General features: G+C 43.1%; 1 protein-coding gene across 1 annotated transcript; it reads right to left on the reverse strand.

The window, feature by feature from the left end:
- Positions 1 to 8,150: 8,150 nt before the first annotated feature.
- Positions 8,151 to 59,522, reverse strand: NAIP (NLR family apoptosis inhibitory protein). Its single transcript, XM_050793534.1, is given in 17 exon segments — positions 8,151 to 10,471; positions 14,784 to 14,948; positions 16,851 to 16,937; positions 18,243 to 18,395; positions 20,157 to 20,324; positions 22,309 to 23,422; positions 23,424 to 24,192; positions 24,194 to 24,419; positions 25,279 to 25,336; positions 26,633 to 26,714; positions 37,351 to 37,450; positions 40,330 to 40,449; positions 41,053 to 41,104; positions 42,694 to 42,775; positions 48,784 to 48,883; positions 49,856 to 50,426; positions 58,784 to 59,522. Coding segments are annotated over 16 exon segments (4,209 nt in total). The 5' UTR covers positions 50,424 to 50,426; positions 58,784 to 59,522; the 3' UTR covers positions 8,151 to 10,106.
- Positions 59,523 to 61,226: the final 1,704 nt, after the last annotated feature.

Raw genomic sequence — 61,226 nt, forward strand, 5'->3', positions numbered from 1 at the left:
CACTACACTCCAGCCTGGGTGACTGAGTGTCTCAAAAAAAAAAAAAAAACACTAATTAAATTGTATCATGATGTATCATCATTACCCTTTTTGAACTTTTAAAATTTTTTATCTTTAGAGGTAATTCATACAATGTTCTTTAATAGATAAGTGCTTTTCTGCCAATATATCTTAGAGAACACACCATATCAGTATTTAAAACTCTTATTCTTTTAAGCACTTATAGGATATTCTTATAGATAGGTGTGTACCACGCTTAATGAATTGAGCTCTTGTGGATGACAGTTTGTTTCTAATCATTTGCTATTTAATAGTACAGTCAGCATCTTTAGGATTAAGTATCTAGAATTAGAACTACTGTGTTGAAGAGGATATTGCATTTAAATTTTTTTTTTTTTTTGAGATGGAGTCTTGCTCTGTTGCCCAGGCTGGAGTGCAATGGCGTGATCTCAGCTCACCACAACCTCCACCTCCCGGGTTCAAGCAGTCCTCCTGTCTCAGCCTCCTGAGTGGCTAGGATTACGGGCACACGCCACCATGCCTGGCTAATTTTTGTATTTTTTTGGTAGAGACAGGGTTTCACCATGTTGGCCAGGCTGGTCTCGAACTCCTGACCTTGTGATCTGCTCGCCTTGGCCTCCCAAAGTCCTGGGATTACAGGCGTGAGCCACTGCACCCGACCTACATTTAAATTTTTAATAAATGTTTACTAAATTGTTCTCAGTAGAGGTTATATTAATTTATATTTATACCAACATGGAGAGTTTGTTTCCCACAAAATAGCCAATAATTTATCAAACCTTTGAATCTTTGTCAATTGAATAAAAATGATTATCTCATATTTATAAATTTTTATCTTATTGTGAGTTCAGCACCTTTTCGTGTGTTTAAGAACTTTTAATTTTTTGTTGTTTATATGGTCTTCCTGTTACCATTTTAGGTATTTGTTTTTATTTTCACAGTTTTTGCTTATAAAATTTTATTTACAGTCAATTCTCATCATTTGTGGAATCTGTATTTGTAAAGGTACCTACTTGCTAAAATTTATTTGTAACCTAACATCAATACTCATGGCAGTTTCATGGGTTTTCATGGACATACACAGAGGTGAAAAATTTGAGAACCTTACCCAGATATTCCCAGCTGGGGTTGAACAATGTTTTTTGTTTAGCTTTCTTACTATAAACAAGTGTCCTTTTCAAAAGCAGTTTATATAGTTCTACATTTTTCACATTTTTGTGCCTTCTGTTTGGGATTTTACTGTTCAAAGTGATTCCCAAGTATTGTGCTGAAGTGCTATATAGTATGGTATTCCGAGGCGCATGCGGGCTGTGAGGTGCCTTAGAGAATACATATGTTAGATAACGTTTGTTTCGTCATGAGTTTAGTACTGTTTAGTGGGACTTAGATGATGATGAGTCATCAATATTTATTTATTTATTATATTTTTTGAGATGGAGTCTCACTCTGTCGCCCAGGCTAGAGTTCTGTCGCATAATCTTGGCTCACTGCAACCTCCTCCTCCCAGGTTCAAACGATTCTCCTGCCTCAGCCTTCCCAGTAGCTGGGATTATAGGCGCCCACCACTGCACCCAGCTTAATTTTTGTATTTTTAGTAGAGGTGGGTTTTACCATGTTGGGCAGGCTGGTCTTGAACTCCTGACCTCAAGTGATCCGCCCACCTTGGCATCCCAAAGTGCTGGGATTACAGGTATGAGCCACCCTGCCAGGTCTATATTTATTAAGTAATGTGTCTTTAAACAGAAACAGATATAAAACAAGGTTATGTATTCATAAGTTGAAGAAAATGTGACCAAAGGCTTACAGGAACCTAACCCTGTATTTCTCTTAGAACAATGGCTAAGTATTCACTAATTTGCGTGTTTGTGGCAACTTTATAGAACATAACTACCTCAAGTCATTTTATAAATTATTTACAGAAGAATAAAGGGATGGCGAAAATCAACTTTGCTACCAATTTTAATGAGAATCCAAATATAGGAGACCCAAATTTTTTCCCATATTTTCCCTGTTTTGAATGTTTATGTATACCTAAAAGGCATTACATCCTTTGAAAGCAACTGTTCGTTATGCATGAATCTGGAACATACCTACCTTATAAATACTGATTTTGGATTTCATGCATCTCTACCATGTTCTACCTTATTATTTTTATTCTTCATGAATTCACTTGGTCAAAATGCAATACTTTTTGTTTTTTAATTTATTTTTACTTTTTGTAGGAATAGGGTCTCACTGTGTTGCCCAGGATGGCCTTGAACACCTGGCCTCAAGTGATCTTCCTGCCTTCCAAAGTGCTGGGAATTGCAGGGATGAGCCACGACACCTGTCCAAACTGCAATACTTTTGAAAACTTAAGGGCTTATAGTTTTGTTGAAGTGATAGATGATGGCTATATTCTTTGTTACGTAACAGCAAAACATTTTTGTTTTTACATTTATAAATACCAGTTAGAATGACTTTCAGTGGATTGGTTTTCATTTTTCAAATAATCTTTACCTTCCTGTTACCTTGTATACATATCTGTCTTCCATACTTGTCCCCTTACAAACTTTTTCAAGTAAATTCTGGTGTACAGGCATAAAAGATGAAAGAACATTGTCACATTGTCACTTGTCCTTTTAGCAATTATGCGATGATTCAGCTGTTCTAGGTACAACTAGAGGGAGAGTATCCCAGGCGAGGGAGATAACAAGTACAAAGGCCCTAAGACACAAGTGTATTTAACATGTTTGGGGGACAACAAGGAGTTAATCGTGGCTGGAGTGGAAGTAAGGAGGAGAGATTAAAGAGATGGAGCTAAGAGAGGTAGTCAAGGATCAGGCCATATGTCAGCGACAGTAAGGTCTTCAGCATTTACTTTAAGTTGGGAGTCCATTGTTGAAAGGTTTTGAACCCAAGTTACAGCATGATCTGACTTACACAAAGAGACTTCTGATTGCTGTGTTGAAAATACACTATAGGTTTCAATGGAGGAAGCAGGCTGACTAGTTAGAGCCAGTGTGGGTAGCAGTGGTTGGATCTGAGTATATTTTCCAAGTGGAGCCACCAGGATTTTCCAGTAGATTGATTACATGTGGTGTATGAAAGAGGAGTGTCAAGTATAACTCCAAGATTTTTGGCTTATGCATCTGGAAAAATAAAGTCAGAATTTAATGAGATGGAGGTCTACATAAGGAGTACTTTTGTGGCAGGAAAGAAGTTGGGTTTTGAACATGTGAAAATTGAGATGCCCATTAATAGAAGTTGGATGTGAATAGAGTCCAGGCCAGGTGCAGTGCCTCATGCCTGTAATCTCAGCACTTGGGGAGGCCAAGGCAAGAGAATCATGTGAGCCCAGGAGTTCAAGACCAGACTGGGCAACAAAGTGAGACCCCATCTATATTATTAAAATAAAAATATGGTTCAGAGGAGAGGTCTGGGCTAGAGGTGGAAATGTAGAAGTTAGTATAGATACAGAATTTAAAGCTATTCAACTACAGGAGATAGCTGAGGAAGTGCAATCAAATAGAGAAGACGTCAGAGGAGAACTCTGGGGTTCTCTCAGTGGTTAGACATCAGATATGAAGAGAAACAGTGCAGGAGACTAAGAAGGAGCTCTCAGTGAGTTAGGAAAATCAAGAGGGATGCTCTGGAAGCCAAATGAAGGCAGTGTTTTGAGGAAGAGGGGATGATGGGCCATATGAAAACCAATAGGTCAAATGCTGTTAACGGGTCAACTAAAGTGAGGACTGAGAAGTATTCACGAATTTAGCAATGTGGAGCTCATTGGTGACCCTCATAAGAGCTGTTTTGGTGGAATGGAGGAGGTAAAATCCTGGAGGGAGAGAACATAAGAATACGCGAACAGTTGACAGTGCATATAAACAACTCTTTCATGGAACTTTGTATTTCTGAATTTTCATTTATTTGGATGTTAATAAAATCATCGGATATAGCTTTATTTTAGTAAGATTTGTTTTGTGGAACTTCAGTTGTGTATACGCATATGTGTGTGCATGTATGTGCGTATGGCGTTTTGATGGAAAATTTATTAATCGTGGGTCATGGTTAAAAAAATAAAGCCTGAGAATAAGGAGTTAGATCAAGAAGGTAGAAGGAATGTTGACATAAGTTGTGGATATAGGAGATTCTACCCATGTGGACACAGTGGAAGGATTTAGGGAGTTGGAGCAGGTTAGGATATATATGTGACCAAAAAGCAGGAGTTTAGCTCTCTCACTTACCCCTGCTTTTACCATGTGATGTGTCTGCTACCCCTTCACCTTCCACGATGACTGTAAGCTTCCTGAGGTCTCCCTAGAAGCCAAGCAGATGGCAGCACCATGCTTCCTGTAAAGCCTGCAGAACCATGAGGCAATTAAACCTCTTTGTAAATTATCCAGTTTGAGGTATTTATAGCAGTATAAGAATGCCCTAATACAGAAAACTGGTACCAAGAAGTTGGGCATTGCTATAAAGATACCTAAAAATGTGGAAGCAGCTTTGGAACTGGGTAGTGAGTAGTGGTTGGAAGAGTTTGCAGGGCTCAGAAAAAGACAGGAAAATGAGGGTAAGTTTGGAACTTTTTTTTTTTTTTTTTGAGGTGGAGTCTTGCTCTGTCACCCAGGCTGGAGTGCAGTGGTGTGATCTTGGCTCACTGCAGCCTTTGCCTCCCAGGTTCAAGCGATTCTCCTGCCTCAGCCTCCCATGTAGCTGGGGTTACAGGCATGCGCCACCACGCCTGGCTAATATTTTTGTATTTTTAGTAGGGATGGAGTTTCACCATGTTGGCCAGGCTGGTCTTGAACTCCTAACCTCAGTGATTCACCCACCTCGACCTCCCAAAGTGCTAAGTGTCATGCGCGTCTGTGTGAAGAGACCACCAAATAGGCTTTGTGTGAGCAACATGGCTGTTTATTTCACCTGGGTGCAGGCGAGCTGAGTCCGAAGAGAGTCAGTGAAGGGAGATAAGGGTGGGACCGTTTTATAGGATTTGGGTACGTAAAGGAAAATTACAGTCAAAGGGAGGTTGTTCTCTGGTGGGCAGGAGTGGGGGTTACAAGGTGCTCAGTGGGGGAGCTTTTTGAGCCAGGATGAGTCAGGAAAAGGAATCCCACAAGACAATATCATCCCTTAAGGCAAGGACCGGTCATTTTCACTTCTTTTGTGGTGGAATGTCATCAGTTAAGGTGGGGCAGGGCATTTGCACTTCTTTTGTGATTCTTCAGTTACTTAAGGCCATCTGGGAGTATATGTGCAAGTCACAGGGAATGCGATGGCTTGACTTGGGCTCAGAGGCCTGACTGTAAGTTTACAGGCGTGAGCCACCACTCCTGGCAAGTTTGGAACTTCTTTTTTTTCTCTGTCGCCCAGGCTGGAGTGCAGTGGCGCCATCTTGGCTCACTGCAAGCTCCACCTCCTGTGTACATGCCATCCTCCTGTCTCAGCCTCCCAAGTAGCTGGGACTACAGGCACCCAACACCAATTTTTAAAAATTTTTTGTAGTTTTAGTAGAGACGGGATTTCACCATGTTAAGCCAGGATGGTCTCGATCTCCTGACCTCGTGATCCACCTCCTTCGGTCTCCCAAAGTGCTGGGATTACAACCGTGAGCCACCGCACCTGGCCAAGTTTGTAATTTCTTAAGAGACTGGTTAAATGGTTGTGACCAAAATGCTGATGGTGATATGGACAGTGAAGTCCAGGCTGACAAGGTCTCAAAAGGAAACAAGTAATTTATTGGGAACTGGAACAAAAGTCACATGTTATGCCTTAGCAAATAACTTGGCTGCATTCTGTTTGTGCCCTAGGGATCTGTGGAAGTTTGAACTTAAAAATTATGACCTAGGGTATCTGGCAGAAGAAATTTCTAAGCAGCAAAGCATTCAAGATGTGGCCTGCTGCTTCTAACAGCCTGTGCTGAGATGTGGGAGCAAATGAATGATTTAAAGTTGGAACTTACATTTAAACAGGAAGCAGAGCCTAAAAGTTTGGAAAATTTGCAGCCTAGCCATGTGGTAAAAAAATAGAAAACACTTTCTCATCAAGGAATTCAAGCAGGCTGTGGAGCAACCACTTGTTGATATTTGCATAACTGAAAGGGATCCAAGTGGTAATATCCAAGACAATGGGGCAAAGGCCTCAAAGGCATTTCAGAGACCTATGGGGCAGCCCCTCCTATCATAGGCCCTGAGGCCTAGGAGGACTGAATGTTTTCCTGAGCTGGGCCCTGTGTGCACCCTCAGAACACTGCATCCAGATGGCTCCAACTCCAGCAGGGGCTCAAAGGGGCCCAGGTATAGCTTGGGCTGTTACTTTGGAGGGCATAAGCCACAGCCTTCACAGCTTCCATTAGGTGGTAAGCCTGCAGGCGCACAGAATGCAAAAATGGTGGATTCTTGGTAGCCTCTGCCTGGATTTCAGAGGATGTATGGAAAAGCCTGGGTGTCCAAACAGAAGCTTGCTGCAGGGGCAGAGCCCTCACAGAGAGCCTCTACTAGGGCAGTGTGGAGGGGAAATGTGGGGTTAAAGGCCCCATGCAGAGTCCCTACTGGGGCACTGCCTAGTGGAGCTGTGAGAAGAGGGCTACTGTTCTCCAGACTCCAGAATGGTGGAGCCACTAGCAGCTTGTACCCTGCACCTGGAAAAGCCACAGGCAATCAACTCCAGCCTGTGACAGCAGCCTCAGGGGCTGAACTCTGCAAAGCTATAGGAGCAGAGCTGCCCAAGGCCTTGGGAGCCCAATCCTCATATCAGCATGCCACATGGAGATCATTGTGGAGTTTTATGATTCAATGACTGGCATGCTGGGTTTTGAACTTGCATGGGGCCTGTAGCCCCCTTTTTTGGCAGATTTTTCCATTTTGGAATGGAAATATTTCCCCAACCCCTGAACCCTTACTGTATGTTGGAAGTAAATAATTTGTTTTTCATTTTATAGGCTCATAGGTGGAAGGGATTTGCCTTGTCTCAGATGAGACTTTGGACTTCTGAGTTAATGCTGGAATGAGTTAAGACTTTGGGGGACTGTTGGGAAGGCATGGTTGTATTTTGCAATATGAAAAGGACATAAGACTTGGGAGGGGCCAGAGGTGGAATGATATGGTTTGGATATTTGTCTCTACTCATGTTGAATTGTGTCCCCAGTGTTGGAGATGGGGCATGGTGGGAGGTGTTTGGATCATGGAGGCAAATCCCTCATAGCTTGGTGTTATCTTTGTGTTGATACCGAGTTCTCATGAGATCTGGTCATTTAAAAGTGTATGGAACCTGCCCCCCCCCCCACTGTCTCTCACTTGTTTCTGCTTTTGTCATGTGACATGTGTGCTCACCTTCCACCATGATTTTAAGTTCCTGAGGCCTCCCTAAAAGCCGAGCATATGCCAGCACCATACTTCCTGTGAAGCCTGCAGAACCGTGAGTCATCTAAACCTCTTTTCTTTATCAAAGAAAGAAAAGGAAGGAAGGGAGAGAGGGAAAGAGAAAGGGAGACAGGAAGAGATGGATGGAGGAAGGGAGAGAGGGCTTACAACCATGAGGACAGGTGCTGGGTCAATGAGGGATGACTTGGGAGTCCTTTGAAGACTGATGTAAACTAGAATAAAGGGCGTGATGAGCTTATGATTCAAAAGTATTTTGTCATAGAAGAAGTTCATTTTCTGTAAAACAACAGAGTAAATATTTTAGCTTTGTAGGCCACTGATAGTCTCTGTTGCTTTAAAAAATGTGAAAACCATTCTTAGCTTGAGGGCTGGACAGTCCAGGGCCATACTTTACTGACCCCTGCTTGAACTAAAAGCCCTTAGAAGAAGCTCTGGACAAATAATTTGCATGGAATCTTACGAGTTTTTAACATATTATGATGTTCGGTAGTTTAGGTATATTAAATGCCTGACGTACAATATTTTTACTTACAATGGGTTTTTCAGGATATAACCCTGTTGTAAGTTGAGGAGCATCTGTATATTTTTATTTTATTTTTACTTTTTTTGAAACAGAGTCTTGCTCTGTCACCCAGGCTGGAGTGCAGTGGCATGATCTCGGCTCACTGCAACCTCCGCCTCCTGGGTTCAAGCAATTCTCCTGCCTCAGCCTCCCAAGTAGCTGGGACTACAGTTGCACACCACTATGCCTGGCTATTTTTAAAAAATTTTTTTTGTATTGTTAGTAGAGACAGGATTTCACCATGTTGGCCAGGCTGGTCTTGAACTTCTGACCTCAAGTGATCTGCCCACCTTGGCCTCCCAAAGTGCTGGAATTACAGGCGTGAGCCACTGCATCCGACCAAGCATCTGTATATTAAACTTTCCCCATTCAAATTGCTGTGTGGTTTCTGTCTCCTGACTGGATTCTGATATAATGCTTAACAACCTTTCTAATTACAAAGGTATTACATATAAAATCAGACAAGCAAGAAGACTATCCATCCCACCTTCTAGTACTCTTGCCCTCCAGAGGTAGCTCCAGTTAACGTCTTAGTGCTAAACTAGATTTATTTTTGTTTTAAATAGAAAAATAATGCAGGCACTAGTAAAACAAAAAGCGATACAGAAAGGGAGAGAGTGAAAACTAAGAATGGCTTCCAGGCCCACTTCCTAGAGGTACCCACTATTAACATTTGTAGATACATCCTTCCAGAATATTTTTCCAGTTTTATTTAGGTATAATTAACAAATTAAAATTATGTATATTTCAGTTGTACAACATGGATGTTCAACATGTTTTGGTATACATATACTTTCTGATATGATAAACGGTTACCACAAGCAAGCTCATTAACATATTCAGAAATTCTTAATGTAGCTAGAAATGTAAGTGGTTTTGTTTTTTGTTTTGAGACAGGGTCTCACTCTGTTGCCCAGGCTGGAATGCAGTGGCGCCATCTCAGCTCACTGCAACCTCTGCCTCCCGGGTTCAAGCAAGTCTTGCATCTCAGCTGCCCTAGTGACTGGGACTACAGGCATGTGCCACCACACCTGGCTAGTTTTTGTATTTTTAGTAGAGATGGGGTTTCACCATGCTGGCCAGGCTGGTCTCAAATTCCTGACCTTAAATGATTCGCCCGCCTCAGCCTCCCAAAGTGCTGGGATTACAGGTGTGAGCCACTGCACTCAGTCGTAAGTGGTTTTCTAAACAAATGAGACCACACCATACATACTGTCCCTATATTTCATACTTGGGCAAGGGGAGGAGAATGGACTTCTTTCTTACTAAAAATAAAAATGAGGATAAAAGTATGGTTGTTTACCAACTTATAGTAGTATCATGAATTTAGAATGGTCTTCTGGCCATTCAGAAAACTACTTAACTGGTAGGAATGAAATTCTGGACACTGACATTGATATAGACACTCATATCAAATATAATACTATGAAATACTATGATATGGAAATAATATTATGAAATCACTAGAGATAAAATATTTTCTACCCAAGGAGAGTGGATTCATAAGAAAATTCTAAATTATAGCATATGTTGAACTCTGAAAAGCCTCTGGAATAAAGTCCAGGTCCCTAACCCCTGTTTCCTCTTTACACTGGCAGTGGATAAAGGGAAAGTAAGTTAATTCTACTGTACCAAAGCTAGTTCAATATAGAAAACAGGTTCTATAAGGCTTAAGGAATATCTCTTGACCCACAGAAGTTTCATGTGGATCCTGTGTTAAACTCGTTTCATCCATGTATGAAACCAATTCAACCATTAAGTTAGCCATTTATTATATAAATTGAACACTTCTTCCATATTGTGGCTTTTAGATAGATTGGCAGACCTGTCCCCAACCCCTTCCCTGTTGACCATGGACAATAGAGCGTTAGCCGTATCAACTTGATTGAAGGGTTTACCTTTAGCTGGGGTGGATTTTTCAGGGACCTCAAAGGTATTGGTGATGATTTATTTCTTGAGCTTGGTGGTGAGTATGCAGGACTGTTTTTTGTTTTGTTTTGTTCTGTTTTTTAGCGAGCCTTACACATTTTCTTTTGTATGCAATATTTAATAAAATAATTTTGGATAAGTTGGTTTTTAGCATTAATTGAACAACTTTTTTTACATCCTCAATGTGCCACAAGACAAATTATTGATTCAGCAGTTTTTAGCTGAATCTTTTATTTCTGAATGATTGGAGAGAACGGCAATATCCATTTCTGGAGAATAGTTAAGTACTTAGATTGAGGATGTCTTTCTTTCATGACATTAAGCAATGCAATATCATCTGCATCCAAGAGCCAACTTAACATGTTCAGTCTAATGAGGCTTGGCAGTCGTAACACACATTGACTCAAAGACTTGACTGTTGTGGCCTGAGCTTTGATACACTCTGTGAAATGCCTGCAGATGTTCAACTCCTGCAAGTTTGGCATGTTGTCCAGTGCTCGAAAGAAATTTCTGTATCCTTCCTCTGTAATCTTGTGATTGATTGAAAGATTTAAGTTCTCAAGTTTCTGGAAACCTCCATTGATTGCTACTTTGGCTACAAAAACAAAATATTTATGAAAATAGAATCATAAGGACTTCCATTTCAATAATGGTGGACTAGGTTATTTTAACCAGCCTCCTCTCCCACCACCACTACTAGTAGGAAGTGCTCAATATAATTTTGTTTTTTGAAATGCGGTCTTGCTGGGTTAATACAGGCGGGTCTCTTTTTCTTTTTCTTTTTCCCCCTTTTTTTTTTTTTTTTGAGATGGAATCTTGCTCTGTCACCCAGGCTGGAGTGCAGTGGTGCAATCTTGGCTCACTGCAACCTCTGCCTCCCAGGTTCACGCCATTCTTCTGCCTCAGCCTCCAGAGTAGCTGGGACTACAGGCGCCCACCACCATGCCAAGCTAATTTTTTGTATTTTTAGTAGAGGTGGGGTTTCACCATGTTAGCCGGGATGGTCTCGATCGCCTGACCTTGTGATCCACCTGCTTCGGCCTTCCAAAGTGCTGGGATTACAGGTGTGAGCCACTGCGCCTGGCCATCACAGGCTGGTCTCAAACTCCTGGACTCAAGTGATCCTCCTGCCTCAGCTTCCCAAGTAGCTGGGATTACAAGCACATGTCACTGTGCCCAGCTTAATGTAATATTTTAAAAATATCTCCTTAAAAAACTCAAAGAGCTGATGGGTTAATAAAGAAGCACCTGGCAAAAATATAAGGGAGAAGCAGAAACCAAAGAAGTACAGCCAAGTCTTAAAGCACCGACGCCATTGTGCTGAGAGTTCTCCATCCTGGACAAATACGAGCTTCTCTTTTGGTCTCACAGGAGGTCACATCGTGGCTACAAACCAGACTAAGTTGGCTGGTCACACTGGCTCACGCCTGTAATCCCAGCACTTTGGGAGGCCGAGGTGGGTGGATCACTTGAAGTCAGGAGTTTGAGACCAGCCTGGCCAACATGGTGAAACCCCGTCTCTACTAAAAATATAAGAATCAGCCGGATATGGTGGCGCATGCCTGTAATCTCAGCTGCTCGGGAGGCTGAGGCAGGAGAATCAGTTTGAACCTGGGAGGTAGAGGTTGCAGTGAGCCGAGATCCCACTACTGCACTCCAGCCTGGGTGACAGAGCAAGACTCCGTCTAAAAAAACAAAACAGAAAAACAGAACAAAACAAAAAAACACAAAAAAACGAAAAAGAAAAATCCAGTCTAAATTACAAGGGACTTCAGAAATTGTGGCAACTATGTCTTCCCCTTTTATAGAGAAGGGGGTGTGACATTCCTAAAGCCATGTCATCTGACTGTCTACTGCTATGCCCTATTTCTGTTGCCCAGAAGGGACCCTCCTGTTTGAGACGAAAGCCTCTGAAGGAAACGGAAGCTGGGCACACCCTGTGTTCTCAATGAACACAGGTTGACTAGACTTTGGAATGGGTACCGAGCAGAGTTTTTGTTGTTTCGTTTTGGGGTTTAAAAAAAAATTTTTTTTTTTGAGACAGGGTGTCACTTGGTTGCCTGGGCTGGAGTTGCAATGGTTCAGTTATAACTCACTGCAGCCTAGAATTTCTGGGCTCAGGCAATCCTCCCGCCTCAGCCTCCTGAGTCCTAGCTACTCAGGACTAGCCACCATGCTTGGCTAATTTTTTCAATTTTTTATGGAGATAAGGTCTTGCTATATTGCCCAATCTTGTCTCAAACTCCTGGCCTCAAGCAGTCCTTCTGTCTTGGCCTCCCAACGTGTTGGGATTACAGGCATGAGCCACTATGCCCAGCTTTGTTTTTAATTGCTAAACCTCTTTTTTTTTTTCTAACTTGGGCAAAGGTTAAGTTTGGTTTCAATCTAGAATCTATGACTGTAGCTTGACTGAGGTTAAAGAACAGAGGGACTGAGAAAATGTCTTCAGCTATGTCCTGAATAGGTATCTTCAGTAACATTCAAGAGATATTTCTCATTCCCCCACATGAAGGACACTTCTGGAGGGACTTGAAGACAGACTCAGGTCTTCCACATGCATTCCCTTCTTTCCCGTTTCAGCATAACGTCCACTTCCTATTGTGTTGTTAGCCAGTTCCGTGATGTGTCTGAATGCTGTCTCCCACAGGTAAAGTTTAAGCATTACTGACTACTGGCAAACAGTGGCCTCTCAGCTGTCCCTCAGAAGAAGCTACAGAAAAGTAAGCTTGCTTTGTTCAGTCAACAGATATTTATTGAGTTCCCACTGTGGGCCAGGCATACCCTGCTGGGTGCTGGGAAGAGAAAACACCCGCTGTCAGGAGGGAGAGGGACAGGGGTTACTGGCTCAAGAGATCTGTGTGAGAGTCAAGTTCTAAGGAAGGCTTTGACCTAATGTAGTGAGAAGAATAAAACACAAATAATTTATAGTAAATGAGGATGAGAGAGACCATAAAATTTAATGTCATTAAATTCTTCCTCATAAGGAGGAAGAAACAAGGCCTTTAAGAAAAAAGGCTGTAAGTTGTCATTGTTTTTTAGTTTTTTTTTTTTTTTAGATAACATAAAATAACAGTGCTGAGCAGTAAGAAAATGAGATGCAGCCCTTGTAACACACCCGGCAAAGCCTCTCCGTTCGGGCTTTTACTTTCCTCTCCAGTCTTTTTCTCACAACTCACTCCTGCCTTTTGCTCCAGATATTCCTTTTTTCCCCCCAAGTTCTTCAAATACATCTGGTTCTCTTTAACTCCAGGCTGTGACCTAAGTGATTACCTCTGTTTGAAATGATGTCTCAATCCCTCCTCTACCAACTATGTCTGGGTCATTCTTCCTTCAGGTCTCGACAGAAATCTCAATTCCTCAGGCCAGGCACCGCGGCTCATGCGTGGAATCCCAGCACTTTGGGAGGCTGAGGTGGGCAGATTATTTGAGGTCAGGAGTTTGAGACCAGCCTAGATAACATGACGAAACCCCGTCTCTACTAAAAATACAAAAATTAGCTGGGTGTGGTGGTGTACGCCTGTAGTCCCAGCTACTCAGGAGGCTGAGGCAGGAGAATCACTTGAACCCAGGAGGCTGAGGTTGCAGTGAGCCCAGATCCCGCCACTGCACTCCAGCCTGGGCGACAGAGCAAGACTCTGCCTCAAAAAAACAAAAGAAAAAAAAAGAGAAAAAGAAAAAGAAATCTCAGTTCCTAAAAAAGGGCTCCCCTGGTTCCAAATTAGGTTGAGTCATTCTGCTATATGCAAAAAGAGCAGAGAAAGAATGGAGGAGAAGAATCGGGCAGAAGCTATATGCATATTGGCCAAGAACTTCCCAAAACGGATAAGAGACATCAAGCACAGAGCCAATCAGTTCTAGAAACCACAAGCAGAGTAAATACAAAGAAAACCCACCAGGACACATTAGCGTGCACCTGCTGCTGTTGTCTGCTCAGGTGGCCATAACAAAATGCCCTAAAATGTCCTATCTCCAGATATAAACACATTGGGGGTTAGGGCTTCAACACATGGATTCTGGGGGGTACACAAGTTCATAGCAACTGCCACAAAAGAAAACAAAGAAAATAATCTTAAAAGCCACCAAAGGAGGGGGAAAAGATACCTCACCTTCAAGAGCACAACAAAAAGACGACAGCCGCCGAAACAAAAGATACTATGGAAGCTAGAGATGTGAGAGAGAATACGTGCCAAAAATAGAAGTCTATACTCACTGAAAAAAATATATTTCAAAAGCAAAGTAAAAGACCTTTCTAGGCTGGGCACGGTGGCTCATGCCTGTAATCCCAGCACTTTGGGAGGTCAAGGAGGGCGGATCACTTGAGGTCAGGAGTTCGAGACTAGCCTGGCCAGCATGGTGAAACCCTGTGTTTACTAAAAATACAAACACTAGCCGGGTGTGGTGGCAGGCACCTGTAATCCCAGATACTTGGGAGGCTGAGGCAGGAGAATCGCTTGAACCCAGGAGGCAGAGGTTGCAGTGACCTGAGATCGTGCCATTGCACTCCAGCCTGGGCAACAAGCGAAATGCCATCTCAAAAGAAAAAGAAAAAAAGAAAAGAAAATTCAGTGAGCAGTACATATATGATTTTTGTACTCTCCTGTGTGTGTATTCATCTTCAGTTTTAAAAAGGAGTACTTAGGAGGATATGTGACCAGGTGTCTGAAACACCAGGTGACAAGAACACAGATTTGAGGGCTTGTATATCCACAAATGGGAGACCTTTTTGTACTTCCAAATCTGACCAGAATGCACCTAAATCCAAGAAGGACACTAGGAGGGACAGTATGATAGTGAAAATGAGGAAGTGGGTTGAAAATTTCTAGAGGGACAAATGTTTATATAGACATGTTGCAGCAGAAAGCTTGGCTATACCACTGGCTTCCATGCAAGCTGAAACACTAGCTCACCAATTTCCACCACGCTGTCATCATTCAACGTCTGGAAAAATGAGAGGACTCGGAGACAATGAAGCTGCTGACACTGCTGGATGATCAGTTTGGCCACTTGATAAATTGCATCCCCAGTAGGAAGGATCAATTCTTCCAGGTTACTAAGAGAACCTAAAATGTAGGCTGTCAGAAAAGACCAAAAAGCTATTCTCTTTGTACTTTTTGTTCCTGTGCAACAGTAATCTGAAAATCATGCATGGTCTAAACATCATGCACAGTCCAGGAAACTCCATGTAGCAAAAAGGCCATTCCTCTTGCTCTCCCAGGGCAAGAGAAGGGCCGGCACATGCTTTCATCTTCCTGGCTCCTCCAGACAATTCCTCCACCACCCCCTACCAACCAATCTCTCCTGCACTGAAGTCCAGGCTGCCAGTTAAATCTCCATTTCCTCATTTAGAATGAAGCTTTTCCTGACCTGCAGTTTCCTTTCCTAGCTCTGCAATGCCTTCAGCCACCTCCTTTCCCATTCCACCTCCCACTGTCATCCTCAGTGATTCTGCACCGGCCTCCCAGCCCTAAAGCCTCACAGTCCACCACTCTTAGAACCTTCCTTTTCACTTTGACTCCTTCCTAGCATGGCACACTGTAGATCATTTGATCATTAGAAAGTTAACTTCTGAGGCCTCACGCATGGAAATATATTGATGTCCCAGGCTTATTTTCTTTCCCTGTCTCAGTTCTTGAATCAGCCAATTTTGCAAGGACCCTTGTTCCTTTAAGGAAGGACAGGATTTAGAAATCAGTATCTAGGCACTTGGTGTGTTCATTATTACTGCAGTACCTTCTAGTCTCTCCATTGACTGAACTGAGAAATATGTATGTGTGTATCTACAGACATGTGGAGATCAGTGTATATATACAGAGGTATCTATTTATGTATGTTCATAGGTTAAAAAACCATGAGGCCAGACCAATATTTCCAATTCTAATCCAATACCTCGAAGCTCGTTCTAGCCTCACCTTTCAGTATTAGTAAATTCCTTTTCCAACTGTGAGGAAATGTGGCTCTCGTTATACTCACTGTTTTGTTTCTTTGTTTGTATGTTTGTTTTTGAGATGGAGTCTTGCTCTGTCACCCAGGCTAGAGTACACTGGCCTGATCTTGGCTCACTGCAATCTCTGCCTCCCAGGTTTGAGAGATTCTCCTGCCTCAGCCTCCCAAGTAGCTGGGACTACAGGCATGTGCCCCCACGCCCAGCAAATTTTTGTATTTTTTAGTAGAGACGGGGTTTCACCATGTTGGCCAGGCTAGTCTTGAACTCCTGACCTCAGGTGATCCACCCACTTCGGCCTCCCAAAGTGCTGGGATTACAGGCATGAGCCACTGCACCTGGCTATACTCACAGTATTATTTGCTTAATCAACCTGTGATGTATGCCAGCCATCCCCTTGGCCCTGATCCTACCTCTGCCATCTCAGCCCCCACCCACCTAGCTACCTCCAAAGGAAGGGAAGAGAAGAGGAGGATCCTGGCAATCTTTATGCACGCTTATGTTTGAGAAGCACTTTGAATAGCACAGCTCTACAGTTCCTATCTCCACTGCCTCACTTTATTTTTTTTTTCCTGTTAGAATATTTTCGATGAGCATACATTACTTTCATAATCATTTTTTAAAAATCAGAAAGTATTTAAATTCTATAGCTATCATTTTATGAAACATAGGGTTTCACATATTGAGTTTTCTTAACCTTAAAAGATAGATTTTTACTTATATTCTAGTAACCTTTGAAACTATGAGGTCTTATATTTGGAACAGATACCTGACAATGAAATTGCATAGTGCTATAATGACCAAATATGTACTCTAAGAAGTCATTCTGCTTTGAATGAGATCAAGTCTGGAGGTAAAACTATAGTGAAGGCATTTGGTGGGTGGAAATTGAGCATCACTATCGCTTCGTTCTAGTAAGCAAGGGTAGCTAATACGTATCTTACTTCCTTGTGGCTAACTAAAAATAGGAGAAAAAGGATTCTGGGCAGAAAGAGAATAAGAGTACGTAAAAAGCACTATTTTGTAAACATACCAAATTTTTCCGATGTTTCCTCATCAGGAAAGTGCTGGCCTGCAAGATTTAATATCTTCAGAGAAATAAAATTTGGCAAAATGGCAACTATGAAAGGGAAAATAAAAATTTAGTTATGTCCGCTACATCTCTCACAGCAAAGCGTAACATCTTTAAAATGAAGAAATTAGAAATTAATGTAATAATTCGGATTGAATTCATATGACTAAGTAGATAAAACAAATTTTTGCTCAGAAAATAATTCTGATAACTAGAAATGTCATTAAAATTCTAGAAATTTCAAATCCAACTGAACTTAAAGGTAAAAAAGAAAATTCTGGAAACACATATACTTTATTATTTAAGAAACAATTTTTCTCTTTTTTTCTTTCTTTTTTTAAAGAGACAAGGTCTCTGTCACCAAGGCTGGAATGCACTGGTACCATCACAGCTCGCTGCAACCTCAACCTTCTGGGCTCAAGGAATCTTCCTGCCTTCTTCCCTGGTAGCTGGGATTACAGGTACCACTGTGCCCAACTGATTTTTTAAAAACTTTTCAGAGATGGAGGACTTGTTATGTTGCCCAGACTGGTCTCAAACCCCTGACCTCAAGCGAGCCTCCTGCCTCAGCTTCCCAAAGTGCTGGGATTACAGGCATGAGTCACCACACCCAGCCTCAAAATATGGCTCTTTTTAAAGAGTGGTTAATATGACTCTGTGTCCATAGAAACATCTTTTTTTTTTTTTTTTTTTTTTTTTTTTTTGTGAGACAGTCTCGCTCTGTCGCCCAGGCTAGAGTGCAGTGGCCAGATCTCAGCTCACTGCAAGCTCCGCCTCCCGGGTTTATGCCATTCTCCTGCCTCAGCCTCCCGAGCAGCTGGGACTACAGGCGCCCGCCACCTCGCTCGGCTAGTTTTTTTTTTTTTTTTTTTTTTTTTTTTTTTTTTTTTTGAGACGGAGTCTTGCTCTGTCACCCAGGCTGGAGTGCAGTGGCCGGATCTCAGCTCACTGCAAGCTCCGCCTCCCGGGTTTACGCCATTCTCCTGCCTCAGCCTCCCGAGTAGCTGGGACTACAGGCGCCCGCCACCTCGCCCGGCTAGTTTTTTTGTATTTTTTAGTAGAGACGGGGTTTCACCGTGTTAGCCGGGATCGTCTCTCGATCTCCTGACCTCGTGATCCGCCCATCTCGGCCTCCCAAAGTGCTGGGATTACAGGCTTGAGCCACCGTGCCCGGCTTTTTTTTTTTGTATTTTTTAGTAGAGACGGGGTTTCACCGTGTTAGCCAGGATGGTCTCGATCTCTTGACCTCGTGATCCGCCCGTCTCGGCCTCCCAAAGTGCTGGGATTACAGGCTTGAGCCACCGCGCCTGGCAGAAACATCTTAAACCACAATTGTAATATTATAACTCTTACCAAATGGGACGGCTTCAAAAAATGAACCCGAAAACTTAATTTCTGTGAGTTTCTTACAGGAAGCAAGTACAGTCATGAGAGACTCAAAATCCGAAAAGGAGTTACACTTCAGATGGAAAACATGAAGGTTTGGAGAATTTTGAATCAATTTTACTGTAAAAGATCAAGGATTTTCAGAAATTAGAAAATACTGCAAATTTCTATCAAAATTAGCCAAGTAGTTTATTATTTTGTTTCAATAATACTGAATTAAAACCAGCTACCACGATGTCATGATCTAAGAATCAGGTCACTGGACTTGGGTTCAGGTTCTGCAACTAACAACTGATGTGAATTTTGACACATTATTGACCCTCTCTGGATAACAGTTTTCTCTTCTATAAAATACAGGCATTGACTCAGTAGCATCACCTTCAGCTTTAACATCTAATAACTCTAAGTTTGTACGTGACATTTGCACAATAAGAATACTGTACAAAGAGGCCAGGTGCGGTGGCTCACACCTGTAATCCCAGCACTTTGGGAGGCCGAGGCGGGTGGATCACCTGAGCTCAGGAGTTCAAGACCAGCCTGACCAACATGGTGAAACCCTGTCTCTACTAAAAATACAAACATTTGCCGGGCGTGGGTGGCAGGCGCCTGTAATCCCAACTACTCAGGAGGCTGAGGTAGGAGAATCACTTGAACCCAGGAGGCAGAGGTTGCAGTGAGCCGAGATCGCGCCACCAAACTCCAGCCTGGGCAACAGAGCAAGACTGCATCTCAATTAAAAAAAAAAAAAAAAAAGAATACTACACAAAGAATACTGTAATCCTAGCACTTTGGGAGGCCGAGGCGGGCAGATCACCTGAGGTCAGGAGTTTGAGACTGGCCTGGCCAACATGGTGAAACCCCGTCTCTACTAAAAATATTAAAAAATTAGCCAGGCTTGGTGGTTGATGCCTGTAATCCCAGCTACTTGGGAGACTGAGGCAGGAGAATTGCTTGAACCCAGGAAACGGAGGTTGCAGTGAGCCAACACGGTGCCACTGCACTCTAGCCTGGGCGACAGAGTGAGACTCTATCTCAAAAAAAAAAAAAAAAAGAAAAAGAAACATAAAAGGAATGACAACTCTGAAGCAAAACCTCAATTTGTTGCAAAAATTGCTGACAAATATAACTACCACCTCCAGCTTCGATGTGTATACGTACACACACACACACACACACACACACACACACACACACACAAGTTTCGCTGTTGTTCCCCAGGCTAGAGTACGATGTTGCAATCTCGGCTCACACTGCAATCTCTGCCTCCCTGGTTCAGGCAATTCTCCTGCCTCAGCCTCTCAAGTAGCTGGGATTAGAGGCATATGCCACCATGCCAGCTAATTTTTGCATTTTTAGTAGAGACAGGGTTTCACCATGTTGCTCAGGCTGGTCTCAAACTCCTGACTTCAAGTGATCTGCCCTTCTTGGTCTCCTAAAGTGGTGGGATTACAGGCGTGAGCCATCATACCCGGCCTATATTAGGGATTAAGAAACTCAGATTTTAGAGTCAATATTCCTCTATTTGAGTCACAGATCTACATTTCCTTAGCTGGATATTACAAATTACTTAATCTCTTTATGTCTCAGTTTTCCCAGCTACAAAAGAGCATTAGTAATAGTACTTTACTTCATAGAGTGAGTTATGAAGACTGAGTTAATATTTGTGAAGTGCTTAGGACACTTCCTAGTGTGTAGTAAAGGCTCAGTAATTACAAATAGCGCTCTGCTTTCTTAATGAGAAAGAGTGCTATTCCTCACAATTTACCATGGATACAGGCTACACCCTTAGAACCACAGAAACTTTAACTCTTAAGTAAATTATTGGCCAAGTAGCTTTTCCAACCGATGTAAAAAACAAGCATATTAAAGTGCCATCCTTACCTAGTTTGGAAGGATCACAGTCAGCTGAAATTTGAATCAATAATTTCTCCATATGATGGAAGTTTGGAAATTCTTCAGGAATGACTGAAAAAACATTTATGTTGCCCTTCAGATCCACTGACAGTTCTTTCAGGCACAGGAACTTATCCAGATTAGGAAAGATTTGGTCTGGAAAACAGCACACAGTTTCCCATTATTAATCTAAAGAGTTCTGAATGGACATTTTAAAACTGTCATTTTGATTCATCCAGCTATTTTCACATGCAAACCTTCCACATACCATAAAACATTTTTTTTACAGAGTACACATATGGAGATATTGCTGTTTGCAGCATTTACTGATTACGTACTGTGTGGGAAGCCCTGTGCTACTCTTTAGACTCACAGAAATATAGCATTTCGGCCAGGCGTGGTGGCTCACGCCTGTAATCCCAGCACTTTCGGAGGCTGAGGTGGGCAGGTGATGAGGTCAGGAGTTCGAGACCAGTCTGGCCAACATAGTGAAATCCTGTCTCTACTAAAAATACAAAAAAAAATTAGCTGGGTGTGGTGGTGTGCATCTGTAATCCCAGCTACTCAGGAGGCTGAGGCAGAAGAATTCACGTAAACCTGGGAGACGGAGGTTGCAATATCTAGACAATAGGCAAATTCATAGAGACAGAAAACAGAAGAGAAGTTATCAGGGGCTGGTGGGAGGGAAGATTTTTTAATTTTTATTATTATTATTTTTTGAGATGGAGCCTCACTAGGTAGCCCAAGCTGGAGTGCAGTGGCGTGATCTGGGCTCACTGCAACCTCCGCCTCCCAGGCTTAAGTGATTCTCATGCCTCAGCCTCCGAGTAGCTGGAACTACAGGTACATGCCACCACGCCAAGCTAATTTTTTGTATTTTAGTAGAGACGTGGTCTCTAACTCCTGAGCTCAGGTGATCCACCCTCCTCAACCTCCCAAAGTGCTGGGATTACAGGCGTGAGCCACCGCACCCGGCCCGGAGATTTATTGTTTAATGGGTAGAGTGTGGGATGATGAAAAGGTTCTGGAGATGGATAGTGGTGATGGTTGTACAACATAGTGAATGCACTTAATGCCACCAAGTTGTACACTTAAAATGATTAAAATGTAAGTTTTGTTACATGTATTTTACCATAAGAAAAAAGTACTTGAAAAAAGATGAAAAATTTTCTAAATTTGGTAAATGTCAACCCACACATCCCAAGAAAGTTCAGTGTACCTCAAGCAAGATATATAAAAAGCAAAGCACACCTAGGCAGGTAACAGTCAAACTGCTTAAGACCAAAGCAATACTAGCAACAATTAGAAAATGAAAAAATATTTTTAATGACATTTACAATACATTCAAAAGATATGAGTATCTAGGAATAAATTTAATGAAAGATGGGTAGAGTCTACACTGAAAACTATCAAATAGTGCTTAGAGGAGTTAAGACACAAATAGGTGAAGATCTTATTTCCCATTAATTTATTTATGTCCCAGGGACTATAGGTCTTTCTTCCTTTAGGCAGCTAGGGTGAAGGTAATTTCTAAGCATCATCTCACATATAGCTAATTCTTTAGTAATAACAAATAATTCATGTCTTTATTAAGAGCCTTCAGTAATTTATTTATTTTTGAGACAGTCTCACTCTGTCGCCCAAGCTGGAGTGCAGTGACACAATCTCGGCTCACTGCAAGCTTCGCCTCCCGGGTTCACGCCATTCTCCTGCCTCAGCCTCCCGAGTAGCTGGGACTACAGGTGCCCACCACCACGCCCGGCTAATGTTTTTGTATTTTTAGTAGAGACGGGGTTTCACTGTGTTATCCAGGGTGGTCTCGATCTCCTAACTTGTGATCCGCCCGCCTCGGCCTCCCAAAGTGCTGGGATTATAGGCATGAGCCACGGCACCCGGCCCCTTCAATAATTTAATGTAAATATTTTATTCATTTTATCTAAGTTATTTGAAAACCATTCAGTTATTCAGGGACTTTTCACTAATTCATGCTACTGTCAAAAAAACATTAGTGAAGGTTTATTTTATATCTATTCTGTCAATGAGCATTCATGCTTTCATGGCGTCAGAAGTTTTCAACCACTTAAAGTAAGAAAAAGAAATTACACATCAGAATAGTCATCCAAAATATATACAGGTATACCTTGTGACTGGATTGTCCCTGAGATTTCAAGAGATTCCAGGGAAGGCAGGGTGAGAAGCATTTCCTCTTCGGCTGCGCTGAGTTCCAATTTGCTTATGGAGCACTTGGTGACAGAGGCCTTAGACAGCTCAAGAGCTGGGCGGATGCTTTCAATAAAGCCTCCGCTGTGGTTTAAATGGAGTTCGATGCGCTGTGAAGCTGAGAAAACTGTCATTAGAATCTCGAGCATCTCCTGGTCTACAGCATCAATATTATTCACATGGACTTCCAGACAAGGAATCTTGTACTGCTTTGGAGAAAGTTTCCAATAGCCAGTACTAAGGTCTGGTGGTGCTGTGCGCTGGATAGCCATATAGCTCTTTACGTTATCCTCTTTTTCAGCTAAATTTTGCTCCCATTCATTCATAGGTTCAAAGGCAGAAGCATAGTCCTGATCTATAGTTGGTGCCTGTGATTTGTCCAAACATGCTTCCAGGACTGAAAAATCGAATCTGGGTGATGTCTTCTTGCCATTTATCGAGACGTGGATGCTCCTCAGCAATGACAAGCTTTCTGGGTGGTCGAAAAAGTACTGTAAGTTAAGTACTTTCAAAGTCAGTGTTCTCCCTTGAAGGAATTGCAAAACAAATGGAGAACACGCAGCAACAGTGTTGCTTTGATAAGCAATTTGCAGGGCAAGAACCAGTAAATATTCTGAAACCATTGAAAAGTAAGCTTGTGGACAAATTTGCCACAATCCCCTAATTAACTGCATCTTCAGTGAAATTTCTGGCTGGTGCTTTAAGTAGTCATCATTTTCAGATATATTCTCCAATGACTCTTTTTTATCCACTAAATGGAGCAAATGAGACACAATTTTGGGCCCTGCTTTTGTTGAAGGGAGGCTGGAGACATAGTTCAAAAAATTGTTGTAGGCGCTTACAGTCATCATGGGTGAGTTGATTTGTGTCAAATAATACAGTCCCAAATCTTGATGTTCCTGCCTATCTGAATCCAGGAGTTCTATCAGCCTCATCCCCGCAAGAAATTCTTGGAAGGCAGGACTTAAAAACTGGTAGGATGGTCTTAGTCTCTGGGCTGTAAATTTGCTCATCAAGCACATGGTTAGATCTTCCATCTTCATCAACCCCTGCTTCTGTGAGATCATCATCATTAAACTCAAAGCAACATGAAAAAAACCCTTTCAAGGCCAGCTCACCACAGGAGGATACAGTTGCTTTGAGAAGTTCAGCTGCCACTTTGTTCCTTAAGAAAAGGCGTTCCATATAGGATTTGAAAACAGCCACATCATAAAAGGATGGGTCAAAAGGATACTGAAACCAATGAGCGCAGACTGCCGCCACAAAGAGAGGAGTTTTCTGAATCTTCTGCAAACTTTCGTTCTTTCTAAAGTAAATCATAAACTTTTGCAGACGAGTCATATTATGTGAAAAGAGTTTCCGTAATATAAAGATAGTATTATAAAAGGGAAATGCTTTGATCTCTAGAATCGTCTCTAGGTATCGGCGGATGTCCCTGGCCCTGTCTGTACGGACAGCAATCAATAGGCAGGTCCGTGACAAGTGGTTTTTTTGAATCAGTTTTCCTATGACTTGAGGGACTGAACATATTTCTTTGTAGTCATCTAAAAGGAATAAGACCTGATTCTTCAACTGCTGGAGGATGTTTCTCATGCACATTTCAGTAACAGATACTTCTTTCTCTAGGAGTTGGTCACAGATGATACTGACCAGCCCCTGATCTGGTCTGGTGGAACTAAGGGAGAGGTAGAAAACCAGCTGGAACCTGTTTAACAGGGGACAGCATCCAGACGCCCACAGAAAAGCTATTTTCTTCAGGAGAACCGTCTTTCCACTTCCAGCTTCACCCTCCACACACATGACAGTTCAAGCTGGCAAAAACCTCAGGCAGCACCAGGGGCTCCTGCACAGGTTTGCTGATGTGTTTTGAAGCCATGGACAAATCACAGCCCAGCAAGTGGTCCGTGCCCAGATCGGAAGAGATATCAAGCAAAGACATGTGGCGGAAACTGGCGCTGGTATAAGCTGCTCTCAGCTGCTCATTCAGATTCTTCGCCTCTTGAAACCACTGGGCTTCACCCTGTGCCACTTCTGTAGAGAAAAGAAAGGGGAAACAATGGGGATACATAGTCACATCTCCCTCAGTCTCAACACCATGCCCTTTTCACTCCATAATTCTGCCTGTCTACTACAAATGTGTTAGGACTTTCCATAGCCATCCACGATTCCCACATTGCGATCATCTCATAGGTTTTGGCACAAAATCAGAATGTGGGAAGCACGTGTCCAAAGTGCCCCACTTGAAACAGGGACCTAGACATAATGTGTGCTTATCATAAGCACCATGGTATCCTATAGTTTCCCATTTAAAACATCTCAGGAAAGAGGCCAGGCAAAGTGACTCAGCACTTTGGGAGGCCGAGGCAGGTGAATTGCTTGAGCCTAGGAGTTCAAGACCAGCCTGGCCAACATGGCAAAACCCTGTCTCTACAAAAAATACAAAAATTAGCCAGGTGTGGTGGCACATGCTTATGGTCCCAGCTACTGGGGAGGCTGAGATGGGAGGATCACTTGAGCCTGGGAGGTCGAGGCTGCGGTGAGCCGTGATCTTGCCATTGCATTCCAGCCTGGGTGACAAAGACCCTGTCTCAAATAAAATAAAATAAAATTAATAAAAATAAAAATCTCAGGAAAGAAGCTTGCTGATTGGTGCTTCTAAGGACTGGTTTGCTTGTACCTGAGACACGTTGCCTACTATCAGTTTGGTCCTGCCTGCACTCTGGAGAAGCCACAAGAACCTTGACTTTTGCTCATACACGACACTGTTGCAAATGCTGTTCCTCTTTGGAAGCTCTTTGAACAATTATAAATACTCTTTTTTTGCAACTGCCCTGTATACAAACATATTTACACATACATATAATCCTACATGCTACTTCAAAGTTCTTACCTGGCACTATAGGATCAACTGCTATTGAATCTTCAAGATGGCTTTCACTTGTGGTTTCCTTTGGAAAATAAAATCCTTTCTTAAATCAAAATTTATATAGGAGGGTGGTGCATCATGTTATAATCACTGGGGACTAAACATCTAAACACAGCCCACCCTCAAATATTTATGCTGACTGAAGGGAAGGGTGCTCCAAATATAAAGCAATTAATAATCTGCAAACATCTGCAAGAGTGTGTGTTCCTCAGTAGTTCATATATGATACAATCCATAGATGAATACTATTGAAGTAATGAGAATCATAGTGTCTAGAGCAAGAAGGATCCTCAAAAGTCATTAGGTGTACCCTCTGTCCTTGGTTAACCACATTTTCAATATTACACATCTGGGATTTAGAAAGGTTATGTTTCTTCCTTAAAAAATAAGCTATTTCTGGCCGGGCGCGGTAGCTCAAGCCTGTAATCCCAGCACTTTGGGAGGCCGAGATGGGTGGATCATGAGGTCAGGAGATCGAGACCATCCTGGCTAACACAGTGAAACTCCGTCTCTACTAAAAAATACAAAAAACTAGCTGGGCGAGGTGGCGGGCACCTGTAGTCCTAGCTACTCGGGAGGCTGAGGCAGGAGAATGGCGTAAACCCGGGAGGCGGAGCTTGCAGTGAGCTGAGATCCAGCCACTGCACTCCAGCCTGGGCGACAGAGTGAGACTCCATCTCCAAAAAAAAAAAAAAAAAAAAAGCTATTTCTATACCCCTAAACTTTTTTCTTTAGTACCATTTTTCAATTCACATAAAAAATGAATCAAGTGAATAGCAAGTGGGTTTGTGTGTGTGGGGTGGAGGGATGACAAACATAACATACCTAACACACAGCCTCAAAATAAGGTGGTATGTGTGTGCATTACATTAGTAGTGGCCTATATTCCAGAAAACTATGTAGGATTTCTCAGCTTAAAGTGGTCAGCCTATTACCTGGGTTTATGATTTTCTTGGGCACTTGCTTTTGTTAAAGTAACATCTTCTCAACCCCTAAAAAGGCCAAGTAGCAAATCCAGCCTTATTGCCCTCCAAATGAAGATCCAGAGATGATTCATTTAGTCTAGATGCTAATCAACAAAGTCTAAGAGAGTCTAGGCCTTAAAGTAGAAGAGACTGACTATACATTTCACGAAGCTAGGTATTGTGCCTGACTGGCTTATTGTGATTTCCCCAATCTGTACCTAGAACATAATAGGTGTTTAGTAGATTTTTGTAGAATTTATTAACTTATTTATGATGAGACATTCCTGTTCAAAACAGTTTTCAATTACATGATCATGTGCTACTAAAACAGACAAGATGGTGGTGATCATTACCGGTAATTCACAGACTTCACCAGGGCTCTGAAGGTCTGGAATCACTTCCACAGAGGACTTCATATTTTGGAGAAATGGACAACTACGTGTAAAAGTTAAAAGTTATAAAAATAGTTGTATGCATTTAAGTATTTGTGTTAGATTTTTTTGTTGTTTTGTTTTGTTTTGTCAGAGAGAGGGTCTCACTATGTTGCCCAGGCTGTTCTGGTTTCCAACTTCTGGCCTTGAGCAATCCTCCTCCTTAGGCATCCCAAAGTGCTGGGATTATAGGTGTGAGCCACCACATCTGGCCTTGTATTTAGGTTTTTAAAAACACTATTAGAGTGTTAGTGACAAGAATTAAGTACAAAACTATTATTTCCAGTGATTTCTCTGTCAGTGTCATCAGGTAAGGCATTTAGGTTGTGGCACTCTGCAAGAGAAACATAAATGGTTTATAAAGTAATGGTAAAGATATCAAGGGAATTTGGTGGAATGAGTGCATATTTAACACTTTTCCATGCAACCAACAAAAATGAACTTAAAGAATCAAAAATAGAAAAAAAAAACACAACTATGAATTCTGGAACAAAAAAACCACATTAGTGGAAAAACTGGTGAAATCCAAATAAAATCTGGATTTTAGTAAATAGTAATGTACAGTATATGAATTGGTACATTGATGATTTTGACAAATATGTCATGCTAGTGTAAGATGTTAGCATTAGGGTAAATTGGGTATGGCAATATATAGGACTCTTTGTATTACTTTGCACTTTTTCTGTAAATCTAAATAATTTCAAATAAAAATTTATTTAAAAAAAAAAAAAAAACTCTGTGAGTGAGGTGGTTCATGCCTGTAATCCCAGCACTTTGGGAGGCCAAGGCGGGCAGATCACTTGAGGCCGCAAGTTTGAGACCAGCCTGGCCAACATGGCAAAACCCTGTCTCTATTAAAAAGAAAATTCAAAAATTAACCCGTTCAAGTGATTCTTGTGCCCCAACCTCCCAAGTAGCTAGGACTACAGGCTTGAACCCGGGAGGCGGAGGTTACAGTGAGCCGAGATTGTGCCACTGCACTCCAGTCTGGGTGATGGAGTGAGACTCTGTCTCAAAACAAAACAAAACAAAAAAACAAACAAGGCCGGGCATAGTGGCTCATGCCTGTAATCCCAGCACTTTGGGAGGCTGAGGCGAGTGGATCACTTGAAGTCAGGAGTTTGAGACCAGCCTGACCAACATGGTGAAATCTCATCTCTACTAAAAATACAAAAATTAGCCAGGCGTCGTAGTGGATGCCTGTAATCCCAGCGACTTGGGAAGCTGAGGCAGGAGAACTGCTTGAACCCAGGAGGCAGAAGTTGAAGTAAGCCAAGATTGCGCTATTGCACTCCAGTCTGGGCAACAGGAGCGAAACTCTGTCTCAAAAACAAACAAACAAACAGAAAAAAACCAACCAACCACAAACTACTCCATTGCCAGGTGCAATGGCTCATGCCTGTAATCCCAGCACTTGGGGAAGCCGAAGTAGGAGGATCGCTTGAGGCCAGAAGTTCAAGACCAGACCAACCTGTGCAACATAGAGAGATCTCCTCTAAAAATTAGCTAGCGGGGTGGCATATATGTATAGTCCCAGCTACTTGGGGGGCTGAGGCAAGAAGATCGCTTGAGGCCAGGAGGCTGAGGCTACAGTGAGCCGTGACTGCATCACTGCACTCCAGCCTGGGTGACAGAGGAAGACCCTGTCTTAAACAAACAAAAAATTAAAAAACTCTCCATCAGTATCAAAACAAAAGAATGGCCACAAACATACTCTCTAAAAACTATTTGCCAATCTCGTGAAACTAGGATGCAAATACCCTCTAAACTCAGGTTTGATGTGTGCTTAAAGAACAAGAGAGAAAGTTTAAAAAGATCCCTAGTTGCAGTTATTAAAATGGACAGATGAGAACTATACATGTGAGTAAGTCAGTGGCCCATTCCATGCTGCAGAATCACAGGAGAGCAGGAATAAAGCAAAGAGATACTTTTTTTTTTTTTTTTGAGACAAGATCTCACTCTGTTGCCCAGGTTTGAGGCTAGTGGCACGATCAAGGATCAATGTAGCCTCCAACTCCCAGGCTCAAGTGATCCTCCCACCTCAGCCTCCGAAGTAACTGGGACTACAGGCACGTGCCACCATGCCAGGCTAATTCTTTTTTTTTGTAGAGACAGGGTCTAACTATGTTGCTTAGGGTGGCCTGGAACTCCTGGGCTCGAGGTATCCTCCCACCTCAGTTTCCCAAAGTGCTGGGATTACAGGCGTGAGCCACTGCATCTGGCCCAGATACTTCATTTGTATTGCCTTCAAGTGACTTGGCGATGAGTCCAGAAATAGAAGCATAGCTTCAGGAAAACAACAAGTAGAACTTTTAATGTTTCTATCCAAAGTCAGCCACATAGAGGCAAATAAAAACAGACCCACAGGGGAGGGGTGAAGTGGCTTACAAAAGAAAAAATATATTTTAATAGGCCCATCAAGGAAAATAACCATGAAGGAAGGTAAAATATAAACTTACTCATACAAACAAATGCCAAATAAAGTTAGTTACCAGCACAACTGCACTACAAAAAATGTGAAAGGGACCGGGCGCGGTGGCTCACCCCTGTAATCCCAGCACTTTGGGAAGCTGAGGCAGGCAGATCATGAGGTCAGGAGTTCAAGACCAGCCTGGCCAACATGGTGAAACTCTATCTCTACTAAAAATACAACAATTAGCCTGGCATGGTGGTGGGCACCTGTAATCTCAGCTACTCAGGAGGCTAAGGCAGGAGAATCACTTGAACCTGGGAGGCAGAGGTTGCAGTGAGCCAAGATTGCGGCACTGCACTCCAGCCTGGGAGACAGAACAAGACTCCATTTCAAAAAAAAAAAAAAAGAAGTGAAAGGAAGCACATCAGTTAAAAGGAAAATGATAGCAGATGGAAATTTGGTTCTACTCAAAGGAATGAATAGTACAGGAATGATAACTAACGGTAAAAATGGAAGACATTTTCCATTGTAAAAATGTACTTAAATTGTTTAAAGCAAAGATATAACATTATATTGTAATATTTATTAAAGTACATGGAAATGAAATGTATGACAAAAGCACAGAGGATGAGAGGGGAGAAATGAAAATATACTATTGTATGGTTCATACATTTTATGTCAAGGTTATATATTTTTTTGACACAGAGTCTCACTGTGTTACCCAGGCTGGAGTGCAGTGGCACGATCTCAGCTTGCTGCAGCCTCTGCTTCCCGGGTTCAAGCAATTCTCGTGCCTCGGTCTCCCGAGTAGCTGGGATTACAGGTGTGCGCCACCACACTGAGCCAATACTTTTGTATTTTTAGTACAGACGGGGTTTCACCATGTTGCCCAGGTTGCTCTGGAACTCCTGACCTCAAGTGATCTGCCTGCCTCAGCCTCCCAGGTTACCAGGATTACAGGCATAAGCCACTGTGCCCGGCTGTTATAATATTTTTTGAAGATGACTGTGATATGTTAAATAGGCATATGGTAAACTCTACAGCAAGTAGTAAAAAGGTAAAATAAGGATGAATAGCTAATAAGCTGACAGAAATAAGATGGACTACTAAAAAAATACTCAAGGAGGGAGTAGAAAAAAGAAAAAAAAAAACCCTAAACCCTAGAAAGTCAGGAAAAGAAAAACAAAGGAGTGATGAAATAAATAGAAAGCAAATGGTAAAATGGTTTAAATCCAACCATATTCATAATTGCATTAAATTTAAACATTCTAAATATTCCAGTTAGAAAGCAGTTATTGTCAGACTCTTAAAAAAGCAAGACCTGGCTGGATGAGGTGGCTCACACCTCCATCTCAAAAAAAAAAGCAAGACCTGCTGGGTTCGGTGGTTCACACGTGTAATCCCAGCACTCTGGGAAGACAAGGCAGGAGAATTGCTTGTGGCTAGGTGTTCACGATCAGACTGGGCAACATAGTGAGACCTTGTCTCTACAAAAAAATGAACAACCTTAGCCAAGTATGCTGGCAAGTGCCCATAGTCCCAGCTACTCAGAAGCCTGAGGTGGGAGGATTGCTTGAGCCTGGGAGGTCCAGGCTGCAGTGAGTCAAGACTGCACCACTGTACCCAGCGCAGGCAACAGAGCGAGAATCTGTCTCATAAAAAAATAAAAAATAAAATAAAAGACCCCACCTGTGTTGTTGCCTATAAGAAGTCACTTTAAGGCTGGGTGCAGTGGCTCATGCCTGTAATCTCAACACTTAGGATGGCAGAGGTGGGAGGACAGCTTGAGCACAGGAGTTTGAGATCTGCCTAGGCAACATAGTGAGACCCCGTTACCCACAAAAAGGAAAAGGAAAAAACAAGAATTCACTTTAAATGTAGTCACAGATAGATTAAAAATAAAATGATCTAAAAGATGTAACATGAAAAAAACTAATAAAGGCCTAAAAAATACTATCAGGGATAAAGAGGGATATTTCTGTTTTTTAGAGACAAAGTTTTACTCTGTCACCCAGGCTGGAGTCCAGTGGCACAATCATAGCTCATTGCAACCTGTACTCCTGAGCTCAAGCGATTCTCCTGCCTCTGCCTCCCAGGTAGCTGGGACTACAGATGCATGCTACCACACCCTGTTTTAAAATGTTTTTTATAGAAATGGAGTCTAGCTGTGTTGCAAAGGCCAGTCTCAAACTCCTAGCCTTGTGCACTCCTCCTACCTCAGCCTCCCAAAGTTCTGGGATTATAGGTGTGAACTACCATGCCTGCTTGGGATATTTAATATATTCTCTGGAATATGAAAGACCAAAGGGCAAAAAAATTGCTAAGACACACTCTTGAAGAGAAAGAACAAGACTATTTTGCAGGAAAATATGAAAATAAGCTCAATGGCCGGGCGCGGTGGCTCAAGCTTGTAATCCAGCACTTTGGGAGGCAAAGGCGGATGGATCATCTGAGGTTGGGAGTTCCAGACCAGCCTGACCAACACAGAGAAACCCCGTCCCTACTAAAAATACAAAATTAGCCGGGCGTGGTGGCACATGCCTGTAATCCCAGCTACCAGGGAGGCTGAGGCAGGAGAATCGCTTGAACCTGGGAGACGGAGGTTGCAGGGAGGTGGAGGTTGCAGTGAGCCGAGATGGTGCCATTGCATTCTAGCCTGGGTGACAGAGTGAAACTCTGTCTGGTGGAGGAGGAGGAGGAGGAAGAAGAAGAAGAAGGAGAAGAAGAAGAGGGAGCAGGAGAAAGAGAAGGAGGAGAAGGAGGAGGAGAAGGAGGAGGAGAGGAGAAGGAGGAGGAAAAGGAAGAGGAGGAGGAGAAGAAGAAGGAGGAGGAGGAGGAGGAGGAGAAGGAAAAGGAGGAGGAGAAGATGAAGAGGAAGAGGATGAAGAAGAGGAAGAGGAGGAAGAAGAAGAAGAAGAGGAGGAGGAGGAGGAAGAAGAAGAAAGTAAGTTTAACATTATTAGTAATTACATTGACAAAAATTAAAATTTGGGCAATACCAAGTTAGTGAGGAAGCAAATCAATAGAAATGCATCTAGGCCAGTGGGAATGTAAATCAGTGCAACCACTTTGGAAAAAACTTTGCATTATCTAGTGGAGTTGAACATCCGCAAACTCTGTGACTCTGCAATTCTTTACTTTGTTATATATCCTAGAGAAACACACATGAGCACTGGGAAATATGTACAAGAATGTTCACAGGGCATTATTTGAATTTGCAACACTCTGAAAACAACACATGAGGTTAATCAACAGTAAAATAAATTATATATTCGTAACATAAAAACACTATTTACCAATGAAAACAAGGGAACTACAACTGTGTAGTACATATAAATATGGATGAAACTCAAAAACAGCGTGGAGTAAAACAAGCCAGTTACAAGAAGAACATGCAGTATGCTTCTTATTTGAACTTCAAGAATAGACAAAGCTAAATATGTTTAAGGATATATATGCAGTTGGTAAAACCACAAAGAGAAGCAAGGGAATAATTAACCGAAAACTGAGCATCATGTTTACCTCTGGATTGGAGGGACAAGGATATAATCAGAATTAGGGGGTGGTTGGCATGCAGAGTTGTTTTTTGTTTTTCTTTCTTTTTTTTTTTTTTGAGACGGAGTCTTGCTCTGTTGCCTGGGAGTGCAATGGCGCCATCTCAGCTCACTGCAACTTCTGCCTCCCAGGTTCAAGCCATTCTCCTGCCTCAGCCTCCCTAATAGCTGGGACTACAGGCACGCCCAGTTAATTTTTTCTATTTTTTAATAGAGATGGGGTTTCACCATGTTGCCCAGGCTGGTCTCGAACTGTTGAGCTCAGACAATCTGCCCACATCAGCCTCCCAAAGTGCTGAGATTATAGGCGTGAGCCACCGCACCTGGCCACGGGGGTCTTTTAAGGCATTGATAATGTAAAATTTCTTGACTTTAGTAGGTTCATAGGTTGCTTTTTATCCATTCTTTAAAGCATACATAAAAATTTTAGGCACTCATTTGGAGACATACTGGTTTGCAGTTTTTTTAAAAGAGGCAAAGGAAGAGTAAAAATCCAAAAAGGAGTTGGCTGGGAGCAGTGGCTCATGCCTGTAATCCAAGTACTTTGGAAGGCTGAAGCAGAAGGATCATTTGGAGCCAGGAGTTTGAGACCAGCCTGGGCAACAAAGCAAGACTCCATCTCTACAAAAAAAAATAATTAAAAAAAATTAGCCAGGCATGGTGACACGTGCTTGTAGTCCTAGCCACTGGGGAGGCTGAGGATCACTTGAGCCCAGGAATTTGAGGCCACAGTGAGCTAGGATTGCACCACTGCACTTGCTCCAGCCTGGGTGACAGACCCAAGACCCAGTCTCTTTAAAAATAAAAACACTAAAGGCCAGGTGTGGCGGCTCATACCTGTAATCCCAGCACTTTGGGAGGCTGAGGCAGGAGGATCACTTGAGGTCAGGAGTTCAAGACCAGCCTGACCAACATGGTGAAACCCTGTCTCTACTAAAAGTACAAAAAAGTAGCCAGGCGTGGTGGGAGGCACCTGTAGTCCCAGCTACTTGGGAGGCTGAGGCAGAAGAATCGCTTGAACCTGGGAGGCAGCGGTTGCAGTGAGCCAAGATCACGCCACTGCACTCCAGCCTGGGTGACAGAGCGAGACTCCATCTCAAAAACAACAACAACAACAAAACACTAAAATAATGATAATAATGATAGTATAAAAGGGAATTGATAGATTCCAGAGTAAGTTCTAAATAAAACTAGACTGCATCCTAGCTTATCCTTCCAAGAATTAAGTAGAATGTCTCCATTGTTCACAATAATTTATTACATACTAAGCCCAAATAAGAAAGAAAAATGAGGTTAACTGCTGCTGTCAAAACACCTTCAAGGTAATAAAATTAGATGGAAGTATTAATTTTATTTTATTTTTGTTTTTACCACTATACAAATGAGCAGGAAGCATTCATTTTAAAATCTGTATGTGTTCATATTCATTTCTAAGAAAAAAAAACTCTTACTAATTACATAGTGAAAACACAAATTTCTTCTTGCAATTAAACATTTCTAAAGAGTTTGATGGGTAAAAAAAATTAAGTTTAAAGATTCACAGAAAAGAAAAATTTTTTCATAAAATTTTAGAGCAGATATTTTTCTAAAAACTTCCAGCGCAGGAAAAAAAAAAAAAAAAAAAAAAAAAAAAAAAAAAGTTGTTGTTTGCAATCAAAGGATTGAGAATCAGAAAGGCATGGAACTTCTCAATAGCACATTAAGAGCTGGTGGAAATGTAGCAATGCTTCTACAATTTACAATTAAAATGATTTCCAACCTATAATTCTACACCTAGCTAAACTATCAAGTAAGTGTGAGAATACAGGAAAAACACATATACAGATAGATCTATATGTCTATATATGCATTATGTACAACTAAAAATGTGTATTTCTAACGCAGTCTTTTCCAGTGAACTCTGATGAAGTGTTCCACCAAAATGAGTGAGTGAACCAAGAAGAGGATGACATTAGATCCGGGAGATGCAACAGAGGAGATAATCTCCAGGATGCCTGTGAAGAAAGATCCCTGGATCCCAGGATGATTATAGGACAAGTTGTTCATAATCCAGCAGGCCAGAAGATTTCCAGGGAAACTCATTCAAGAAGGTGAAAATTATGGATGACTGCTTCAAGATGAAAATGGGCCAAGCGCAGCGGCTCACGCCTGTAATTCCAGCACTTTGGGAGGTTGAGGTGGGTGGATCACCTGAGGTCAGGAGTTCCAGACTAGCCTGGCCAACATGGAAAAACCCCATCTCTATTAAAAATACAAAAATTAGCCAGGCATAGTGGTGCACGCCTGTAGTCCCAGCTACTGGGGATGCTGAGGCAGGGAGAATTGCTTGAACCTGGGAGGCAGAGGTTGCAGTGAGCCGAGATCATGCCACTGTACTCCAGCCTGGGTGACAGAACAAGACTCCATCTCAAAGAAAAAAAAAAAAGACAAATATGATGATGACTCTTTCAGGAAATGAAAATGATGAGATATCTGGTAGGTCTGGATGACTTAAAAGGAGATTTAAACATTTGGGATAATTTAAAGATGAGCTGGTGTTCATCTTTATTTACTTAAATAAATGAAATGATTAATATGTGAATATTCTCTCAAGAAACAAAAATAAGCAATGTACATAAAAATTAAGCAGATGGCTATAATTTTTTTATAGCCAGAAAAGTTAAAAACAGAAAAGTTGATGAGAAATTGGAACCCTCATACATTGTTGGTGGGAATTTAAAATGGTGCAACACTGTGGAAAACAGTTTAGCAGTTCCTCAAAAAGTTAAAACAGACCAGGTGTGGTGACTCACGCTTGTAATTCCAGCACTTTGAGAGGCCAAGGCGGGTGGATCACTTGAGGTCTGGAGTTTGAGACCAGCCTGGCCGACATGGTGAAACCCCATCTCTAATAAAAATACAAAAAATTAGCCGGGCGTGGTGGCAGGCACCTGTAATCCCAGCTACTCAGGAGGATGAGGCAGGAAAATCGCTTGAACCCAGGAGTCGGAGGTTGCAGTGAGCTGAGATCGCAGCACTGTACTCCAGCCTGGGTGACAGAGTGAGGCTCTGTCTGAAAAAAAAAAAAAAAGTTAAAACATAGAATTACTATATAGCTAGCAATTTCATTGTTAGGTGTATGCCCCAAAGAATTGAATATAGTTACATGCTCCAACAGATACCTGTAACAAATGTTCCTATCGGTATTACTCATGGTAGCCAAAAGGTAGAAACAACCCAAATATCTGCAAATAGATGAATGGATAAATAAAATGTAGTGTATCCGTATGGAATATTACTTGGTCACAAAAGGAAGGAAGTACTGGCTGGGCGCGGTAAGCCTGTAATCCCAGCACTTTGGGAGGCCAAGACGGGCAGATCACGAGGTCAGGAGATTGAGACCATCCTGGCTAACACGGTGAAACCCCGTCTCCACTAAAAAATACCAAAAAAAAGTAACTGGGCGAGGTGGCGGGCGCCTGTCGTCCCAGCTACTCGGGAGGCTGAGGCAGGAGAATGGCGTAAACCCGGAAGGCGGAGCTTGCAGTGAGCTGAGATCCGGCCACTGCACTCCAGCCTGGGCGACAGAGCAAGGCTCCGTCTCAAAAAAAAAAAGGAAGGAAGTATTTATACAAGCTACAACATGGATAAACCTCAAAACAATATGCCAAGTGAAAGATCCAAATGCAAAAGGTCAAACCGTATGCTTCCATATAGAGGAAATAGTCAGAACAAATAAATCCATAGACACCAATTAGGTTGGTGTATCCCAGGGGCTGGGCATGGAGTGGGGTAGAGAGATAAGGAGGGCTTGCTTAATGGATACAGAGTTTTCTCTGGGGGCGATGAAAGCTTTTTGGAACTAGATAGAAGGGGTGGTTGCACAACATTGTGAATGTACTATGATAAATGCCACAGAATTGTACACTCTAAAATAGTTTAATTGCGGTGCATGGTGGCTCACGCCTATAATCCCAGCACCTTGGGAAGCCAGGATGGGAAGATTGCTTGAGCCGGGAAGTTTGAGACCAGCCTGGGCAACACAGGGAGACCCTGTCTCTAAAAAAAAAAAAAAAAAAAAAAAAAAAAATTAGCTGCGTGTGGAGACTCGTGCCTGTATTCCCAGCTACCTGGGAGGCTGAGCGAGGAAGACTGCTTGAGCTAGAGAGGTCAAGGCTGCAGTGAGCCATGACTGCACCACTGCACTCCAACGTGGGCAAGAGAGAGACCCTGTCATGAAAAATAATAAATAAATAAATAAATAAATAAATAAATAAAATGGTTACTGTGTGAATTTTACCTCAGGAAAAAAAAAAAAAGCAAACATACTAACAGGCCAGTTACTACTTCCTAAAGAAAATAAAGGAGGTACAGGAAAGGAAAATAAATAAAAATTTACCACAAGCTTCAGCTCTGCATAGCATTTACATAGTCATGATAATGTAAACATGTAATGTGAAAATATGAATCTAACCAAAACTATGCCATAACAATAAAGAGGCGAAGGCTAGTACAGGAAGGGGGTCATGGAGCAAAGGGATGAAAGACATGAAGACTCATCCTTCATAGCCTGAATCAGAGGAGTAGATAAAGACTCAATCTAAAGATAAAATAAGGCAGGAAATGAGGGGGGGGGGAACCAAACTGTTGAAGTGCATCCAAAGTCGCAGATGGTTAACATTCATTCCACTCACTTGGGAAAACATCTGGTGTGATTGTCTAATGGGTCATCACCTTCCTGCCACTTCTCTAAACACCCGCCACAGGAAAAGCACTGCACGATGTCCTTTATACCTAAAAGTAAGGAAACTTGATCAGTGCCACTGGCGTGGGCATCTGTCCATTAACATGCCCACATGTTAATGTCCAATAACCACCAGACCTGTAATAGTGAAAGCCTAGTCAGTCTCCAGCTGGGTTTTGTGACAGTCAGAAGCTGGTTATCAGTGAGGCAATTTTCTATATAAGACTCTGTCCACCAACGGGGTAACCAGCAAGTAGTCATTGAATGCTCCTACGCACCATGCACTTTGATGCGCACCATCCCTCTGCTCCATTCTCCTTTGATCAACCAACAGATTGGCAACCAGAATCTGGCATTGAAGCTCCATGAGGGGGCTGGCGCAGTGGCTCATGCCTGTAATCCCAGCACTTTGGGAGGCCAAGGCCAGCGGATCACCTGAGGTCAGGAGTCTGAGACCAGTCTGGCCAACATGGTGAAACCCTGTCTCTACTAAAAATACAAAAATTAGCTGGGCGTGGTGGCACATGCCTGTAATCCTAGCTACTCAGGAGGCTGAGGCAGGAGAATCGCTTGAACCCAGGAGACAGAGGTTGCAGTGAACTAAGATAGCGCCACTGCACTCCAGCCTGGGTGACAAGAGTGAAACTCCGTCTCAAAAAATAAGAATAAAAATAAGCTCCATGAGGGTAGAGGTTTTTGCTCACTAATGAATGACATGAACCTAGAAGAGTGCTTGGCACTCACGTGGCACTCAGTGAGTATTCGTTTAATGAATGAATCGGAAAGAATATATTTAGAGCTCAAGAAAAAAAAATCAGCAAATCTAGCAGCCCTTATGTAAGTGAATGCATGATGAATTAATTGCATCTTACCACATTATTGCCAGGTTTATTACACCAGAAATAGGATTAAGTCTCTTTGTGAAATTATATGTCTTTGGAAAGAAACTGGTATTTAGCTCTGCAAAAGGATCAAACTAGAAAAAGAGCATTTCTCATCTTCCTTCCACTCTGGGAAAGCTGGGGCAGAGGAAAGCCTCCCAGAAGTATGAGATCCTAAAGCTTGCAAGATCTGAAAAGGGTGAGAGATGATTAGGATTTGTGTGGAGAGGTGGAGGATTGGAAAGGAAGAGGGCGAGGACACTGGTCAGAGGGGTCTTGCGGAAGGCTGACAAGAGGCAGACACAGTAGAGTAGGGAGAAATGGCAAACACTCTTTCCAAAGGCTTAAGATGGTGAGGCAGTCAGATTTTTTTTTTCTCAATGGAATATGTCTGCTAGGTAGAGTGACAACTATATTCTCTTTCTCTGTATTGCTCTGTGATATTTGTGACAGTTACTTGATCTCTCAGTTAAAGATCTGCATTAACCTCCACTGTAACTTATGCATGTGTTTGGTCTGAGCAAGACCAGCAAAGTACCCAGGAACGTTTCCCTGATCATCGTGTATCTCAGGTAGAGATTTAGCTGAGAGGAACCAGCCCATCATTTGTGGACTGCAGAGGTGCTTCCTAATGACCAGCAGCTAAAGAGAAAATGTCACAATCTGGTGGAAGACGCTGCATGTTTAGGAATCATGAAAATGAATTCCCTGAGTTTCTCCTGCAGGCAGAATGTGGCAAAGATTGCTATCCATGTTCTTACTATCTCAAATCCTTCCATACTAATAGAAATTCCAATTTTCAGCTGGGCATATTGCCACCCAGGAAAAAGATTAGGTTTCCCAGCTCCTCTTATAGCTAGGTATGGTCATCTCCATCTGACTAAATTCTTTTTTTTTTTTTTTTTTTTTTTTTGAGACGGAGTTTCACTCTTGTTGCCCAGGCTGGAGTACAATGGCATGATCTCAACTCACTGCAACCTCCATCTCCCAGGTTCAAATGATTCTCCTGCCTCAGCCTCCCAAGTAGCTGGGATTACAGGCGCCCACCACCATGTCTGGCTAATTCTTTGTATTTTTAGCAGAGACGGAGTTTCACCATATTGGCCAGGCTGGTCTCGAACTCCTGACCTCAGGTGATCCACCCACCTCGGCCTCCCAAAGTGCTGGGATTACAGGTGTGAGCCACTATACCTGGCCCATCCAATTAAGTTCTGATTAAAGAAATATAAGCAGAAGTGTCCTGTGACAGTTTCTAGGAGCACCTTGTCAGGGGACAAGAGGTGAGGAGAGTAACGTGTAGAAAGAAAAGACACGATGATGATCACAAATAGAATACTTGTATTCATTGTTAGTCCAGACCTTAAGGTTTCAAATGTGAAGGTTTACCACCTAAGGGAGGAATAGAAAACTGGGAGAGGATTTATGATGCAGGAAAGAAAAGGGATCTGTGTCAGGTGCAGTGGCTCACACATGTAATCCCAGCATTTTGGGAGGCCAAGGCAGGAGGATTGCTTGAGCCCAGGAGGTTGAGGCTGCAGTGAGCCATGATCTCACCACTGCCCTCCAGCCTGGGTGACCATGTTTCTAAAAATAGAAAGAAAAGAAAAAGAATCTATAAGAAATGCTGAAGCGAGGCCTGGCGCGGTGGCTCACGCCCGTAATCCCAGCATTGGGAGGCCAAGGTGGGCGGATCACGAGATCAGGAGATCGAGACCATTCTGACTAGTACAGTGAAACCCCGTCTCTACTAAAAATACAAAAAAGTAGCTGGGTATGGTGGCACACGCCTGTGGTTCCAGCTACTCCAGAGGCTGAGGCAGGAGAATCACTTGAACCTGGGAGGCAGAGGTTGCAGTGAGCCGAGATTGTGCCACTGCACTCCAGCAACAGAGCGAGACTCTGTCTCCAAGGCAAAAAGAAAAGAAAAGAAAAAGAAATGCTGAAGCTAGTGGAGATTGCTGAGTGTAGCTAAATGCAAGCCCAGGAGCATCAAGTGTATGTGGGAATTAAAGGTTAAGCAAGCAAGTGGTCACAACCTACTGACTCACCTGTGTAGAAAAGACCTGCTTTGGCCAGTGCTGCAGCTCCCACAGCTGACTCCCAGGGCCAGTCCTTAAAAGAGTCCAGCCGTAGTTCTTCGTAAGCAAAGATGCTGTCATTGCAATAAGCTTGAATAAAAAGCACAGGGTGAGACCAGCAGGCTTTAGTCTTTTTTTTTTTTCTTTTTTTTTTTTTTTTTTTTTTTTTTTTTTTTTTGAGACGGAGTCCCACTCTGTGGCCCAGGCTGGAGTGCAGTGGCCGGATCTCAGCTCAATGCAAGCTCCGCCTCCCGGGTTCACGCCATTCTCCTGCCTCAGCCTCCCGAGTAGCTGGGACTACAGGCGCCCACCACCTCGCCTGGCTAGTTTTTTGTATTTTTTTAGTAGAGACGGGGTTTCACCGGGTTAGCCAGGACGGTCTCGATCTCCTGACCTCGTGATCCGCCCGTCTCGGCCTTCCAAAGTGCTGGGATTACAGGCTTGAGCCACCGCGCCCGGCCCTAGTCTTTTTTTTTTCTATGTCTCTATTGCTGCGGCACAAATTAAAGAGACCAGTAGGCTTTGATATTGCAAGTATCAGTGTTCAAGTTGTCCCTTCACAGTTACAGATGGAATGATGTCTAGAGTGTGCTTCAGAACAAATGGGGGAAAAAAGACAAAAAGAGATAGGGACAAAAAAATCAAAAGAAGAACTAAACAAGCAAAGCCTTTGGAAAATGTTTGAGGTTTTACCTGATGCCATAGGTAATTCTCTCTGGACCCAGGAATTCACAAAATGTTCTGCCTGAGGGAAATTAAAAATCAAGTTGTTGTCTTTTTTTTTTTTTTTTTTTTTTTTTAGGCAGAGTCGCACTCTGTTGCCCAGGCTGAAGTGCAGTGGCACATTCTCGTCTCACTGCAACCTCCGCCTCCTGGGTTCAGGTGATTCCCCTGCCTCAACCTCCCGAGTAGTACAGGCATGTGCCACCACACCCAGCTAATTTTTGTGTGTGTGTATTTTTAGTAGAGACAGACACCATGTTGAAGTTTTTTTTTTTTTTCGGAGACAGAGTCTTGCTCTGTCGCCCAGGCTGGACTGCAGTGGCGTGACCTTGGCTCACTGCAAGCTCCGCCTCCCGGATTCACACCATTCCCCTGCCTCAGCCTCCCGAGTGGCTGGGACTACAGGCACCCGCCACCACGCCCGGCTAATTTTTTGTATTTTTAGTAGAGATGGGGTTTCACCATGTTAGCCAGGATCGTCTCGATCTCCTGACCTCGTGATCTGTCCATCTTGGCCTCCCAAAGTGCTGGGATTACAGGTGTGAGCCATCGCGCCCGGCCCATGTTGGAAGTCTTGAGGTTGGTCTCGAACACCTGATCTCAAGAGATCTGCCCAACTCGGCCTCCCAAAGTGCTGGGATTACAGGCGTGAGCTACTGCGCCTGGCCTGATTGTTCGACTTATGAAGTATATACCTATCTGTGAACAAGAACTGAAGGAACTTTTCCCCAGAATGAAGAGTTTCATTGGCTGGAACAGCAGGGTCGTAGGAGAATTATCCCTTTAATTTTGATTTCTGTTGATGTTGCAATTGTTTTTATGCAGTGCAAGCAAGCAAACACACACACACACACACACACACACACGCATGCATGCAAGCTGTGAATGTTTATGCCTACTCAGTAGGAAGCCTTCTCAGGGTCACTGTTTCCAGAAACTGACCTTGAAAACAGACTTGCATTTAGATATCACAGATGTACTTTGACGAATGAGGAAGTAAGAGACATAGAATGGTATCTAAATTCATCAGGGTATTATATATTGAGCAACTGACTCTTCTGGGAAAGCTGCATCCAATTTCTTTTTGGGGAAACACCTCTCTTCCCCCACTGTCTGGCCATGTTCTCTCTAGAGTTCTGGTCTTCTGAGTCATGTTAATCAATACATTCTCATTTTTATTTAAGCCAGTTTGGATTCCATTTCCCATCACTCTCCACTAGGAAATTGGTACTGATACAGGATAGTTAGCCAGTGGGGAAGAGCCAGCTCTGCGGCCCACTGTGGGTGACAGCGCATAGGTCAGGACATCATAGCAAGCGTGCAGATGGGGCAGCAGAGGGAAGCTGGGACAAGTGGATTCATTCATAGAGGGGAAGACTATCAGGAAGGCAAGCAGAGCCCATCAGAAGCCAGCTCTGGAAAAAGAAAAAGGCTCTAGGTCAGCAAGTGAATGTGATATTTTTTCACTTTGAAGATGGGAGCCAGGGGAATGAAAGGAGAAAGGAAGAAAGAAATCAAACCCATGACATAAAAAGAATGCCTACGCCCTTCTGAGTCAGACATTTGTAGGTAATCCAAAGACTTGAGAAAAAAATTGCTGTTCTACGTTACCGTTATGTCAACAAATCCCTTGTAGCTTTGAATATACTGGGCAATTTCCTCTGAGGATTTCTTACTTTGAAGAAATTCACATCTGTAATTAATGAATATAATTAAAATTTACCCCAATACTGTGATAGAGCTGTCCTATATCACGATGAACATTTATAAAAACGTACTGAATTGTTGAATTTTATTATACTTCAATAAAATTGCCCAAAAATTTACCACAAAACTTACTTAGGAGAATTACCATTATTCTCATATAATTATTTTTTATTTCTATTAGTGACAACATATGTAGTTATTTAAAATTAAATCTTCAGATTAACTTTTTTCTTGAAATAAAATATACAGTACAATCAAAGAGACTGATTTACAGTAAATATAGGATGGAGCTTTTGATTTTTGGAATTAAGCAGTGGTGACTAAATCTAGTACCTGGGGTTATATGAAAGCTACTGGCAGTAAAGAGAACTACATTTAAAATAATAGGCCAGATGCAGTGGCTCAAATCCAGGAGTTCAACACTAGCCTGGGCAACATGGCGAAACCCCATCTCTACAAAAAATACAAAAATTAGCCGGGCATGGTGCCACACCTCTGTTGTACCAGATACTCGGGAGGCTGAGCGGGGAGGATCACCTGAGCCTGGGGAGGTAGAGGCTGCACTGAGCCACGATCAGGCTGCTGCACTCCAGCCTGGGCAACAGACTGAGACCCAGTCTCAAAAATAAACACAAAAAATCTTTTTAAAATAACAATAATATATTTATCTACCGAACAAAAAATTACCATGCATTAGAAAGTAATGTATATTAGGCACCAGGCATGATGGCTCACACCTGGAATCCCAGCACTTCGGGAGGCTGAGGCAGGTGGATCACGAGATCAGGAGTTCGAGACCAGCCTGGCCAAGATGATGAAACCCTGTCTCTACTAAAAGTACAAAGATTAGCTGGCTGTGGTGGCAGGTGCCTGTAATCCCAGCTACTCAGGAGGCTGAGGCAGGAGAATCGCTTGAACCTGGGAGGTGGAGGTTACAGTGAGCCAAAATCACGCCCCTGCATGCTAGCCTGGGCAACAGAGCAAGACTCTGTCTCAAAAAAAAAAAAAAAAGAAAGAAAAGAAAAAGTAATGGATGTTAATTTATAATTTTTGATTTTTTTTAAAAAAGAGCATATTGAATACCATTTTAAAAACACATTCATTTCCCATAAAAGAGAAGCAGTTTTAAAATTAACTTTTAAAAATTCCTCCAATTCAGCTGGGCATGGGGGATCATGCCTATAATCCCAGCACTTTTGGAGGCTGAGGCAGGTGGATTGCTTGAGGCCAGGAGTTCGAGACCAGCCTGGTCAACATGGTGAAAGCCCATCTCTACTAAAAATACAAAAATTAGCCAGGCATGGTGGCAGCCACCTGTAATCCCAGCTACTTGAGAGGCTGAGGCAGGAGGATCACTTGAACCTGGGAAGCAGAGTTTGCAGTGAGTCATGATTGCACCACTACACTCTAGCCTGGGTGACAGAGCGAGACTCTGTCTCAAAAAAAAAAAAAAAAAATCCCTCTAATTCGAATTTCAGTTTTCTTTCTATGGTGCTGTAGCAAAGAATGGGTTGTGAACCCAAAGGCTGGAGCATTAGTCCCCGCTCTTCCACCAGTGGGGTGTGACCAACCTTGCCATCATTCTCTTAAATAAATCACAGGAGAACATGGATGCCATCAGATGATCTGTATATTTCCCCAGGGTCACGATTCTATGTGATAGGCAGCCAGGGTCCCCAGTTTTCAGGTGTAAAAATCTTTCCAAAGATTGCCCTAAGTCTGCACATAATCCATATGGTACACAATGCACGGGGTGTTTCCCTGTTCTCATGATTTATATGGATTGAGGAGGAACTCAGTACCTTAAAAAATTACCATAAAATCAGCTTACATTTATGGAGTGCCACATTTTAAAAAGTGTTAGGGTATACTCATTTTGTTGAGAGTTTATAAAAGAAGCAACAAATTAAAGCCCAAAAAACTAAAAACAGAGTAACCAGCAAGAAACTTGGGGATTCTTGCTCTAATTCCAGCTCTTAAATTTTATTGACTGACCATATGCTTATGATGACAAACAAATGAAAGGCAAAACAGTTGGTCATCAGTCATCCTCACATTATACATGGTAATTTTTACAAAGCATTTGATCCATATACTTTTTTTCTCATCCTTACAGCCACCAGACAAGCTGTATATTATTATCTGCTGTGGAAGTTGCAGATACCAAGATGAAATCACTTTTGTCAGACCCATACAAAATAGGGCTTGGAAGGCGCGAAGGAATGGGGTTCAGGTTTACATGTCCAAGATAGGAACGGTTCCAAAGACTTTCTAAGAATCCCATAAAAATCCCTTCACGCCTGTCACACATCTCCTGCTTTGCATTGCTTGCATGTATGCACATATTTCTATGACAAGGTTTATTACTGCACATTCTTTAGGACTGCAGCAATTCAGATAAGATAAGATGAGATGAGATGCTCTCAAAAGAACACCTGCCCAGGAATGGCATCTCCACCAATGAACACACAACAACTCTGGCTTTGAGCCTTCAGAACCAAGGAATTCTCTTTGCCCCTCTCGCCTCTCCCCTCTCCCCTCTCTTCTCTCTCTCTCTCTCAAGAAACTGGAGCCTTGTCATATTGCCCAGGCTGTTCTCAAACTCCTGGCCTCCAACAACCCTCCCGCCTCAGCCTCCCACATAGCTGTGATTACCCATATGAGCTACCATGCACTGCTATGAACTCTGTTTCTAAGGAGCTTATGTGAACCTCTCCCTTTTGCCAAGAAAACTTCCCTTTACCCTCACTGCACGTGCCTGGGGTTTACCATAGTGCATTCCAAATCATAACCCTCTTTTCTTATTCCTGAATAAATTTGACATATTTGGGGATATCTTTCTCTAATTTTTTTTTTTTTAGGTTGACACTGCATTTTACATATGAGATTCAGACAAGGTCAGTCCCTTGTCTAGGGTCTGGTAGTCAGGTAGCCGCAGATTCAAGCCTGGCTCTATCTCCTAAGCCTCTGCACTACCCCCTGCCCTTGTATGACAGCCTGAGCTCCTTCCTGCTCTAGGAGTGGTTGCTGGACTGCTGTCTCCCCTCCCTGTGCTTATTACCTTACCCTCCGTCCTATGTTAGAGAAGGCACATGAAGGACCCTCCAGACAGGATGTGTGGCTCTAGTAGGTGCTAGTCACATGATAATGTGATAATGTGTGAATGGTGCCACTGGCACTTGTCCAGTGTATAACCCAGCGACACTAAACACAGTGACCCTGAGGCTAAGTGAAGCCTGAGCTGAGGTCCGAGCTGAGACAGGTGCCCACGAGCAGTGGCTTGTGCTCCAGCCAGGGCTGCTGTTCACTGTTACATACGCATAAATGGCGCACTGTCAGCTCGGACAAGGACTGCCTGGGGGGCTGTTTTGATTCGTCAAGGAGCCAGAGTGACTATCAAATGATTTCAAAATTCTAGCTTCATTCGTCCCTATAACCATCTCGTCTGCTTGTCTAACTTTCTCCTCTTCCTGCCTCTCTTTCCCCTCTTCTCCCTTGTTTACTTCCTCCCTCCTAATCTCCTCACTTTCTTTTCAACTGCAAAAGTAATATATACTTGTTTCCAAAAATTTAAACAAGACAGCAATGAACAAAATAAATGTGAAAATCTGTCACTACTTCACCCCCTGACAAATCCAGATCCAGAAGTATCTACAGTTTGGTTTATATATTTTCATAAGTTTTTCTATGTATTTTCTTTTTTTTTTTTTTTTTTTTTTTTTGAGACGGAGTCTTGCTCTGTCACCCGGGCTGGAGTGCAGTGGCCAGATCTCAGCTCACTGCAAGCTCCGTCTCCCGGGTTCACGCCATTCTCCTGCCTCAGCCTCCCGTGTAGCTGGGACTACAGGCGCCCGCCACCACGCCCAGCTAGTTTTTTGTATTTTTTAGTAGAGACGGGGTTTCACCGTGTTAGCCAGGATGGTCTCGATCTCCTGACCTCGTGATCTGCCCATCTCGGCCTCCCAAAGTGCTGGGATTACAGGCTTGAGCCACCGCGCCCGGCCTTCTATGTATTTTCAAACAACTCCATGTACAGTTTAGTGGTCTTAAACATTTTCAAAGTCTCATACTGCACTTATTGTGCATATTGCTTTCCCACATAACATATCAAAACATATCAAAGATATCCATTCCCTTTTTTTTCTTTTGAGATGGAGTCTCACTCTGTTGCCCAGGCTGCAGCACAGTGGTGTGATCTCAGCTCACTGCATCCTCTGCCTCCCGGGTTCAAGCAATTTCCTGCCTCAGCCTCCCAAGTAGCTAGGACTACAGGCACGCACCACCACGCTCAGCTAATATTTGTATTTTTAGTAGAGATGGGGTTTCACCATGTTGGCCAGGGGAGAGGGGAGATGGGAGAGGAGAGAGGGGAGAGAAGAGTTCAGCACTTGAACTCTAGCCTCAAGTGATTTGCCCGCCTTGGCCTCCTAAAGTGCTGGGATCACAGGCATGAGCCACAGTGCCCAACCATTTTTTTTTTTTGAGATGGAGTCTTGCTCTGTTGACCAGGCTGGAGTGCAGTGGTGCGATCTCAGCTCACTGCAACCTCTGCCTCCCGGGCTTAAGCAGTTCTCCTGCCTCAGCCTCCCAAGTAGCTAGGATTACAGATGCCTGCCACCACGCCTGGCCAATTTTTGTATTTTTAATAGAGACAGGGTTTTACCATGTTGGCCAGGCTGGTCTCGAACTACTGACCTCAAATGATCCACATGCCTTGGCCTCCCAAAGTGCTGGGATTACAGGCATGAGCCACCGTGCTGGGCCTCCATTCACTTTTGTGGGCATGGCTGTCCATGTGCAAGATGACTTATAAATGTAAATAACTGTGCCCAGGTTTGTGGTTAATTTAGCATCCAACCAACAACTTTGCATGTAGTACATGTGTGACAAATATTTGTTAAAGAAAATAGAATCTGAGGCTAGGCACAGTGGCTCATGCCTATAATCCCAGCACTTCGGGAGGCCAAGGCAGGTGGACTGCCTGAGGTCAGGAGTTTGAGACCAGCCTCACCAATATGGAGAAAACCCATCTCTACTAAAAATACAAAAATTAGCCAGGTGTGGCGGCATGCACCTGTAATCCCAGACCTGGGTGGGTAAGGAAGGAGAATCACTTGAACCCAGGAGGTAGAGGTTGCAGTGAGCCAAGATGGTACTGCTGCACTCAAGCCTGGGCAACAGAGTGAGACTGCCAAAAGAAAGAAAGAGAGAAAGAGAGAGAGAGAGGAAGAAAGAGAAGGAAGGAAGGAAGGAAGGAAGGAAGGAAGGAAGGAAGGAAGGAAGGAAGGAAGGAAGGAAGGAAGGAAGGAAGGAGGAGGGAAGGAAGGAGGGAGGGAAGGAAGGAAGGAAGGAAGGAGAGAGAGAGAGAAGAGAAGAAAGAAAGAGAGAGAGAGAGAGAAAGAAAGAAAGAAAGAAGAAGGAAGAAAAGAAAGGAAGAAAGGAAAGAAGGAAGGAAGGAAGGAAGGAAGGAAGGAAGGAAGGGAGGAAGGAAGGAAGGAAGGAAGGAAGGAAGGAAGGAAGGAAAGAAGGAAGGAAGGAAGGAAGGAAGGAAGGAAGGAGAAAGAAAATAGAGTCTGAGTCTGACCAGACTGCTAGATCCAAGTGTCAGGTTCCTGGAAATGCAGAAGGTAGAGGAACATGTTAGATGATGCCAGAGGAACACATTTGCTAAATCTAGAGTAGACGGAATTTTACAGGACAGATTACATGGCTTCTTTAACAAATAAGCGACAAGAAAAAAGAGATGGATAAAGAGGAAATCTACAAATTAAAAATCTTAAGGGGCTAAAAATACAAAAATTAGCCTATCTTGGTGGTGTGCACCTATAATCCCAGCTACTCAGAAGGCTGAGGCAGGAGAATCACTTGAACCTGGGAGGCAGAAGTTGCAGCGAGCTGAAGTCATGCCACTATACTCCAGCCTGGGTGGCAGAGCAAGACTCTGTCTCAAAAAAAAGAAAGAAAGAAAAATTTAAGCAAAAATTATCTACTTACTTGGGGAACCATTTGGCATGTTCCTTCCAAGGATCATCTCCTTCTTCCCAATTTCCTAAACATCCACCACAGGAAAAACACTGTACCGTGTCCTGTTTACCTATATATGAAGGAAAATATTTAGATTGCCTGGCAGTGGCACCAGAGGGTATGTACACAGAGTTGATTGTTTTGTGCAGGAGCAAGACATGCTCCAGCGTGCCTGTGCACTCCCGATCTTATTGGCCTGAGCCTCCATCCACAGTCCCACCACCCGAAATGGGCCCCTCCACCACGGCCACACTCCAGGTACAGAACCCTAAGCTGTGTAACTCAATATCCTTCCCCAGCTGCCTCCCAGAGCTGGTATGTTGCTCTTTGAGCTCTCAGGGTCAAAGTGATAAGGAAGCCGACTAACACCAGGACCAGCTGAAGTAATGTGCAATTAGAAAACCTATGTTTTAGCTTTGCCATGACATTTCAGCAGAAACATAGGCATGTTTCGTAAACTCTCTGAGCCTCCATGAACTCAGCTGTGAAATGGGAGAGAAAGAGGTAAATTCATTGGATAGGAATTAGTACTCACTCTATGCCTAGCATAAAGTAGGTACAGTACTCAGTAAATGATCATTGTTATTGTAAGAATTCTCATTTATGTATCATAACCCCTAGGGCAGGGCTAGGACAAACAAACAAAACCCTCCAATACTGCAGCAATGAGAAGAATCAAAGAAAGATCATGTAAGAGCAGTAGAGGGAGGATGGGTGAGGAGACTGATATCAGGATGACCACATGAGTTATTTAATCTTTTCAGGGCCTTAAGAATACAGCCAGTATTTTCTAAGGTCCAAGTTTAAGGAGAGGTAACTTTCTTATTTTATGTATATTTGGCAAATTAACACAGGCTGTACTAAATATAAAATGAGCAAAAATAAAAACATTGACGTTGAATTTTGATAAACTAGACCTTATACCTAATATAACACATTTAACCAGGGAAGAAAGTTTAGCCAAATATTGCAAAAGCAATTGAAAAATGAAACCTAAACTTAAAACGCCAGAGAAACACTTCAGAGAATAATTTCAAGGTACCTGTAAAGACAAAACCAGCCTCTGAGAGCACACGTGGGGATATCCCTTGGGCGTAAAATGGCCAGTGCCTGAAGGATCCAAGTCTAGCCTCCTCTTCTTGGTACCTCATTTTACCTCCTCTCAGCCTGCTCCTCAGATTCTTCACCCTTATGTCATACTTGGCAATGTTACCAACATCCTTGTTCAGAAGGAACCCACAGTCTGGATGAAACTTCTTGTGGTCTTCTATGGGGAGTCTCCTGAGGCTGGCACCAAAGAGGATGAGGCTACAGCAGAAGCACTGAACCCCAGCTTTTACCCCAGTGAAGTAAAACCCAGCGGCCGCCATCTCCTGCGGTGTCCATGAGCTGTACGGTTCATAGGTCACAAAAGTCTTTAACCTTTTTGCTTCACTGCGCATTTGAGAGTTGTAGCCTTTCCGCATTTTTGCCTGCACTTTCTGCTCATCTTCTTCCATTTCCTTTGCCAACTGAACTGCATCTATGCCCAGAAGAGCAGACAGCTCTGGCAGAAAATCGTAATCAAACTGGGAGATCCTCTCATCAGAGGCTTCCTGCTGGGTGGCCATTTTCTGAAAAGGGAAATAAAGCAGGTTGATCCCTTAGAGTAAGATTTTTCTTAGAAGAGCATTTCCCACTGTTTCTGAAGAAACCAGGAATTAAAGGAATGCCTGAAATTTCAACGCAAAAGAGAAATTGTTGGGAAAATTATGAAACATCAGTATTCGTCTACTTAATCAACAACTATTTACTAAGCACTTCCTATATATCAGGTACTGTGCTAGGCACTGGGGATCTAGCAACCAACAGGACAGACACCGATCTGCCTCCATTCACGAAGCTTTCCAGACATTAGCTATGGACACAATGTGGTAACACGAGCATATACTTACCATTTACATTAAAGAAAAACATACACAAAATTGGATAGCCTGGCAGCAATGATTTGATCAAATTACTCAGTTTTTAAAAATCATTATTTTGTGTTCAGTTTGAAGTCCCAGTGCTCTGTGCCAAAGCTGCAGATGTCCCACTATAATTATAGCCAGGGGAGATGGCTCATGCCTGTAATCCCAGTGCTTTGGGAGGCCAAGGTGGGAGGACTGCTTAAGGCCAGGAGTTTGACCAGCCTGGGCAACACAGCAAGATCCCATCTCTCTACATGTGTCTCTTTATATATATGCATATATATGTAATCTCTCTATATATATATATTCTCCATGTGTGTGTATATATATAATATCACATTAATAAATACATATCTGCAAATTACTCCTTAATGGCTTCATGAATCTCCTCATTTAAGACATTCAGGCTGTTGCCATTTTTCTCTGTATAAACAAATGTTATAGGATAACTGAGTATCCTATAACAAAAAGTGTTTTTCCAGTCATTATTTTTTCCTCACAACAAAGTTTCAAGAGAATTCGAGTCAAGTCATATGTATATTTTTCAAGATTTTTATATATGTCACCAAATTGCTCTGGAGAATGGTGAAATGAAGTCCTTCATATTGTCAGGGTCCTGGTTCTCTCCCAGAATGTTCTCTGTCCTGGGTTTTCAGATCTCAAAATAATTTTATATCCTTCCATTATAGAAGCAGCCCATTAAAGCCCAGTAACAGGCCAATGACTGTTTTTCAGAGGACATATACCTGCCAGAAGCCTCAGGTAACTTTCTAGTCCCAAATCCCCATGACCATCCCTGAGGGGCAGTCACAGGTTTGGTAAGAAGCTCCATGAGCGTGAGTCGGTTGCCGACACTGCTAACATCATTTGAACACTGAGGTGCTATGGCCCCAAAGGAATCTCTTCGAAGTTCCCAAAGAGTCTGACATTTGTTCATTTTTCAAAGCTCCATATAAATTAGCTCCCCATTCCGTCTTAACTTTGAGAATAAGGGTTGATAAAATTCCCAAATGTGGTAGGTGATTTCTCCAGGAACCAAGAAATTGAACCAATTTTTGTGCCTTTTCCTCTGTCTTGTAGCTAGCAACTTAATTTTGGATGTTTGGGAATGTTTCTAGTGGCTCTAGCCCAAGTACTTTCTTTCCTTTTTTTTTTTTTTTTTTTTTTTTTTTTTTGAGACAGAGTCTCACTCTATCACCCAGGCTGGAGTGCAGTGGCGAGATCTTGACTCACTGCAACCTCTGCCTCCCGGGTTCAAGCAATTCTTCTGCCTCAGCCTCCTGAGTAGCTGGGATTTCAGACAGATGCCACCAAACCCGGCTAATTTCTGTATTTTTAGTAGAGACGGGGTTTCACCATGTTGGCCAGGCCGGTCTCCAACTCCTGACCTCAAGTGATCCGCCTGCCTTGGCCTCCCACTCTTGTCCTTGTCGCCCAGGCTGAAGTGCAGTGGCACTTCGGCTCCCACACTGGGATTACAGGCATGAGCCACCACATCCAGCCTAGCCCAAGTAATTTCTAAGAATTTTACCATTTATACTAAGCCTTGCATTTTAGCCAGGTAATCAGCCCCTCCCTGGTAGTTACATGATTAACAAGCACTTCCAATTCAGTCTTAGCTGGATATTTGGATTGAGAGATTAACATTATATCATCAATATAATAAGACATAGTATTAGCCAGGTGCAGTGGCTCATGCCCGTAATCCCAGCACTTTGGGAGGCCGAGGTGGGCAGATCACCTGAGGTCAGGAGTTCAAGACCAGCCTGGCCAACATGGTGAAACCCTGCCTCTACAAAAATATAAAAAATTAGCCGGGCATGATGGTGGGTGCCTGTAATCCCACCTACTTGGGAGGCTGAGGAGAGAGAATCACTTGAACCCAGGAGGCGGAGGTTGCAGTGAGCCGATATCTTCCCATTGCACTCCAGCCTGGGCAACAGAGTAAGACTCCATCTCAAAAAAAAAAAAAAAAAGGCCGGGCGCGGTGGCTCAAGCCTGTAATCCCAGCACTTTGGGAGGCCGAGGCGGGTGGATCACGAGGTCAGGAGATCGAGACCATCCTGGCTAACATGGTGAAACCCCGTCTCTACTAAAAATACAAAAAACTAGCCGGGCGTGGTGGAGGGCACCTGTAGTCCCAGCTACTTGGAGGCTGAGGCAGGAGAATGGCGTGAACCCGGGAGGCGGAGCTTGCAGTGAGCCGAGATCCCGCCACTGCACTCCAGCCTGGGTGACACAGCGAGACTCCGTCTCAAAAAAAAAAAAAAAAAAAAAGATACATTATTTTCCAGTGAAATCAAATCTAAGTTGTTCCTCATTACGTTGTAGCAATAAGCAAGAGAATTTAAATGTCCTGTGGGAGCACCTTAAATGTACATTGGTGGCCTTTTCACACAAATGCAAATTGGTTACGATTTTCTTCTGAAATAGGAATCAAATAGAAAGTAAGTGGCCTGGTGTGGTGGTTCACACCTGTAATTCCAGCATTTTGGGAGGCCAAGGTAGGAGGATTGTTTGTGGCTAGGAGTTTGAGGCCAGTTTAGGCAACTTAGTGAGACCCTTGTCTCTACAAAAAATTTCAAAAATTAGCCAGATGTGGTGGCACAGCTACTCGGGGAGCGGAGGCAGGAGGATCACTTGAGCCCAAGAATTCAAGGTTACAGTAAGCCAATTATGCCACACACTGTTCATTTTATGAAATCTCTTTCCTCAAAGGCATCCCCATTCAGATGTCATATCCATTCCAATAATACATCAGGGAGAAATGACAACAATTACGCAATTATGTTGCATCATTGAATTATATTGAAATATAATTCACTGGGAGTAGTGCCTCATGCCTGTAATCTCAGCACTTCAGGAGGCCAAGGTGGGTGGATCACCTGAAGTCAGATGTTTGAGACCAGCCCGGCCAACATGGCAAAACCCCATCTCTACTAAAAATACAAAGAAACAAACAAAAAAATTAGCCGGGGGTGGTGGCGCGTGCTTGTAGTCCCAGCTACTCGGGGCCAGCCCATGGTGACTCACGCCTATAATCCCAGCACTTTGGAGGCTGAGGCCAGGAGTTTAAGACTAGCCTGGCCAACATGGTGAAACCCCATCTCTACTAATAATACAAAGAAAAAGAAAAAGAAAAACCTGGGCATGGTGGTGCATGCCTATAATCTCAGCTACTCAGGAGGCCGAGGCAGGAGAATTGTTTGAACCCAGGAGGCGGAGGTTGCGGTGAGCCAAGATCATACCACTGAACTCCAGCCTCGGTGACAAGAGTGAAACTCCATCTCAAAAAAAAAAAGAAAGAAATGTAATTCACCCATCATAAAATTCACCCATTTAAAATGAACAACTCAGGGTGTGGTGACTCATATCTATAACCCCAGTGCTTTGGAGGCCAAGGTGGGAGGATTGCTTGAGGCCAGGAGTTGAGATGAGCCTGGGCAACATAGCTAGACCCTGTCTCTAAAAAATTTTTTTAAAAAGAAAATGAAAACTTAGCTGGGCACGGTGGCACGTGCCTGTAGTCCTAACTACTCGGGAGGCTGAGGTGGAAGGATCTCTTGAGCCCAGGAGTATGAAACTGTAGAGAGCTACGATTGCACTACTATACTCCAGTCTGGGAAACAGAGTGAGGCTCTGTCTCTAAAAAAAGTAAATACAATGTACAGTTCAATAGATTTCAGCGTATTCATAAACAAGCAGAACCATCACCACAATCAATTTTAGAACATTTTCATCCCCCTAGAAAGAAACGCTATGCCCATTAGCAGTTGCTTTCCATTTTTCCCATTACCCTCCTACCCCTACGCAACTACTATGCTATTTTTTGTCTCTATAGATTTGCCTACTGGGGACATTTCATATAGATTGAATCAAACAATACGTGGTCCTTTGTGTCTGGTTGCTTTCACTTAGCAAAATGTTCATGTTGGTAGAGGTGCTTAAAAAATAAAATAAAAAGAACAACAAAAAAAGGAAGCCAAATTCATCCATGTTGTAATGTTTTAGTACTTCATATTCCTTTTCATTGTCAAATGATATTTCATTATGTGGATATACCACATTTTATTATTATATATACCATATTTTATTCCTCAACCCAGTGGATTGTTTACACTTTTTGGCTATTATAAATACTGCTGTGCACATTAGTGTACAAGTTTTTGTATGGACATTTTTCACTTTTTTTTTTCTTGAGACAGGGTCGCGCTCTGTCACCTAGGCTGGAGTGCAATGGCTTGATCACCATCCATTGCAGCCTCAACCTCATAGGCTGAAGCGATCCTCCCACCTCAGCTTCCCAAGTAGCTGGTACTACAGGAGCACACCACCATTTTTTATAGAGACGGGGTGTGGAGGGTGTTCGGGGGGGGTCTCCCTATGTTGCCCAGGCTAGTCTCAAATTCCTGGGCTCAAGTGATCCTCCCACCACAACCTCCTAAAGTGCTGGGATTACAGGCATAAGCCACCACACCTGGCCCATTTTCCACTCTTAAACTTACAGTTGCATTGTCATATTAAACTAATTAAGTTAATTGCCCTTTAATTTTCTATTAGCAGGTATAACAATACATTATGCACCATGCTCCAATGATGACAACAAAGTTTTTCACCACTCCGGGCATTTTATCCACACCAATGTAAATGTCCTTAGGTCCCATGGCACCGAGAAACTCTGCCACCCTTTTCTTTACACCACACTGCTCTAAAGCAACTGTAGATTCTGCTTTTGCATCATCCTAAAGGTTTGTTTAATTCATCAAGACTAGGATACATTAGAAATCTTGGCAGGGCACAGTGGCTCACACCTGTAATCCCAGCACTTTGGGAGGCTAACGCGGGAGGATTGCTTGAGCTCAGAAATTTGAAACCAGCCTGGGCAACAAAGTGAGATGGAGTCTCGCTCTGTCACCCAGGCTGGAGTGCAGTCGTGCAATTTTGACTCACTGCAACCTCCGCTTTCCAGGTTCAAGCAATTCTCCTGCCTCAGCCTCCTGAGTAGTTGGGATTACAGGCATATGCCACCATGCCCGGCTAATTTTTTTTATTTTTAGTAGAGACAGGGTTTCACCATGTTGGCCAGGCTGGTCTCAAACTCCTGACCTCAGGTGATCCGCCTGCCTTGGCCTCCCAAAGTGCTGGGATTACAGGCATGAGCCACCATGCCCAGCCCTTTCCTTTTTTTTTTTTTTTTTTTTTTTTTTAAGAGACAAGGGTTCACTCTGTTGCCAAGGCTGTAGTACAAGTGCAGTGGCATGATTCTAGCTCACTGCAGCCTCAGATTCCTAGGCTGAAGTGATCCTCCTGCCTCAGCCTCTCAAAGTGCTGGGATTACAGGTGTGAGCCATGACACCTGGCCTCCTTTCTTTTGAATGATATTAATCTGTTCATCATTCAGCACAATTTGGAGCAAAGGAGCTAGTAAGTCTTCAACGGCCTCTCACTTCATCCTGCTTCCCCAGTAGTAGGGTCACACAAAAAGTCCACAAAGGTGGAGGTCCTCTTATCACAGCATCAATCATCACTTAAGTCAAAGAGATAAAATTAAGGGATACCTTAGTTTCATCACAGAACCAATCCCAATGTGCTTGCTTGCATTCTCAATGTTTCAGTCACCTCTAGGGAGTATTTCATCTAATAATTATGGGTGTAATTGGGCAGTTCCCCCTTACAAGATGTGTTTTATGTACTCCCACCTTTGTCCAGCTCAACTGATTTGGAATTTGCCCAGCTAACCACATTCCGGCAAAAGCTGCAGCTAATTGAAGATCTTCAACGAATTCAGCTAATGAAGACCAAGCACACCTTGTGTACATGTACATTCATTTGAAGGTACATTTGGCAGTACCTAATACAAGGAAAAGAGCTCCTTTGTCATTCATGTATATCATGTCCAGCAGTGGTTCTGCAGGAAGCTCTGTCAGTCCACAGGCAACTTAACTCTTGTGTAGTTCCCTGTTTCAGTTGTCTCTTGATGCCCTCCCACTGTAGTTTCTTTGGTAATTATCTACCAGATGAGGGTCACATTCCCATTAGAAGAAATATCTGCCCAACTCCCCTTTGGCATCATGTTCCTTCCCTTTACAGAAGGAACTTGGTGGATTTGGCAACGCAGGGCTCTTTTTTAGTTACTTTCATTTTTGCCAAAGCAGCCTAACCAGCTAGGGAACTGGATTCTTGGCTGACTTCCTCTGTGTCTGGATTTCTTTTTAAATCTATTTAACTATTTCCTCTTGCTCTGCATCAACCACATTCAAGTTCCATTGCCATCCCTTTCTTCCCATTGAGAGTTGTAGCACTTCAGCAAATTCAAACAGGGATTCCCCAGCAACCAGCCTGGCACCGGTGGCTCTAAATCTTCCCCACTTTTCATCTTTCTCCCAAAGCCTTAGCTATCATTTAAATTATAAAGTAAAAAACTGGGGGGCCAGGTGCAGTGGCTCACACCTGTAATCCCAGCACTTTGGGAGCCTGGGACGGGCAGATCACTTGAGTTCAGGAGTTCAAGACCAGCCGGGCCAACATGGCGAAACCCCATCTCTACTAAAAATACAAACAAATTAACCAGGTGTGGTGGTGCAATGCCTGTAATCCCAGCTACTCGGGTGGCTGAGGCATAAGAATTGGTTGAACCCAGGAGGCAGAGGTTTCAGGCTTCAGTGCCACTGCACTACAGCCTGGGCAACAGCGTGAGACCCTGTCTTGAAAAACAAAACAAAACAAAACAAAAATCTTGGGCCCGGCGCAGCTGCTCACACCATAATCCCATCACTTTAGGAGGCCGAGGCAGGCAAATCACTTGAGCCCAGGAGTTTGAGACCAGCCCAGGCAATATGGTGAGACTCCATCTCTACAAAAAAATAATTTTGCTTAAAGTTAGGCAGCTGTGATGATGTGTGCCGTAGACCCAGCTACTCGGGAGGCTGAGGTGCGAGGATCTCTTGAGCCTAGGAGGTTGAGGCTATATAGCCATGATCGAGACACTGCACTCAACTTGGGCGACAGAGTAAGACCCTGTCTCAAAAACAAAAAAGCAAAAATTTAATGATCCTATTCACAGTACCCTCGTCATCAATTACACAGGTTTGGATAATTGAAAAGACTCAGAGGACTCTGCATAGTATACTCACCTAAGGCTTTAATAAAGGTAAAGGATAGATTAAAAAACAAACAAACAAAAAAAAAAAACCTCCAACAAACCAAAAGGCAAGTGAAACACCAGGCCCAGTTCCTAGGGTCCTTTTGCAGACACAAAGGATGTGGAAAATGTGCTTCATCTTTAAGTAATGAACCAGCTAGATACATGCAAGACACCTTGGTCTCAGGAGAACCATAACCTCATCTGAGGCTCTTTTATACTCCTCTGATGAGGTAGCCAACACTAGCTTGCATACCAGGGCTCAAAACCAGGAACAAGCTGGTATAGTCAAGCTGGGGCAGTGGCATGCACCTGTAATCCCAGCTACTTGGGAGGCTGAAGTGGGAGGATCACTTGAGCCCAGAAGTTCAAAGCCAATGAGATTTCATCTCCAAAAAGAAAGAAAGAAACAAGAAACAGGCTGCTCCCTGATCTGTCTCCCACCCCAGCACAAGACTCTATTAATCACTGACTAGTACATTTCATTTAGGTTTGGCCAAGGAACAGCACCAAGGCTTCAGGCCTCCCCAGAGATGAATGAGTACAGGGTTGCAGCAGACCAGCAGACATTGATCCTGTCTGACATAACAAAGTTTGGTGGTCAATCATGCCAGTCTAGAGGCTGTTTCTGGGGGAGGAGAAGTAATTTCCAAGGCCCTTTCCAGGTCTAATATTCTTTGACTACAGTGCTAAGAGTGCCACTGAGGTAACTGTGCCATGGAGCTAGGATTTAAATCCAAGTCTGTGTGACTCCAGTGTCTGTCCTGTTTCCTCCATACCATCCTGCCTCCAAAGAGAGAAATAATAGCAAGACAAAGAAGGGGCCATAGGTTTAGGTGTAGAAGAAAATCACCTTTGCCACAGATGGTAACTTACTTACCTGAGGTTTATCCACAGTTTTAGTCTAATGGAGGAGAATGCTGGCCAGGGGAAGGAAAGTAGGAGGCTGAAGTACAAATGCTCTGTTCCTCCTTTAATAGGAGGCAGTGAGAAAATATTTAAGGAACTGAAACGCAAAACAAATTGCGCAGTCATAGATGTTAACAGTAAATGCTCTAAGGTCTTGAGTCAACAGGATCCAATCAGGACCCAAGGGGAGTAATGAAACCTACGGAGTCTCACACCAGAAGTATTTTATTCTAGTTTTTTTGTTTCTGTTGTTTTTGAGACAGTGTCTCACTCTGTCTCCCAGGCTGGAGTGCAGTGGCACGATCCTAGCTCACTGCAGCCTCAAGCTCCCAGACTGAAGCGATCCTCCTATCTCGACCTCCCAAAGTGCTAGGATTATAGGCATGAACCACCACACCCGGACTTTCTTCTAGTTTGTTGAGATTGGTTAACAGTTAAGGTGCTAGTGTCTTATTTCTGTTATAGTAACAGTTTCTATCTTTCTGGTAGCTTTTAGGATCTTTTCTCCTAAGTGTAGATCTCTCTACGTTCATTGGGCTGGGTATTCAATGGGCCTTTTCAATCTGAACTCTTGGGTCTCCCATCAAGCCTGGGAAATTACCTTCTCTTATTTCTTTGGTAACTTCCTACTGTCTGTTACTCTCTTTTTACTCTTTTGGTATTCCCACTGTTTAGGTGAGAAATTAATTGATCACTTTTTTTTCCCCATATATTATTTTCCTACTTTCTTTTTTTTTTTTTTTTTTTTTTTTTTTTTTTTTTTTTTTTTTTTTGAGACGGAGTCTCGCTCTGTCGCCCAGGCTGGAGTGCAGTGGCGCGATCACGGCTCACTGCAAGCTCCGCCTCCCGGGTTCACGCCATTCTCCTGCCTCAGCCTCCCGAGTAGCTGGGACTACAGGCGCCCACAACCGCGCCCGGCTAATTTTTTGTATTTTTAGTAGAGACGGGGTTTCACCGTGGTCTCGATCTCCTGACCTTGTGATCCGCCCGCCTCGGCCTCCCAAAGCGCTGGGATTACAGGCGTGAGCCACCGCGCCCCCGGCCTATTTTCCTACTTTCTAAGGGTCTTGCTCTGTCATCCAGGCTAGAGTGCAATGGCACAATCACAGCTCACTGCAGCCACCACCTCCTGGGCTCAAGTGATCCTCCCACCTCAGCCTCCCAAGTTGCTGGGACTACAGACATGTGCTACCATGCCCAGCTAATTTTTAATTGTATTTCATGTAGAGATGGGGGACTCACCACGTTGCCCAGGCTGGTCTCGCACTCCTGGGCTCAAGTGGTCTGCCAGCCTCAGCCTCCCAAAATGCTGGGATTACAGATGTGAGCCACCACACCCAGCTGTCCTCTCCTTTATATTCCAGCTCTCCAATCGTAGTTTAAAATTTCAGCAATTAAAATTTCCCACAGCTCTTTCTTTTCTGTTATTTTCATAGTGTCAACTTTGCCCACACTGGTTCTCTAGGTCAGCTAAGAGAAAGCCATGTGTTCAATTTTGGGGGCAGCAGGGAAGACTTCTTTAATTTTTTTGCCCCAGGGTAAACACTTGTGTGTCAAATATTCTGATCATGGGGTAGAGGGAGCTGACTGTCCCACGCACAGGCTTCCAATTAGTCCCTCAATTTTCAGCCCTTCATGTCACTCCAGCGCTCCTTCCTACCTGGCATCATGTCCACGGTTACTCCAAGCTTCTCCATAGGGCAGATAGTCTCTCATAGGAGGAGACTCCATACTCAGGAAGCGGTTTCCTTGGGCTGCTTCCTTCATGACTACTAGTCCGTTTAGTTTCTACTTTCCAAGAATGTGTTAAAATATTCTGTGCTACTGGTCCCATTTCTGTTTTATTTATTTATTTTTTTAACCTTTAAGCTCTGTTGGACTTGACATTCCTATTTTCTTAATTTTCCTGGGTTTATACTTTTAAGAATCAGTAATATTGTGTATTACCAAAAACACGAATTAAAATTTACATAGAGTCTATAAAGGAAAAACCATTTCTCTACTCACATTTCTGACATCAAATATATGAGTTTTCCACCAACCAATTCTCCGCAGACAGCAGCTGAGTGTCCTACAATTTTACTCAATTCTGAGGCTAAGTAACCAGAGTTAGTGCAGACCCCACGGGTTAGGGGCTCAGCCCCCAAGACTGCCCCCTACTTCGGATGCCAGCCACAACTATTAGGAGCCCAGGGTACCCACACTTCTGTCCAAGTTCACTACAAATCAAGGGCATCTGCAACCCCCTCAGGTTCAATAATTTCTTTCTTAGGGGTTGGGGGAGTTTAGGAGCAGAGGTTTAATAGGCAAAAGAAAGAACAATGAGAACAGATCTCTCCCTTCTGAGGGGCTTCCGAAAGGAAAATCCGGCCGGCGGTGGACTGCACCCGATTTTATAGGTAGGCCTGAGGAGG

The sequence above is a fragment of the Macaca thibetana genome, chromosome 6 (assembly GCF_024542745.1).
Source record: "Macaca thibetana thibetana isolate TM-01 chromosome 6, ASM2454274v1, whole genome shotgun sequence".
Lineage (NCBI taxonomy): Eukaryota > Metazoa > Chordata > Mammalia > Primates > Cercopithecidae > Macaca > Macaca thibetana.